The sequence below is a fragment of the Nicotiana tomentosiformis genome, chromosome 3, assembly GCF_000390325.3.
Source record: "Nicotiana tomentosiformis chromosome 3, ASM39032v3, whole genome shotgun sequence".
Taxonomy (NCBI): domain Eukaryota; kingdom Viridiplantae; phylum Streptophyta; class Magnoliopsida; order Solanales; family Solanaceae; genus Nicotiana; species Nicotiana tomentosiformis.
The window spans coordinates 63422815-63494629 of record NC_090814.1 but is presented as its reverse complement, the minus strand read 5'-3'; the positions used below and the strand labels follow the sequence as shown (position 1 = coordinate 63494629).

At 40.5% G+C, this 71815-nt stretch overlaps 4 protein-coding genes across 4 annotated transcripts; 2 read left to right on the top strand and 2 right to left on the bottom strand.

Moving 5' to 3' along the window:
- The first annotated feature begins 12983 nt into the window (after positions 1-12983).
- On the top strand, positions 12984-29210 carry LOC104106478 (eukaryotic translation initiation factor 2 subunit alpha homolog). Its single transcript, XM_009615028.4, has 7 exons — positions 12984-13539; positions 16407-16463; positions 16555-16641; positions 16723-16869; positions 17006-17110; positions 28249-28347; positions 28902-29210. Exons 1-7 carry the CDS (start codon positions 13156-13158, stop codon positions 29055-29057), a joined length of 1035 nt encoding a protein of 344 aa, XP_009613323.1. The 5' UTR covers positions 12984-13155; the 3' UTR covers positions 29058-29210.
- A 932-nt stretch (positions 29211-30142) lies between these two features.
- LOC104106477 (probable methyltransferase PMT23) lies at positions 30143-34466 on the top strand. Its single transcript, XM_009615027.4, has 8 exons — positions 30143-30900; positions 31380-31529; positions 32645-32915; positions 32992-33102; positions 33296-33470; positions 33543-33785; positions 33869-34063; positions 34200-34466. Exons 1-8 carry the CDS (start codon positions 30349-30351, stop codon positions 34399-34401), a joined length of 1899 nt encoding a protein of 632 aa, XP_009613322.1. The 5' UTR covers positions 30143-30348; the 3' UTR covers positions 34402-34466.
- Positions 34467-35282: 816 nt separating this feature from the next.
- On the bottom strand, positions 35283-37516 carry LOC104103624 (peptide-N4-(N-acetyl-beta-glucosaminyl)asparagine amidase A). The gene has a single exon (XM_033658059.2). It carries the CDS (start codon positions 37237-37239, stop codon positions 35500-35502), a length of 1740 nt encoding a protein of 579 aa, XP_033513950.1. The 5' UTR covers positions 37240-37516; the 3' UTR covers positions 35283-35499.
- Positions 37517-48208: 10692 nt separating this feature from the next.
- Positions 48209-50062, bottom strand: LOC104121544 (peptide-N4-(N-acetyl-beta-glucosaminyl)asparagine amidase A-like). Its single transcript, XM_070198537.1, has one exon. It carries the CDS (start codon positions 50060-50062, stop codon positions 48209-48211), a length of 1854 nt encoding a protein of 617 aa, XP_070054638.1.
- Positions 50063-71815: the final 21753 nt, after the last annotated feature.

Below are 71815 nucleotides of genomic sequence, written 5' to 3'. Positions count from 1 at the left end.
CTAGTTTGTTAGATTGGATGTTTCTGAGCCGAGCCGAGTTTTGGCTTATGTGATTTCTCAGTCTTCTCTTTATGATCGCATCAGAGAGCGTCAGTATGATGACGACCCCCATCTGCTTGTCCTCAAGGACACAGTTTAGCACGGCGATGCCAAGAAGGTCACTATTGGGGATGGCGGTGTATTACGGATACAGGGCAGGCTATGCATGCCCAATGTAGATGGCTTGCGTGAATTGATTCTCCAGGAGGCTCACAGTTTGCGGTACTCCATTCATCCAGGTGCCGCGAAGATGTATCAGGACTTGAGGCAGCACTATTGGTGAAGGCGAATGAAGAAGGACATAGTGGAATATATAGCTCGGTGCCTAAACTGTCAGTAGGTGAAGTATGAGCATCAGCGGCCTGGTGGATTGCTTCATAAGCTAGACATTCCGGAGTGGAAATGGGAGCGGATTACTATGGATTTTGTTGTTAGGCTCCCACGGACTCAGAGGAAGTTCGATGCAGTTTGGGTGATTTTGGATAGATTGACCGAGTCAGCTCATTTCATTCCAGAGGTGACTACTTATTCTTCAGAGCAGCTGGCTCAGGTTTATATTCGCGACATTGTCAGGCTTCATGGCGTGCCGGTATCTATCATCTCTGACCGGGCTACGTAGTTTACATCGCAGTTCTAGAGAGTCGTACAACATGATTTAGGTACTCGGGTTGAGTTGAGCACATCATTTCACCCTCAGACAGACGGGCAGTCTGAGCGTACTATTCAAATATTGGAGGATATGCTCAGTGTGTGTGTGATGGAGTTTCGGGGTTCTTGGGATCAGTTCTTACCGCTCGCAGAGTTTGCCTACAACAACAGTTACCAGTCGGGCATTTAGATGGCCCCGTATGAGGCTTTGTATGGTAGGCGGTGCTGGTCTCCGGTGGGTTGGTTTGATCCGGGTGAGACTAGGCTATTGGGTACAGACTTGGTTCAAGATGCTTTGAAAAAGGTTAAATTGATTCAGGATCGACTTCGTACGGCCCAATCCAGAAAGAAAAGTTATGTGGATCGGAAGGTTCGCGACGTTGCATTCATGGTTGGGGAGCGGGTCTTGCTCTGAGTTTCGCCCATAAAGGATGTTATGAGGTTCGGTAAGAAGGGAAAGCTGAGCCCTAAGTATATCGGACCTTTTGAGATTCTTGAGAGGGTTGGAGAGGTGGCTTACAGACTTGCACTACCACCCAGTCTAGCTGCAGTTCATCCAATATTCCATGTTTCTATGCTCCAAAGTATCACGACGATCCGTCTCATGTGTTGGATTTCCGCTCAGTCCAGTTGGACAAGGATTTATCTTATGTTGAGGAGCTGGTGGCCATTTTGGACAGGTAGGTTCGAAAGTTGAGGTCGAAGAACATTGCTTCAGTAAAAGTTCAATGGATGGGTCAGTCAGTCGAGGAGGCGACTTGGGAGACCGAGCATGATATGTGTAACCGTTATCCTCATCTTTTCACCACTTCAGGTATGTCTCTATACTCGTTCGAGGATGAACAGTGTTTTAAGAGGGGGATGATGTAATGACACGGCCGGTCGTTTTGAGTGTATTAGTCTCAATTCCCTATTTATTGTCTCCTCTGTATTATATTGTGGTTACGTGACTTGCCGGGGTGTTTGGTTTTTGTTTCGGATAAGTTTCGCAGTGAAATGGGACACATAGTCTCTAAGTTTGAAGGTTAAGTCGTAGGAGTTGACCGTAGTGCGAGGAATGGAGCGCATCTGCACGTCCGCAAGTGCGGAGATGTGGTCGCAAATGCGGAAGAGGGGCGGTTGGTCGTCCTTCGCAGGAGCGGGATCGCACGTGCGAGCAATGGTCAGCAGAAGCGAATTTTTGGGAATTAAGTGTTTTCCGCACATGCGATGTTTTTTCCGCATATGCGGCGTCGCAGAAGCGACCCATAGACCGCAGAAGCGGAAGTCGCTGGGCAAAAAAGAGGAATTCGAGGGTTTGATTTCATAATTCATTTTGAGACTTTGGGAGCTCGGTTTAAGGCGAAATTTCGAGGGATTTTCATAGGAATTGTTGGGGTAAGCGTTATTGACTCGATTTTGATTAAATTATACTAATCTATCATTATTATTACCGTGTAATTAAGGATTTGAGTGGGGGAAATTGGGAAAAAGGTGTATAAGTTTTTAGACTGGGTTTTTGGGTTTTGAAAGGCAAAATGAGATCGGATTTGAATAATTCTTGTATGTTTGGACTCAATATCGAATAGATGTTCAGTTTTTATAATTTTGGTCGAGTTCCGAGGCACGGGCCCGAGTTGACTTTTTGGTCGATTTTTCAATTCTTTGCTAAGATCATAATTTTATTATTTAAATTAGTTCCTATAGTTATATTTATAGTATGAAATTATTTTGGCTAGATTTGAGCCGTTCGGAGTTGGAAAATTGAGGGAAATGCCTTCTAGTTGATTGATTTAGCGTGGTTTGAGATAAGTGACTAGTCTAACTTTGTATGGGAGAAATTTCACTTAAGATTTGGTATTGTTGTGATAATTGTAATATGTAGAGGCCTTGTACGCAAGGTAACGAGTGCGTACATGGGCTAAATGTTGAGATTCCGATTTTAGCTACGTAGTTTCCTTTTCATGCTTTAATTGAGTTACTTTAGCATGTTATAGTTACCATGTTTTGTCTAATTTCATATGTCTACTTGTCTTATCTCTTATGGGAAACTTGTACTACATGTTTAGTTGAGTTACTTGCTTTCTTAATTTCGCAGTCATTATTTAACTGTGGGATTCTTTACTTGAAATTTGCTATCTTTGAAATACGTTGCTGTTGAGTTTGGTGTTGAGTTGCAAATGCCGTGGTTTCTATTGAGGCAAAGTGTAAGTTTTGAAATATCATTTTATTGAGTTGTTATGTTATGGCATTTGTGTTATTGTTGAGATGATTGTTTGGTTGTTTTGCACAAGGTTTCTGTCGTGCCGTTGTTATTATTGATACGCATGCGGTGGTATAAGGTCTGGGTGTTGAAGCGCATGCTGTGAGATAAGGTGGGCTTAATACGTGTGGCTAGTAGGGGAACTACTAGAAGCCATGCGGTGTGATAAGGTGGGCTAAAACGCGAGGTGCTATTTCGAAAAAATAATAATTTTCGAAACTAAATGTAAGGCTCCCACAGTGATATAAGAAAAGACTGTGAGTTACTTTTATGATTTTGGACTACGAGGCGGTACCTCGGTAGGGCCCCCTGTTGATCTTCTCTATTTGTTGTATTTGTTTGGTTGTTGTTTCTTTAACATGTAAAATCCTTGTTTTACATGTTATATTAACTGCCTTGATTTCGTGTTGTTAATTTTTCGTAAATTCTTCATTGTTTCGCTTCCTTTGTCATTATCATTATATTTGTTGTCTTGTTTCTTATTATCTCCAGTATGGCCTTGATCTGACATTGTCACTACTCTACCGAGGTTAGGTTTGGCACTTACTGGGTACCATTGTGGTGTACCCATACTACGCTTCTACACATATTTTTGTGCAGATCCAGGTACATCTTATCAGTCCCGCACTAGCGCAGTGATCTTGCTATTGGAAACTTCAAGATCCACATGCCCACGTCTGCAGGCCTCGGAGTCCCCTTCCATTCTGTTCTTCCTTATTTCTTTATACTTTTATAGACAATGATGTATAGGGTTGTCCAACACTGTATCTAGAGCTTGTGACTTATATTTCACCAGGTTTTGGGGAGTTGTACGCATTGTGTTTATAGATTACGCATTGTGTTTATAGATTCTATTTATGAAATTGTTGGAGTTTTGAGATTCTAAGTTTTATTTAATGTTTCTGCATATTGTTAGGTTTACCTAGTAAGACTAGGTGTCATCACGACATTCTACGGAGGGAATTTGGGGCCGTGACAGAGTCAGGCTTGTCATCTTCTTCAATTTCAACTACTAATCTTAATATTTATCTTAACTATTTATCATTCCTTGGATCAAATTAATTTGCTTGTCTATTAACCACATAACAAATTCAACTGTATTATTTTACGGGTAAACAGTTTGGCGCCCATCGTGGGGCATAGACAGTTGCGCAATTGTTTTGATTCATTCGTTTATTACTAACTTGTTTGATTTTTTCCTTATAAAGAAATCATATATGGCAGCTAATGATGTCAATATCACACACAACGTTGAGGAACGCGAAGATTTGCCTCAACATGATGACTGAATCAGCGACACCCATAACGAAGGGGATGAAACAACCCCGGTTCATGAAGGACAGTACCCTCGGCATGTGCGGGAGCCAACTCCCGATGATGCGGAGAAGGAACAAGTCGTGAAAACAGTGAAAATCATAAGAGAACAGCAAAAAGCAATCATGAGTCACCTCTCAAGGTAGGATCGTTGATGACAGAGTTAAAGCAAGCATTGTCAAATATCGCCAATAATGCAAATGGAAGGGGCCCAATTCCTCTAGTGTTCCCGCAAATCAAACAGCTCGGAGAGTAGATAATAACACCCCAATGGGTGAAGTCGGTTTCGATGGTGCCGGAGGGACCGGTAGCGGATCTAGGAATAATGACGCGGATGATCCCTTCAAACCCGAGCTCATGAGTTTATGAGGGAGATGAACGAATGAATAGATCAAAATGCGAAGGAGTTTCACGCCCGAATGGATCAGATTCCGGGCGCACCACCAGTTCTGAAAAACCCAGATTCAAAAAAATACACGTAATTGTCGTTTAAGTCAGTGCAGGGCCAGAGTTAATTTCGAAGAGGTTCAAGATACCGGACATACCAAAATATGATGGGATCTCAAATCCGTAGGAACACATCACAACCTACAGCACGACTGTGAAAGGGAATGATTTGGTTCAACATGAGATTGAGTCGGTCTTACCGAAGAAGTTTGGTGAAACCCTCACAAAATGGGCCCTAACATGGTATTCTCTTTTACCCGAGCACTCAATTGACTCTTTTGAGATGCTTGCAGATTCGTCCACTAAGGCCCATGCCGGGACAAGGAAGGTTCAAGCCAGAAAGGCAGGCATATTTAGAATTGTGCAGGGCGAGTCCGAACTGCTGCGAGAGTTTGTGATCCATTTTAATAAGGAGAGGATGTTGCTACCGACGGTACCAGATGAGTGGGTAGCGGAGGCGTTCACAAAGGGTCTAAATCCGCGGAGCTCTGACGCTTCCTGAAATTTGAAGGAAAGCATGCTCGAGTTACAAGCAACCACATGGGCAGATATCCATAACCACTATGAGTCTAAACTAAGGATAGAAGAATCAGCTCGGGTTCCCGATATCAACCAAGGGACGGGATCGAGATAAAAACCAAGATAAGGTTAAAAGTGACTTTGATGCAAATTGGCGGTCCTCTAGAGGCCATTTTTGCTATATGAAAGAACCAAAGGTCGGAACAGCAAAGGGTTTCGATCGTCGAATAGGTTCACTCCCGATAGGAGAACCGATCGTGGTCGTAACAGCAGTTCGTTACAAGAGAAGGAGGTAACAGGGGGCCAGGACTCCACATATCCCAGGTTGTCAGACTATAACTTTAACATCAACTTAGTAGAGCTGGTATCAGCAATGAGGAACATCAACGAAGCACGGTTCCCAAAGCCAATCCGATCTGATCCTAGCTAGAGGGATCCCAATTTGTGGTGTGAATATTATAGGACTCATGACCATAGAACTGGGGACTGTCGGCACCTACGGGAAGAGGTGGCGACATTGTTAAAGAATGGCCATCTTAGGGAATTTTTAAGTGGTCGAGCCAAGAACAACTACAGCCGAAGCTGGGATAGTACAAAGCCTTCGAAGGCGGCAGAAGAACCCTCTTGGTTGACTATCAACATGATTTTCGGAGGGAATGAAATCAACGGTGTAACCTTCTCAGTGGCCAAGAAAACAAAGATATCGGTGACTCACAATAAGAGACTCCGAGCAGTTGCAGAAGATGATATCACCTTCACAGAGGAAGTCGCTTAAGGACTTCTCCTTCTACGCAATGACGCCTTGGTAATCTATCTTAATGTTTTAGATTTCAAAATTAAATGTGTTTTGGTTGACCCGGGAAGCTCAGACAACATTATCCAATAGAGAGTGACGGAGAAAGAAAAATTGACCGGAAGTATCACTCCGATGACAAAACTCTTAGCTGGATTCAATTTGACAAGTGTGACAACCCGATGAGAGATTTTGCTGCCCATGGACGATGAAGGGTTGATCAAAACCACTCTATTTGAAGTGGTAGATGGCGATATGGATTACAATGTAATCCTCGAAAGGTCGTGGATACACGAGATGAAGGTCGTGCCCTCAACGTATCACCAGTTGTTGAAGTTCCAATCCCAGAAGGAATCAAGCAGGTAAGAGGAGACCAACCGGCAGCAAGGTAGATGAATGCAGTAATAATTCCCAGCAGCAAGGAGAAAGAGTCCAACAAATAGCAATTACGGGAACCGATGCCTTCTCCCTTTCCGAAGGAAGACAATAAGGGCGATGAGTCGTCGGAATCCCACCAGGTGCCAAGATATGTTTAGGTACCGGAGGAAATGGATGCGACCAAGTCAACCGTGGAAGAACTGGAGTAAGTGGCCATGTTCGATGAATTTTTGGAAAGGAAGTTTCACTCGGGGACATAACTCAATTCAGAACTCATATTAGAATTTATAAATTTTTTTAAAGTTAACGTAGATTGTTTTGCGTGGTCGCACTCGGATATGATGAGTATCCCATTAGAGGTGGCCGTTCACAAACTGAGTCTGGACCCAAACTTACTGTGAGGACGTAATTTTTGACCGATATAAAAATTACTCCTACAACAACTCAAAATAGCTTTTAATTATTTTTTTATAGAATTTTAGGAACTTTTCTGTATTTTATTTGATTTGTTTCGTGAGTTATTTGTGTTTGGTGCATCTTTAAGTAACATTTTAAATCATAAAAATGACAAAAAATATTTCATATTTTGCTCTTCAAATTTTTTGATCTTAATATATGTTAATTGCATTACTAAGTACAAAATCACAAAAAACTAATAATACATTAGTTATTTTGATTAATTAATTAGTCTTAGTTTATAAATCATAGCTTAATTAATTAATTGTTAGATAAAGTAGTGAATAGGTTAATTTTGCAATTTAAGTTTTACATATTTTGTTAGTCGATTAGTGGTTAAAAATGAAAGAAAAGAGAAAAGAGAAAGGGCCACACATTCCCTATTGTATTAGGCCAAAAGAATTGGTAGCCCAGTCACCTTAATACCCGTTCTAGCCAGCCCAAGTCCCATATGTTTGCCCGGTCCAAGTCCCTTTAACCTCCAGGCACCCAAAATAACCTAGTATGAATGCTAAACTACGTCGTATTGAGTCAAATGTGGTCAATCTAATCCCAGCCTTTCATTTCCCCCTGATCTAACGGTTGAGAACTAAATTTCCCATCTCATATATCTGTCGGATCGGACCCCCAATCCCAAACACTCTCTCAAACCCTCTCTCAAACCCTCTCTTCTTACCTCATTGTTTCACTGCCGCCCGCCGAAATTGCCTACGGCGGTGGGCCACCACCAAACAACCTCAAATTCTCACCAAATAATCCCCATCCTCCCCTCTTTCCTAATCAGTCATCATCTTCCCCAAAATTCCCACCAAACTCACCGAATAATGGATATGAGAATTCACATAAATAGAAACCAACCCCTTTTCCAATTTTCCCCAATCCTTGCTTATTTGGGATCAAAACCCGTGTCAATCTACCTTACCTAATGAACGCCATCATTTCTAAATAGTTTTGGGATATATCGGAGCGGCCGAAAGCCGGTCAAAATTCCTTAAGTGAAAGAAATGAGTTAATAAGTCCTTAAAAGTCTCCTCTTGTCCGCCCCTCTCTAGTCACTTTAGGAGCTTTTAATTGAGGACTATCCTTTTGGCAAGTAGGTGATGCACCTACTAGTTTGCGCAGTCTCGCAAAAATATGAATATCTCTCTACTCCAATGTTGTATCAATGAACGGTTTAATCCATTGGAAACTAAACTCGTAGATCTTCAATTTGGTAGGTGTATCATTATGTAATTCTAAGTACATTGGGAGAAACACTCAGCTATATTTGACCTAATTTTCAGCATATTGATGAATATAACTTGTGATGACCTTTGCCAACTTTTGTTCCACAACTCGTTTGACTTCAAAACGTAACACACGACTATAATACAACTAAAATAACTCATAACATAATCTCATTATCATGTTGAGAACTCTAGTCTCCCCCCAAAATTACATGTTATAACATTCCCAACTTGTCGACTTTCGACGAAACTTACTTTCTTCAATTCATTTAGCTTCTAAGTCTTCCAACCCTCTTGGCACTTGTTATTCATGATCTCAAATATTTGTAACCTCCATGGTAACATGATTATCTTACTTTATGTACTTTCAAAGATGATCTTATTTATGAGCTTACATCAATTGACTTACGACGTACTCTCACATATGAAAACATGAGGTGTAACACATGAACTTTTCCGGGGATTAGGCTCTAAGGTCATTGAAGTTAAATGTGACTCCCAGCTGGTAGTAACCAAGTGTATGGGATTTTCGACCCAAAGGAAGAACGCATGCAACAATATTTGAACAAGGTCCAGGAGTTGCTTGCACGATTCAGGGAATGGTCAATCATACACATTCTAAGGGAAGAAAATGTGAAAGCAAATGCATTGGACAATTTGGGGGTCGTCCATGGAGATGTAATGATCTGACTCTAGTACAATGATTCAACTTTTGCACTCGGTATTGGATGTGGACGGTTACTGCAAGGTCAATTCAACCAACTTAGTCTGGGACTGGAGGAATAAGTTCGTTGAGTACCTTCAGCATGGCAAGTTACCCGAATACCCGAAGGCATCCCGGGCATTACGAACCAAAACAGCTCGTTACTGCCTCATAGATGGGTAGTTATACAGAAGATCATACCATGGACCAGTGGCCCGATGTCTGGGGACCTCGAAGGCGGACTACATGATGAGAAAAGTTCACGAATGAGTCTACGGGAATCACTCTTGTGCAGATTTGTTAGTTCTAAAATTGATCAGGGAAAGTTACTATTGGCCTCGAATAGAACATGGCACAAAGACGTTCGTTCAGAAGTGTGCCAAATGTCAGCGCTATGCAAAGTTGGTACATCAACCGGGGGAACTCTTACATTCGGTGTTGTTCCCATGACCATTCATGAAATGGGGGATGAATATAGTTGGTCCTCTACCACCGGGTCCCGAAAAGGTAAGATTTCTTTTGGTTTTAACTGACTACTTCACTAAATGGGTTGAATCAGTTCCTTACCAAAAGATCGGTGAACACTAAGTGATGGACTACATATGGGACCACATAATCTGCCGATTCGGAATACCGAAGGAAATTGCTTGTGACAATGGACCGCAATTCATAGGCTCAAAAGTTACCAAATTTTTGGAAGGATTGCAAATCAAGAGAATTACATCTTCACTGTACCATCTTAATGCTAACGGGCAGGCGGGATCAACCAACAAGGTAATCATTCAAAACCTGAAGAAAAAGTTAGAAGATGTTACGGGCAAATAGCCCAATGAGCTACCGGGAGTACTGTGGGCATATCGGACAATGGCAAAGTCGAGCACGGGAGAAACACTTTTCTCTCTCGTATATGGCGCAGAAGCTCTGATACCGATAGAAGTGGGGGAGCCGACTTTACGATTTTTCCGAACAAATGAAGAAGCAAACAATGAAGCGATGCGGGTGAATGTGGACTTGCTCGAGGAACACAGGGACTTGGCATACGTGAGGATGGTGGCTTAAAAGCAAATGATGGAAAGATATCACAATCGCAGGGCCAATCTCCGTTACTTTAAGGTTGGAGACTTGGTTTTGAGAAGGGTGTGTCAAAGCACTCGGGAAATCAACGCCGGGAAGCTGGGACCAACATGGAAGGCACTTATCGGGTTTCAGCTATCACCGATAAAGGGTCGTACGAGTTAGAAAATCAAGATGGAGTCAAATTGCTCAGCAATTGGAACGTGACTCACCTCAAAAGGTATTATTGTTGATTGATCCTATCAATATTGAAAGTATGTGCTGCACTCTTTTTTTCTTCATCTAGTTTTTGTCCCGGTCGGATTTTTCTGGCAAAGTTTTTAACAAGGCAGCAACGAAAAGCATACTACGAAGGGAGTGTCATCGGCAAAGAAAATACCTTTAGATATGAAGGTGCGAAGACTATCACATCTATGGTAAAACATCGATGTGGATGGTTAAGTAATCTTTGGTACGATGGCAAGCTTTACCTTCCATCACTGGAAAAGATTACTTAAATGTTCACGAGTTATTTCCATCGATGAAGCAAGACTTCTAGTGTTCGAATCCGCATGCTTTGCATTTGAACACGGGGGGGGGGGGGGGTTGATAATTTCTGATACGGCACTAAGGGTGCCACGAAAAGCAAGGACTATTAGAATGAGGATCAATATTTCATCAGAACCGTGGACTGCATGATCAGCCCCGTAGAAATAAGTTGTACAAGTTAGCCACATGTATTGGTATTTTTAATTACTCTAGCAAACAAATGCTTATGTATTTTTAAAGATAGAAGGAATAAAATAAAGTCCTTTTATTTTTATCTTATTGGTTGTCCAAATGATGAGTTAATTTAATCGTTTGAAAGTTTACTAAAACTTTAAATGCTTGTGTCGGAATGAACATGAGACGTACCTTCAAGAGCACCGTAAATATAAGGGCCCTCTCTTATGAAATCCTCATAGTAAAGGGTAGATTCTGGAAGGGTTTATGCCCGAAATCAAAAGCTATCGGATGAAAATATACCTCAATCTTTAACAAACTAAACACAAAGGGAATATTTTTGCACAACACTTAAGCAAAAAAATCTTTATTTATTTCTCAAGTGCCAAACTCAGTAAGAGATTTGGCACAATTACAAAATACAAAGGAAAAAGAAGAAGTTATACATCGTTGCCCCCATAACCCGAAGGGAGAGATGGATCTATATTTCCCCCGGTAGAGGAAGGCGGATTCACTACCGGTTCAGGATCTTCGTCTTTTTCAGTATCCCCTTCTTTTCCCGAGTACTAGAAACCAGTACTCGAAGAGTCAGCCGCAATGGGCTGAACAGGAAGATTTTGGCGAGCAGATAACTCCAGCTCCCTAGCTTAGGCAATGCAATTGTCTATGTTAGAAATGTCCACTTTGGCCTCCTCCAAAGTTTTCCTCCTCATATGATATATATCATATGTCTTCTAAAAAATGAGGGAGTCATCTTGTTCTTGGAGTTTGGATTGAAGCTTATCGACCTCGGCCCGGAGCTCTTCCCTTTAAGATTTCATGGCACTGAGGCGAGAGTCGAGCTCAACATTTGTAGTTGAGTGAATCCGGTTTTGATCCATGGCCTTCTTAAGCCTCTCTTCCGTTCGGGACCTCTTCTCCTCGGCAACATTAGCCTCCTCGGTTTTGGAGTTTAAGTTTGCCTTCAAATTATTTGTTTGCTCCTCACAGGCAGACTCGCGCTCAGCAGCAGGAAGCGCAGCGTCATGAAGCTCGGCCCACTTAGCCTTGGCCTCTTGAAGCTTTTCGTGCAATTGAGCAGCTTCTTGACTATGGGCCATTTTATCTTGCTCGCTCTGCTGCAACCGAGCCTCGAGCTCGCCCATCTCAGCAGCTTTTGCCTCCAGTATCGGGAGGCGCGCAACAAGTTGGTTTCTCTTGGCCAAAAGTTGATCCCGCTCGGAAGCGAGTCCTTGCTTGTCAAGAGTCAACCTTTGTAGGCCTTCAGAACCAAGAAAATTGGCATGCAAGAAAGAATATCAAAGTTAGGATTTCCATTGCAACAGGTGAATATAAAAGAAAATACGAGGAAACCAGTACGGTACATGCGCCGCGCTGTGCATGGCATTGTTTATCAGGCACTTCCCAAAAAGGGAGAGCATTTTCTTCCAATCTTTCCCCGAAGCCAATGACTTTAGATAATTCGCAAGCTCCACCGACTTGGACGAAACATGGCACTCTTTTGAAGCCGAAAGAGTGGCACTTCTCCTCCCTCGAGTATCTGGGGAAGGGGTTGAATAATCATGCCCCAAATTCCCGTAGACGGGAGACCGTGGAGGGTATGCATTCCTTTCTCGATTGTCTATTGTCGGTGGATGAGCGGCTGGTGTCGGTGGACGTGAACCCATCGGTGTGGAAGGTGAAGAAACAGCGGTGGTAGAATGGTTGATTATTATTTGCTTAGTGGTCGAAGGCAAAAGAGGCCCAGGGTCCAAAACTCCTTGGACCGGAGACAACATTGGGGACTGGAAAGCGAGAATCAACATTGTCTACCAGGTCCATCTCACCCCAAAGTGCTTGGGTTTCTTCTGCGGTTGGATTTTGAAGCTCTATCGGCTGAGCATCCCGTTGAGCTGATAAAGATCTTTTTTCTTCTTTGAAGGGAAGCCTCTTTATCACTGGCCTCCCCGTCATCGACAACAACCACTGTGGTCGGCTCGGATGGTGTTTTCTTTCGTTTCTTCTCCTGAGTCCCAGCTGAGGAAGGGCGTTTTCTCTTCGATTTCTTGCCCTTGGACTGGGGACACCGAGTAGAGGCGTCCTCACTAGAAGCAGATCTGCGAGCACTGCTTCGAGCAAGGGCACTTTGCAGCACCCTCCTGGCTTCTTCGAGGTCAACTTAGGCGTCGACCTCGGGGCAGACGACAGAGCCCATCGAAAGCCCTGTATCAAGCAAAAAATGGAGTTAGCAACTTTTCTCATGAAATTACCTAAGTTCGTGCAAAGATAAAAGGTCTCTAATTAAACTTTGATCATTCATTTTAGTAGGTTCACATAATTTCCAATTATCTTGACTTCCACAAAAAAGTCAATATGCAACAATCCACATTAATCTATCACAAAAATTATACTTTTTCCATTAATGCATACTTATATACTCAGTTTTGTTCTAATGTATACTTATTTACTCAAGGATTTTATGAAGTAGTGTATAACATCACTCATGCATATAAGTATACATTTTCACAATCTTACCACAGACCAAAAACAGCTAGAATCACGAGACAATTCATACTTCACAGATTCTTCTTCACCAAAACCCTAAACCCTAGTACTGCTCGGCGCTCGCCACATTATGGCGACGAATAGTCCGAACCTAGAGTGCCGAATGTACGAGGCCAAGTATCCTGAGGTGGACCAAGCGGTAATGATACAGGTTAAGAGCATGGCTGATAGTGGCGCCTATGTTTCCCTTCTCGAGTACAATAACATTGAAGGAATGATCCTTTTCTCCGAGCTCTCTCGCCGTCGAATTAGGAGTATCAGTAGTCTCATTAAAGTTGGCCGAATCGAGCCCGTTATGGTTCTTAGGGTTGACCATGAGAGAGGTTATATTGATCTTAGTAAGCGAAGGGTTTCTGAGGAAGATATTCAGGGTTGTGAGGAAAGGTACAATAAGAGCAAGCTTATTCATTCCATTATGCGCCACGTTGCTGAAACTATGAACATCGATTTGGAGGTTAGCTACTTGTTATGTTAAGTTTCTTCGGTTCGTGTTGAATTTAATTGGTTATGGAGAAATTACTTGTGAATATGGATATGTTGTTGAAGTGTAATGTAAGTAGAAATTGACTGTTTTGTTATTCGGCATTATTTCAAAACTCATCCAAATCACCATTTGGCATGCTGTCCAAATTATGGAAAATGAAGTGTTTGCAGGTGTTATGGCAATTGTATCTGAAATTGAGTTTTGAGTATAAAGGATGAATGACTAAAATCACCTTTCCTTTCAATTTCTCAATACACTAAATAGTCAAGCACATAGCGTAGCCAGGGATGCTAACAAGGGATTCAAAAAAATGCAAAAAGGCTATACCTAGAAGCTTCCCTTAGATTAAGAGGATTCAATAGTTTATATATATACAATTATTTTTTATACTTGCACAATATAGTTTCGGACTATCCTTACTTTTAGCTCCGCCACTGGTCAAGCATATGATGAAAAATATTTGTCTTCTAGCAAGAATTTAGAGGGAGCTTGGTTCTTTGTGCCAAGTCTTGTATTCGTACCATGGTACTAAGTGATCACAAACGGAAGCAAAAACCTGGATAGTGTAGAAAAACAAGGAAATGGAAGATAGAAGTTAGACACAAAATTAATTTGAATCTAATAGAAATTAGGATAAAGAAACCCTAATAACCTTTAAACCCAGTTAAGAATGCACCTAACTATGAGATCCTCAAGAGATTGATTACTCTTGCAAATTCCGGGCAAAGGTTAATATGCAATTAAGCAATTCACAACCAAATCACTTACCAATTAACGCTAAGTGCTTACTAATCAAAGCAATTGAAGAAAGTAGTAAAGGAATTAAAAGCTTAAACTCATAAATGCATAAATGTAAAGGAAAGGATAAATGGCATCATTGTCTTTGTTCATTGAAATCTAAACCTATGAAGTAGCAAGAATTGACAATTTGTACTCTAGCTATTTTAGGTATAAGTAATTCCTAAAATAGCCCTAAGGAGTGGCTTAAGGTGTAATTTAACCGCTTTGGAAAAAAAATCAGAATCTGGCCCGTCTTCAGAGCGCTTAGAGGTGTGTGAACGTGCTTCAATGTGGCCCTCCTGCACAATTGTGCTGTGCAATGTCCTCCCAGTCTGAGCTCCAGTCATCCTTCTGCGCAATTGTGTCCACAGGTGCCGATCGCGCTGAAAATCCTTCAGGCCTTCTTGTGCGATCGCTATATGCTTCCGCAATCGCAATAAATGAGCTTCAGCTCCAGTTCCAGCAATCTGCCACAGCTCCTCCATGTCTTCTTCTTCAGTTCCCATCTCTGTTGGAGGTCCTTCCTTGTATTCTAGCAATGTGTAATAAGTCAAAGACCTCTCCATGACATCCTTGGTGGCGTCCATCTTGGAGATCAACAACCCGAGCACTTGAAGCTCCTTTGCTTGGCTCCTTGTGAAGGGTCTTGAAGGTGCATGTGTAGTCACTGAGTAATCAGAGGAGTTTACTTTATTTATTACCTACATTGTAGTGACAATTTGAGTTAATTGCCACATTAAGCGTTCAGGTTCTCATTTTGTTTGCCGGATACTGCTAATGGATCCCATGTTAAGGCTCCATGTTGTTTCAGAATCATAGGATGCAAAATTTATTGTTGTGCATTTTGAAACCGTGATGTAATTTCATTTCTTTGGGGAGTCGATGAGGAGTAAGACAAAAATTGTGCTGCTACTGCAATTTGTTGTGCCTAATGTTGTGCAGTGCAATTTAAAGAACATATATTGGAGGATGAAACTGTTCTATTGGGTGTATGTTTGGCACAGGCTGGGTGGTGGGGAGAGCATTGACAAATTTCAAATAAGTTAGCGTTCAGAGGAAGAAATCAATTGTTTGAGTAGGGCAAGTGAGAGGGAAGATTTTGACTACCACCACATATCATTTTGCTATCTACATATGAGAATTTAGCAATTACCCTGCCCCTACTACTCCGTAATGTGTTGACATGATACCATATGCCGTGCTCTGCTGCTTTATTTCTACTTCCTGTTTGTCCTCAGTTTTGTTATATTTTTGAGTTATGGTACTGTGGTCTACCTAGATCTCTGAGGCATTGTGCCTTATCATATCTCTCCTAATATTTAACTCGAACTTATGATACGACCTTCGCTGGAACAACATAAAGACCTGGTTGGTCCCCTTCTAGAGTCACCGAGGGAAATGATTCTTGATTGGGAAAAAACTTGGCACTTTTTTTGTATCCGTTTTGCGAATCAGGTTCCAAGTGAGAGATACCAAAAGAAAGGGAGCGTGCTTTAGGACACTAGCTGGCATTTACTTGGGCTCATTTCAAGTCCCCTGCTTCAAAATTAAAATAACAGAGAAACATCATGACTGTTTTCATTTGTTTGATGAAGCAAATTGATGCTGGATCAGAGGAAGTGCAATGTGGAAACTGTTTATTTATATGCCCCTTGTTTTTGCTAAGCACTTTTTGCTGCTTTGGTTTTAACAGCAATGTCCATTTCGAAGCATGAGGCTAATTCCTAGCACCATGCTTCAAAATTAAAATAACAGAGATATCTGGTGGATTTTTTTTTGAATTAATAGAGAAGCATCTTGACTGTTTTCTTTTCTTTCTGCTGGATTGGTTGCTGGGAGCATTGTTCAAAGTATCATCGTAATTTACTGGTCAGGGAGGTGGTGCAGATTAAACTGTTCTATTTGCTTTCTTTTCTGAACGCAAGCATTGTTTGTGCATGATCTACTTTCTGCTCTGTGCTATTATGCTCAGATCAATTCTTTTTTCTTGAAGCTGTCCAGATCTTTAGAATTTCTTCTCTCGAATTTCGATTAATCATCTGATCTGTTTATTGCAGGACCTTTATGTCCATGTTGGTTGGCCTTTATACAGAAAATATGGTCATGCTATTGAGGTGAGAATTGGTATCTGTTTCCAATCTCCCTTTTTTTCTCTAACGACTATCAAGATTTGTCATTTGTAGATTTCTTGGTTTTGATTCCCAGGCATTCAAACTAATTGTCAACGATCCAGATCCAATCCTTAATTCCCTCACCCGTGAAATTAAAGAAACTGGCCCCGACGGGCAGGAGGTAGTCTTTTGTCATATCATTTTCTAGGTTAGTTTCTTCCATTGGTGTTAAAATGATGTATACTGTCTTATTCTTCCAAAGGTTACTAAGGTGGTTCCTGCTCTATCAGAGAAAGTTAAAGATGTATTAGTCAAGAACATTAGGAGGAGGATGACCCCACAACCGTTGAAGATCCGAGCAGATATTGAGATGAAATGTTTTCAGTTTGATGGTGTTATTCACATTAAGGTTATTAAAGTTGGAATCATTTTTTCATGTGATTATTTATTTCTTCAACCTATTGTCAACACTTGTAGAGGGCATAGTTTTTTTGAACATTGACTACTTAAATTTGCACTGATGGTTTATTAACCATCTGATTCAGGAAGCAATGCATAAAGCTGAAGCTGCCGGTAATCAGGATTGCCCAGTTAAAATTAAACTTGTTGCGCCTCCAGTATATGTGCTGAACGCTCAGACTCTTGACAAGGTAATAGACTGCTGTATGTAATTGTCGGCATCTTGTTTGTTGCCTGATGAAATGTTGTGTGTTTTACCAGATAATGACTGAATGGTGTTATATTGTACATGAGTACTGTTTATGTTCTTTGTTTTCTACTGAGCGTGTGCGGCATTGCGACATTTCTTTGTTGCTGCTTACAAGTGATTTTTTAAGGAAAACTTGATAAAGAAAAAGTAAAATTTTGAGGAATTAAGGATGGTCGCTTAAAGGGCTTTGAGTTTCTACCAGATGTTTGAGTTAAGACTCTATCTACTTGCCTTCAGTGAGAAGTAGCTGAAAGCATACTTGTTGCCATCCCTTAATGAGTTTCTAGGAGAAATTTATTGAGTCTATATTCCATATGTTATTACTGCTTCACCAAAATAGCTTGGGGGAAGACCTTTTCACAAAAAAAAAAAAGAAGAAGAAATTTCTCCAAAATAAAAAACGAACCTTATAAAAAAAAAAAAAGCTTGGGAAGACTCTCTAGCCTCCTCAATGCTCCCTCTCATTCCTAGTAATTCTGTTGACAACAAACAAGGATGTCTCTCTTAGTGATCTGCTCGGTGTACTTTTTTTTTTGTGAAGCTCTACAGCTGGACTTCTTTTGCTTGCTAGAATTCTGCAAAGACCATCTCTTATATATTGTTATATCTCTCCTTTACAGGGACTTTGCCAACTATCCTTTTGTTCTGTATTAAAAGAAAAGATGTTAAAATGATAATGGGTTTCAGGATAGTGAACCTGCCCAGAATCTCTAGAGTAGGACGGAATAAGAAGGAAATCAATCACAAAGGGAAAAATAAGCAGCTTAATCTGCTCATCCGCTTCCACCATTTATCACTTTCCATATGCTGCTAACTCTGGCAAATCAGATTATCAAAGGCTAAAGGGTAAAAAGCTCTAACACCTGTTAGGGCTTTAAGTATGAAGCACTTAAAGTGTCCACTTTATTGAAGGAAAAGTGCGTAAATGAGGAAATAATTGAAATATACATGTGATGCAAGAAAAACTAACTAAACAAAAAAGCACATAAGGATGTGGCATAGTGTGTACAAACCTTGGAGACTAGAGTTCAAATCTCATCAGAGATAAAAAAAATTACTAGGTGATTTCTTCCCATCTGACTAAGCGCTGGTGGGCAAGGTCACCTGGCGGGATGTAGAAGGTACCCGGTGGAATAGTCGAGGTGCACACAAGCTAGCCGGGCAGTGGGCACCATCGTTATAAAAAAAAACTAAAATAATAACAATAATTATATGGAAGAGTGGATTTAAAAGATTACCATTAAGTGGTATGAAGTATGCATAAGAAAACGGAATACTAATCATGTAAATACTAATCTTGTAAATCAAGTTCAGAAATCATTTACAATTTATTATTTAGATGCAAATATACAATTTTAAGTTTCTAACTCAAATTTAGTGACCAGATATATGGTACTTCAATTAAATTTTAATTTTCTATTCTAATTTGTTAACAAATATATTCTTAGTTTCCCCAATAACTACATATCACTTCGTCAGCTATATTTATATTTAAGAAAATAGCAGCTTTGGTCCCTTAATTTTTGGGTTATTCTAATTTTGCTTCCTGTATAACTTTGCTGAGCACATCTGACCTTCAATTACACCATAATTGCAGTTTGGTCCAATTATGAACAGTAATAGACAAATGTTAATTTCTACCTTGTGCAATTCGTGAATTATGAGAAAAATTATAGCTACAGACAAAATAGAAAAGCTTTTTCTTAATTATTGAAGAAGAGGACCAAGGTACTGGAGCCCAAAGGGTGGGAAGTAGAAGGGAGAAACCTTGATAGATCATGGATCAAACTAATGGAAGTTAAGATCATGGATCGCCTTTCTAGAGAAGCTTGTGGAGGAGCGCATCAAGGTGGAGGAGTTGATGCTGCTGCTTGAGTAAGACATTGTTTACAATTTTGTCAGCGATTCAAATCTTTTGCACTTTTGACCAGTTAAATGGAGAAAATGGGACTAGTCAAAGAAATGGAAAAAAACTCAAAAAGGCATGAAGCACTCCAACAGCAAACTCTTTAACTGAAAGCAAGAGTGATACCAAAATCCAATTCAGTATAAGCAAAATAAATTGAGAAAAAGGAATCTACTTTGCTATCAAAGCCATAGAGTTCACTAAAAGTCAAACAAAAGTCACAACCAAAATGCAGAACGGCATACTTCAAAATCCAACTTCACTATACCCATCTGCAGTCTTCATCCTCGGCTGATAGAGGAATTCTACTTACATTTATCCTTGATTTTCTTCAGATTTTTTGCTCTGTTAAGGCTGCTTTGATTGTTTTATTGTTTTCTTCTTCCTCTTTTTTCCAAGCAAAATATTTTATCGATTTCATTAGGGGCTTTTGGGGTGTAGAAGTAGATGCCTCTCATGGTCATGATTACTCCACTGGTTTTGGTTTCTAGATTAACTCCTTTTGGCATCTTTAGCGGACGAAAGAGGGGCTATACTTGGTTTTCACCAAATTGTGAAGAAAACATTGAAGATTAAACGTAATTTGATATACGCTGCAAGAGATCGCCAGTGACTTCTTCCTAAAACCCTAGCTAATAGAAGAATGAGAGATCCAGCTATGATTATTTCTCTTAATACCAAAATTATCCTAGTACAAATTATCCTCAGCCTACTTTGATTGATAATTGGACCAAGGTCGTACCTATAATTGAATTGAATTTCCGTCGAGTTATCATGAATCATCGCAGCAACGGGCAGAGCCCGCGTCGACCTTTTATCTAATAAATGCATCCCTTCCAGAAGTCGGGGTTTGTTGCACGTATTAGCTCTAGAATTACTACGGTTATCCGAGTAGTAGATACCATCAAACAAACTATAACTGATTTAATGAGCCATTCGCAGTTTCACAGTCTGAATTTGTTCATACTTACTGTTACGCGGCGCCTTCCTGAAGTTCCTTGGAAGGGCGACGTAAGGCTAGGCAACCGATGTCAGTACGGTTGCTGTCCGCCAACTGAGGTCCCCTCCGTACGCTAGACTAGATTGTCAGTGCCGTACGGGAAAACCAATGTCATGAGCAATTGAAAGAGAGCAGAAAAGAGAATTGAGAATGAAAGAAAGCTTGATTGCATTGAATGAAAGCTATTACAGAAAACAAGACGGTGTCGGGGGGGAGAGACACCAGTACAGAGAATTGTTTGCTTGCTTGAAAGTTTTGATTGCTTGGTCCCCCTTAATAATGCTTAAAAAAAATAAACCAAAGTTACATGACTAGACCTATGAAAGCTGGAAAATCACACTTAAAGAAAATGCAGCAAAACTACTCTATATTTACAATGAAAAGGACTTAGTCTTCTACAAAGCAGCAGCAAGTCCGTTGGCAGCAACTTTGTCTTTAGCATCAGGGTCTGCGCGCGCGGCATTGTCTGCGCGCGCGGCGCTGTTGGCTTTTGCCTGTGGCTGGGCGCTGGCGATGGCTATCGGTGGGGCGACAGAGGCACATGCGCGCTTGTCACTTGGAGCTGCCGAGACCACGGGGCCGACCGTGGCGACGGGCGTTGGGAGGCTGGCCAGGACGCCACGGGGCGCGTCCAAGGGATCATGGGGCATGGCTGGAAAGCCGCCCATGACATTCTCTCCCCCACCTGAGTTGGCGACGTCCTCGGCGCCTTCCTTGCAAGGTAATCATCAATCAGGCTCTTGTAGGCTTTGAGGTTTGTTCCCCTCTCCCAAGTATTCTCCTCTACATCACATCCCTGCCATTTCACCAAGAACTCCTGGTGATCTTTTCTTGAGGCGTGAATCACTCGATCATCAAGAATAGCTTCAGCACGCCTTTTCCCGGTTGAATTGGGGCCTCGAATACTTGGTATTGTGAGTTGGCTTCGTGAAGGATCCTCCATATCTTCCCGAAAAGGTTTCAGGAGACTGACATGGAAAACAGGATGGATTTTCCACCAAGCTGGGGTATCCACCCGGTATGCAACTTTCCCAATGCGCCTTTCAATGGACAAGGGTCCAATATATTTTTGCAATAGGCGAGGGTCATGGACCCCTGCAAACAAGTACCGCTTTGGGATTTTGACCATCACTTTGTCTCCCACCTGGTATTCCACAAAGCGGCGATTCTGATCAGCATGCCTCTTCATCCGCTTTTGGGCTTTGACAAGATAGCTCCGCACTATCTCCAAATTTTGCTTCCATTCTTTTGAGAAGCTGGCAGCCCGAGGAGATTTTGACATGTTTGGTGCGTTCACTGTGTGTGGGAGTAGCGGTTGCTGTCCGGTAACAATTTCAAAAGCGCTTTTGTTGGTACTTGAGCTCTTTTGTGAATTGAAACACAGTTGAGCAGCATCCAGAAGCTTCACCCAATTCTTCTGCGATCCGGTCACAAAGTGCCGGAGATATTCCTCTAGCATGCCATTGAATCGCTCCGTCTGGCCATCAGATTGCGGATGAAAACTTGAGCTATGACTCAATTTTGACCCGAGGCACTTAAAGAGTTGGGTCCAAAAATTGCTAGTGAAGCGTGAGTCGCGATCACTAACAATGTCTTTAGGTAAGCCCCAATACTTGACGACATGAGAGAAGAATAGTCGAGCTGTATCTTCTGCTGATATATATTGTGGGGCTGCTATAAAGGTAGCATACTTGGAAAACCGATCCACCACAACCAAGATAGTTGTGAGATCTCCGACCTTGGGCAATCCGGTGATGAAGTCCAGGGAAACGCTTTCCCAAGGTCTTTTTGGTACAGCTAGTGGTTCCAAGAGCCCTGCCTGCGTCAAGCGGTCTGACTTATCTTTCTGGCATACTAGACAAGTCTTCACATACTGAGCGACGTCATCGACCATTTGAGGCCAATAATATGCACGGCGAAGTAATGCCATGGTGCGTTCCTCGCCGGGATGACCGGCCCACAAAGTATCGTGGCATTCTGCAAGAAGAGTCCGTCGCAGATCTCCTCCTTTAGGAACATAAAGTCGGTTCCCTTTCACCTTCAGGAACCCATCTTCGGTGTAGAACTGGCGAGTCTTGCCCTGTCCTACCAAATCAACCAAATACTGTGCAGCAGGATCCTTGATGAGTAGATCCTGTATCTGGTCTTTTATGGTGGTGGTTACTTCGCTTCCCTTTAGGGCGGCGAGTACACACATCGATGCTAGATCAGCTCTCCGACTGAGTGCATCAGCAACATGATTGGTCTTTCCACTTCGGTACTCCAGGTTGAAGTGAAATTCCGCTAGGAGTTCCTGCCACCTAGCCTGTCGTCCATTCAGCTTTGGCTGGGTCATGAAATGGCTAACGGCTGTGTTGTCTGTCTTGACCACGAATGGGGCTCCCAGTAGATAATGCCTCCAAAGGCGTAAGCAATGAACGACAGCCAATAATTCTTTCTCATGGGCGGCATAGCGCCGCTCTGCATCCTTCAGTTTCCGGCTCTCGTACGCTACGGGATGCCCTTCTTGTAGCAATACTCCACCAAGTGCATAGTCGGAGGCATCCGTTTGCACTTCGAATGGCTTGGCCAAGTCAGGGAGGGCCAAGACTGGGCTACTAGACATAGCCATCTTCAATGCGTCGAAGGCCTCTGCCCCAATCCCACGGGGTGGCCTTCTTGAGAAGTTCTGTCAGCGGCACTGCAATGAGGGAGTAACTTTTCACAAACCGCCGATAGAAGTTGCATAGGCCAAGGAACGACCTCAAGGCATGTATATCCTTAGGAGGCGGCCATTCTGTAATGGCCTGAATCTTCTGCTGGTCCATCTTGATCCTCCCTTCCTCGATGACATGTCCGAGGAAGTCAATTTGTTTCTGAGCAAAGGAGCACTTGGATAGCTTCGCATATAATTCGTGCTCCCGCAATCGGGCTAGGACCTTCCGCAAATGCTCCAGGTGTTCTTCTAGTGTCTGGCTATATACCACAATGTCATCCAAATAAACCACGACGAATTCATCAATGTATTCTCGGAAGACTTGGTTCATCAAGGTGCAAAATGTGGCTGGCGCGTTAGTCAAGCCAAAGGGCATAACCAGGAAGTCGTACGACCCATATCTTGTCACACAGGTCGTCTTGTGCTCATCACCATCGGCAATCCGAACTTGCCAATAACCTGTCCTCAGGTCTATTTTGGTGAATACCGTCGCACCACCCAGTCTATCAAACAAGTCTGCCATTAGCGGAATAGGGTACTTGTTTTTCACGGTGATTTTGTTTAGAGCCCGGTAATCCACGCAGAGTCGCAAACTACCATCATGTTTCTTTTGGAATAGCACAGGGGACCCGTATGGGGACTTAGAGGGCACAATGATCCCTGTGTCTAGCATTTCCGTCAATTGTCTCCGAAGCTCGGCGAGTTCGGGTTGTGACATTCTGTATGGCGCCCGGGCAGGTGGCTTCGCACCCGGCACCAACTCAATCTCATGGTCCACAGTTCGCCTAGGCGGAAGACGCTTTGGCATGTCTTGTGGCATGATGTCTTCAAATTCCAGAAGTAACTCCTTCACGGGTGCAGGAATGGGACCCGAGGAGCGTTCTATATCTTCCATGCAGAGGGTAGCCAGGAACGTGGGTTCATGTCTTTTTACCCCCTTCTTCAACTGCAAGGCCGAGATGTTCTCGGCTGCCATCTTCATGGGAATGCACGGAATAATGCAGGGCTTGGCCCCATTTGCCCCCATCATCAGTAGCATGTCTGCATACGGTGCGGCATGGTATTGGTCTGTCTCAGGAATTCCAACCCCACGATTAACTCAAAGTCATCTATGATCACTACGCGCAGGTTGAACTTTCCTTCATAAGGGCCAAGCTTCACTGGTACTTCTTTGGCTATTCCACCCACTGGTTGAGGTGGTGAGTTGATAGCCTTCACACGACCTTTGCCCTTTCCTACAACTAGTCCAAGACGCTCCACCTGAGTCGAGGCTAAGTAGTTGTGGGTGGCACCCGTGTCTATCATTGCCCGAATTGGCTTGCCATTTACCTTCATGTCAACGAACATTAGGGTCCTCTCTTGATGAGGAGGAGTCCTCAAATTTGCCTTCTTATTTCCTTTCCTGGCAATTGGACAGGGGTCCTTCTTCTTGCGGATACCGGCACTGGTTCCCGCTAAGGGCTCAGAAATGGAGCCAACAATTGCATTGAATGCACCTACTGGCTCGGTCTGGTCCGCATCATCGGCGTCGTCATCCGTCCCATCCTCAAAAGTTTGATGGGCGTTCATCTGTGCATGTGGACATTCATTATTCCAATGTGGTCCGCCGCAATGGCGACATCCTGAGGGGGGCTTCCTCCCCCGATCATTGTTGTTAGATGCAGCACTAGTACTGCCGGAAGAGGGAGCCTTGGATTTGGGTGCACTCCGGTCTCCTCCACTTCTGCTAGGGCCACTAGTGTTTGGTTGGCCCCCTTTGTATCCTCCTCGGACAGGCTGTTGAGGCCTATCCTTCCGAGCTTCCACTTGGTAATCCCCAAGGCACTCTGCTGCTTGGATTGCCTTAGGCAACGTGTCTACCCTTTGTCTCTGCAACTCCATCCGGGCATAAGGTTTCAACCCTGCCAGGAAGGTGAAGAGTTTGTCTTTGTCCCCCATGTCTCGGATGTTCAGCATGAGCGCGGAGAATTCCCGCACGTAATCTCGCACTGATTTGGTCTGAGCTCCCGCAACTTTCTCCTGGCATTGTACTCAACATTTTCGGGGAAGAACTGTAGGCGTATGGCTGCCTTCAGTTCCGCCCATGTGTCGAGGGCATCCTCACCTGCCTTGATGGCTTCGTACTTCACCTGCCACCAGAGTTTGGCATCACCCTGAAGATACATGGCAGCAGTTGCTACCTTCTTAGCTTCTTCCAGGCTTCCCACGGCATCGAAGTATTGCTCGATGTCGAAAATGAAATTTTTCACTTCTTTGGCATTCCGAGCTCCACTGTATGGCTTTGGCTCAAGAATTTTCAGCTTTTGTGCCATGGGGGCGAGGTTCACACCACCCCCAAATTGGTTTCCGCCTCCTCGAAGTAGGCCTTGTAAAGTAGCATTAACAACATTGAGCTGGCCTGTCAAGTTGTCTATGGTTTGTTGCATGGCAGTCACCCTGTCTGCCTCTTGTTCCCTGTTGGCTAAATCCTCGGCACGCTCCTGCTGGAGGACCTCAAATTTACCAAAAATTTCAGCTGCCTCTGTGGCTGCTGTTTGCCGGTCTCCTTCAGAGTCGCGGCTGATGTTTTCTATGTCAACTTCGGCCTGGATGAGTCTGCGGTCCAGGTCGTCCAACCTTTGCACTAGGCTGGTTTTTAGATCGGGCACCATTTCCACGATGGGCCGTAATGCGTCAACCGTTCCCTCAAGGGTCGCGATGCGATACTCAACATTTTCGGGGAAGAACTGTAGGCGTATGGCTGCCTTCAGTTCCGCCCATGTGTCGAGGGCATCTTCACCTGCCTTGATGGCTTCGTACTTCACCCGCCACCAGAGTTTGGCATCACCCTGAAGATACATGGCAGCAGTTGCTACCTTCTTAGCTTCTTCCAGGCTTCCCACGGCATCGAAGTATTGCTCGATGTCGAAAATGAAATTTTCCACTTCTTTGGCATTCCGAGCTCCACTGTATGGCTTTGGCTCAGGAATTTTCAGCTTTTGTGCCATGGGGGCGAGGTTCACACCACCCCCAAATTGGTTTCCGCCTCCTCGAAGTAGGCCTTGTAAAGCAGCATTGACAACATTGAGCTGGCCTGTCAAGTTGTCTATGGTTTGTTGCATGGCAGTCACCCTGTCTGCCTCTTGTTCCCTGTTGGCTAAATCCTCGGCACGCTCCTGCTGGAGGACCTCAAATTTACCAAAAATTTCAGCTGCCTCTGTGGCTGCTGTTTGCCGGTCTCCTTCAGAGTCGCGGCTGATGTTTTCTATGTCAACTTCGGCCTGGATGAGTCTGCGGTCCAGGTCGTCCAACCTTTGCACTAGGCTGGTTTTTAGATCGGGCACCATTTCCACGATGGGCCGTAATGCGTCAACCGTTCCCTCAAGGGTCGCGATGCGATCCCCATAATTCACCATGGTCAGAAATGGTGGTAATTGCAATGTGATCCCTCGTCCGATGTCGAGCCTAGGCTCTGATACCAACTGTTACGCGGCGCCTTCCTGAAGTTCCTTGGAAGGGCGACGTAAGGCTAGGCAACCGATGTCAGTACGGTTGCTGTCCGCCAACTGAGGTCCCCTCCGTACGCTAGACTAGATTGTCAGTGCCGTACGGGAAAACCAATGTCATGAGCAATTGAAAGAGAGCAGAAAAGAGAATTGAGAATGAAAGAAAGCTTGATTGCATTGAATGAAAGCTATTACAGAAAACAAGACGGTGTCGGGGGGGAGAGACACCAGTACAGAGAATTGTTTGCTTGCTTGAAAGTTTTGATTGCTTGGTCCCCCTTAATAATGCTTAAAAAAAATAAACCAAAGTTACATGACTAGACCTATGAAAGCTGGAAAATCACACTTAAAGAAAATGCAGCAAAACTACTCTATATTTACAATGAAAAGGACTTAGTCTTCTACAAAGCAGCAGCAAGTCCGTTGGCAGCAACTTTGTCTTTAGCATCAGGGTCTGCGCGCGCGGCATTGTCTGCGCGCGCGGCGCTGTTGGCTTTTGCCTGTGGCTGGGCGCTGGCGATGGCTATCGGTGGGGCGACAGAGGCACATGCGCGCTTGTCACTTGGAGCTGCCGAGACCACGGGGCCGACCGTGGCGACGGGCGTTGGGAGGCTGGCCAGGACGCCACGGGGCGCGTCCAAGGGATCATGGGGCATGGCTGGAAAGCCGCCCATGACACTACACATGAAAACAGAAAAAGAGAGAAGTTAACACAATTGTATATTCTGACCTTCTCAAAAAAAATAAAAAATTACAGGCTTGTATAATGTTTCATTTTGCCACAAAACTCTCATTGAAATGTCCAATCTAGCCATTGTCTTATAAATTAATTATTTTTCTTTTTATTGCCTTTTTTATATGCTTTCTAGATGTCCAGTTTCTTCTCTGTTGTTGTTGCAGTTCAGTATATATGATTAAGACGTGTTATCAAAGGCGAAAAGCGCAAAAAATCTCTAAGGCTTGTTGAGGCTTTAAGCGCAAAGCACAAATAAAGCGTGGGCTTTAATGAAAAAAGGCACAACGGGAGGAAAAAGTAAAAATATGTATATGTAGTCCAAGACGAATAATTATAAGCATGAATAACAAATATATGGACAAAAAAATTGAAGAAAAAATAACGATAAAGTGAAATAAGTGTCGCATTTTCAGGATTACACTTATTGGCAAGGAAAGTATGCCTTAGAGCCTTGATGCGATACTGAAGCGCCCGCAAAGCGAGGCAAAGCGAGGCAAAGCGCTCCACATGTTTTGAGCCTCTCTTTAGGGCTTAAGCGCGCCTTTGACAACAATGTGATTAAGTGGGTCCCTTGAACTCCCTTATAAATACTTTTAAATACACAACTTAGACTTGAAATTCAGAAAATTTATGTTCATTTTGCCTTCCTTTTTACTCATTAGTTTCTTTAATATTCTTTTGTTTGTGAAAATTTATGGTCATTTTGCCTTCCTTTTTACTCATTAGTTTCTTTAATATTCTTTTGTTGCAAAGCATACTTTCAGGGCATGAATGTTGACTGGTACCATTGAAAATAAGTCACAGAAAGGGGGAAAACAGGGACAAAAGAAAATTAATAGATTGTGAGTTTGTGACGGATTGGTTGCAAAAATTCTGCTTCGTAATAGCGTCAGACAGTCTAGGCTCCTGCTATTGAATTGTTTGGAAGAATCACACTCACTCTTAAGAGTGGTGCTCTCCATAAATCACACTCCAAATGCTGCAGCAAAAAGTTAAACAGTGTAGTGGTTGTGCATTGTATTGTTCAGAAGAACTTTGCAAATGCTAAAGAGTGTCGCTCTCTTTGGTGGGGCACTTGGATTATGATTTGCTATTTCTACAGTTTTGAGGATTCACAGAGTTTATGTGTTTGATTTATGAAGCATTTAATCTGTAATTATGTCTTGCCCTATAATTTTCTTGCCTCTTAAATTTATGTCAAATTTCAAATAGAATCCAAATTTCAGATGACAATATGTACTTTATTTCTTGGAGCAGGAGCAAGGTATAGCTGTCCTCAGTAAAGCAATTGCGGCTTGCACCCAGGAAATAGAACGGCATAAAGGAAAACTTACAGTCAAGGAGGCCCCTCGAGCGGTGAGAGATTTTTGTTCATTAAAACTGTTTTATATTCCAATTATAGTCATGCATTTTCTTCTTCCTAACTCTGAGAGACCTTTACTTTGACATTGGGATAATTGACACATCAAGATATGGATCAAGCTTAGACTTAGATTTGCAAGATTTAGCACAAACAAACAATAATTAATAAAGCTTGTAAATCTCTTGATAGTTATATTTGATGCTGGGGAAGACCTGAGACCTCCCTTCCCCCCCTGATAAGTAAAGCTGACACTTCAGGGGGTTTGTTATTAGGAGCTCAACAGATATAGCGCTCCGATTATTTTTTTGAACTATTTTCCTGTTGAATCAAATTAGATCTTAAGATTTGGATTAAAAAACTCGGTTGATGCTCCTCGGGAGTATTTGATTGACTGGAATTGAGCACCGAGATTAACTGTATAATTGTATAGTTCCGACATATAAAAATAACCCTACAATTGTATAGTTTCGTCACTACTTTTCTTTGTTTTTGTCTCGTGACTAATATTTCTTGTCTTGCGTCTCTGATGTGATAAAAATCTTTTCAGGTGAGTGAGCGGGAAGACAAATTACTTGCTGAACAAATGGCTAAACTTGGACGTGAAAACGAGGAGAGAAGTGGTGATGAAGATAGTGAAGAGGAAGAAGATACAGGAATGGGAGAAATTGATCTTGAAAAGTCAGGAACTGGAATAACAGATTGAAACTGAAGCTTGTTGTGGACTTGAACTACACTCCGCATTTTCGTACCTAACTGTCTACTCTTTTCTCTGTCCTTTGTTAAGCCCTTTTGCTTATTTTTGGCCTTTCTCTTTTTAAGTATTTGAGATGGTATACAAAATCAACCTTGAGGTTAAGTCCTTACGGCTATTGGTAAAATACAAATTTAGCTACAAAGGGGATTGTTGATGGCACAATGTCCACGAAGCATGTTAAAATAATATATTTGACCTATCAAAAGTACGTGTCTGAGCTAAGTGCGCGACAACGTTAATAAGCTAGCCGGCCATCAACTACTTTTTGAAATCATATTGATCTTCTGTAAATAGACAGATGCCTCTGCCCTAGTCGTTCCTTGCTGTTGAGCCACCTCTTACCTATATATATATTTTTAAAAATTATGCTCTTGGAATTCTTTTTCACCAAACAGTAGATGGAAGGCTCATATTTTAGTGGGTTATGGATTATAATGTAAATATGGAAACATATAGAGTAAGAGTAGTTCGGATATTTGGCATTTCAGTCATAATCTCAAACTACTATGTAAGCAGTTGTCTGATTCGATTGCTCCGTTTAAGATTCTTAGTTACAATATTCCACTTGCATAAATAAAAAATCATGGGACTCGGTGCAGGGGCGGATCTCCTATTAAATGTGGGTTCCCGGGAATTCAGTAGCTTTTGTATATACCCTGTATATATATATTACAAAATTTACTAAATATCCTAAAATATTTGATTGTGAACCCATTTACTTATTGTATATTTATTTAAGATCGTTATAAGAATCATAAACTTTAAATCCTGGATCTGTTTTATTTACAAATGGTAGTCCAAAAATCCATGTGCTTGTTAAAACCTTAGTTTGCTATTCACAGCAAAAATTGCACTCTGACTAGGACTTTGTTAATGAAAAACTCGGATATTAAGAAATAAAATAAAAAACTAAATAAAGGAGGGTAAGCTCAAACCCCGTGGCCTGGGGGTCGGTGGCACTGTTTACATACACAAGCCATAAAAACAATAATGATATTCTACTGTTAACAGATTTGCCTCCTTTGTGTGGCCCCCTCACACCCCAGATCCTTGTAATCTCTAACCATATTTCAAATCATGAGTTTCGTTTTTTTCGCCTTTGGACTTTTGACTCTCTCTCTCTCTCTCTCGCATATGCTGAATTAGCATTGCGTTTTTTCGCGTCATCGTTTTTTTTTTCCTCATCTCTCTGGCTAGAGAGAACACAAAAGAACAGACACAGAATTTTCAATCCAAAAAAATGGCTATATCATCATCTTCATCGTCCATGCAAGATATCTTAAAGCAACGCAAATACCCATTCATCTTCTCTTTTTTCCTTTTACTAATCTTCGTCACTTTCCTCCTTATTTCAAACTCCCAGAAATCTCCCATATTCGTTGCCATCGACTTTGCTCAACGTACCTCTAAATCCAAATCATCAATCCCTGCTGATAATCCGGACTTGAATCCTAACACTATTTCAATTGAAAACGTCCCGCGGGGTAATAATATTACGATCAACCCTGATTCTAATGGCCCGCTGAATAATAATTATACGATCAATACTGATTCTGATACATTAATCAACAATGAATTGGAAACGTTCTCTAATGATTGGAAGCTGTGTCCCGGTCCCGTGGCGGTTGATTACATACCGTGCCTTGATAATTGGAAAGCAATAAAGGCAATAAGGTCAAGAAGGCATATGGAGCATAGGGAAAGGCATTGCCCTGTTCCTAGTCCCAGGTGTTTGATTCCGTTGCCGGTTGGTTATAAGTTGCCAGTTTCGTGGCCTAAGAGCAGGGACATGGTGAGATTTTCACTTCTTTGGTGGTAAGATTTTTGTTTTCTTTCTTCCCTTTGGTGCTTTGCTTAAATGATAATTAATGGGATTTTGTAAACCAATGGTTTTATGATCGCTGGAGGCTCGAACTTATATGATTTTTTATTTGCCTTAACCTTTTTTCTTTAATAACAATTAGTGTCTGAAGCTGCTTGCTCGCAACTCGATTGCTAACTCTGTCCATCAAAATTTCTTTAGGTAGATGAAACGAAATTACCAATATTTTTGTCTCAACTGACATTTGAATCTTACATGGAGCTAGATATGGTTTTAGTTGGTTTTTGGAAGTTACTAATTATAGTTCCAAATAATTGTTTTTCTGTTTATGTAAATGGAGCAACTTCTAAATTTGCTAAAGCTTAATTTTGTTTTCTTAGAGAGTCACTTTCTATTCGTCATACTATTTATGTTCTATTCCTCATTTTTTTGTTTTTTTTGCGCGATAGATATGGTATGACAATGTTCCTCATCCTAAGCTTGTGGAATATAAGAAAGAGCAAAATTGGGTAAAGCAATCTGGTTATTATTTTGTTTTTCCTGGAGGTGGAACACAATTCAAGGATGGAGTAAATCACTACATCGAATTCATTGAAAAGGTACTCTGTTTATTTGTAGCATTCTTGTCCTTCAACACCCCAAGCAACAATCTTCTACAGTATATGTTTGTTTCTGTTCAATTGTGTTGCTTTTAATTTTCATCTACAACAATCATCTAATGAATGTAAAATTCTTTGTTAATGTCTGTACATTGATGTCTTTCAAATCTAGATAATCAGTAGAAGCGACATTTTGTGATATTAAGTTAGGAGGCTGGAGGCTTCACTCTTGAGGAAGAGACACTTTGAGCCCGTTTGGACATAAGTAAAATTTCACCTTTTTTCGAAAAATTTTTACTTTTTTCCGAAATCATTGTTTGGTCATAAATTTTCAAATTTTCACTTGAAGATGAATTTTGGAATTTTTCGAAAATTTGAAAAACTCCAAAAAGTTATTTTTCAAATTTTTCACTCAGATCACTGACAAAAATTTCAAAAACAACCCAAAATTATATTCATGTCCAAACACAACTCTAGTTTTCAAATATCATTTTCACTTGATAAAAAATTTCACTTTTTTCCGGAATTTTACAATTCTTATGTCCAAACGCCCACTTCATATCCTGCGCTTTCAAAAAAGAACTCCTAGACGTGTCAAACCAAAGCAAATTCCTTTCCCCCAATCATAATATTTGTTATATGTACATGCAAGTGAATGTCTGTACCTTGGTAGATCATAGTTTCCTTTGATCTTTAAATCGAGCTCCATTACATGATTATTTCTTATTAATTCATGAGATTGTTTGAGTATAGTTTAACAGTTTGTACTAATTACTAATGAATTCACTTCATGCAGTTGGTAACCATAAAAAACCAAAATGCTAATAATTCAGATACAAGTTATCTGGTGGAGTCTGTAATTTGCTTTCAAAATGGATTTGTACACACTCAATACCTATTTATTTCATTGTTTCCTAGATTTTTTGTTTCTTTAATGAGGGATGTTGTGCTGAAAAGGCAGGAATATGAAATTAAATTCTTTGTGCATTTAATTTGAGTTCTGATCATTCTGGAAGGATGTGGAAGAACAAGTAGTTAGTGTTCATTTTAATTTTCCTTTGTTAGTGTTCTCGTGGTATCTATTTTATCTGAGTTTCTTCTTGTTTTTTATTTAGACTTTTCCAACAATTGAATGGGGAAAGAACATAAGGGTCGTTTTAGATGTTGGATGTGGTGTTGCTAGCTTCGGCGGTTATTTGCTGGATAAAAATGTCATTACCATGTCATTTGCTCCAAAGGATGAACATGAGGCTCAGATACAGTTTGCACTCGAGCGTGGAATCCCTGCTACTCTCTCAGTCATTGCAACTAAAAAGCTTGCATTTCCAGATAATGCATACGATATGATTCATTGTGCAAGATGCAGGGTTCACTGGCACGCAGATGGTAAATGACTATTCTCAAATTCTTAAGTCCTTCTACCACCTACATTGTCAACATCGTAACTAATTGAAAACTGCAGGAGGAAAACCATTGATGGAGCTCAACAGGATTCTTAGGCCAGGAGGGTACTTCATATGGTCTGCAACTCCAGTTTATAAGAAGGATGAAGGACATAAGAATGTCTGGAAAGGTTCTCGCTCATTGATACTTAGTTTTTTCTATGTTCTGTCTGTTTGTTGTCGGTGAATTATGTAGAAAATGACTGCAAGAGGCAAGCTTAAAGGAAAGAAATACAGAAGTTGTAATGGTGAAGTTAAGCTGGAACTGAGTTACTCTGTATTTGTTATGCTTGGTAGCATGATTTTCTGTCTTGTTCTTTGCAGTTATGGTTAATCTGACCGAAGCAATGTGCTGGAAGATGGTGGCAAAGACCTACTTTAAAAGAGCTAGAGTCGGGCTAGTTATATATCAAAAGCCAGATTCATCTTCCTGCTATGAGAATCCTAAAGAAAATAATCCCCCTATGTGCAACCAGAGCCATAGGCTGAATAGTTCATGGTACGCTTGAAACAATTTGATGAAGATTATCACATTGTTTCCTTAATCTTGTATTTCACATCCAATACACAGGTACATGCCACTGGACAGCTGCCTTCTACCACTCGCCACAAGTAGCTACGAGTGGCCTGCACCCTGGCCCCAAAGGCTCAACAACAAACCTCTAAGTCTATCCCTTGAAACAGACACTGAAGAAATATTCAATGCGGATACAAAACACTGGGCAGCCCTGGTATCAGATGTGTACTTAGGTGGCCTTGCTATAAATTGGTCAAATGTGAGGAATGTGATGGACATGAATGCAGGCTATGGAGGGTAAGACAAATTTATTTTGTTGGAAGCATATTAACTTGTGCTGCTTCCTCATTGTCTTACTGATACTCCTATTGTTAATACAGATTTGCTACAGCACTGATTGATCGACCCCTGTGGGTAATGAACGTCGTTCCTATCAGTGGACCGGATACTTTACCCATTATCTTTGATAGGGGATTGATTGGCACATACCATGACTGGTGCGAGTCCTTCAATACCTATCCGCGGACATATGATCTTCTACATTCCAGCTTCCTCTTTGGAAATTTAAGTCAAAGGTTCAGTCACTACTTCCTGGTTACAACTTTGAACTAATTTTTGCACAATTTGCTTTAGCAAGAACTGTCAGTTACTTAACAGGTGTAGGCAAATTTTTCTTTTGAGATGAACTTTTAGTTTTTTCTCTTTTTGCAGATGTGACCTAGTGGATGTAGCTGTAGAGATGGACAGAATGCTGAGACCGGGTGGATATCTATTAGTTCAAGACACTTTTCAGATGATTAAACAACTTGGCTCAATTCTGCGTTCACTTCATTGGTCAGTTACCCTGCATCAAGAGCAGTTTCTTGTTGGTAAGAAAGATTTTTGGCGCCCCAAAGACGCTGCAAAAATATGAAAGTCCTAAGCAGTTTTGTATATTTTACAGTATATCTCCAGTTTATCTGTAGAGAGAGAGAGAGAGAGAAGAAAACATAGTTCTCAACAAGTTATAGCAAATTTTCTTCTGAATGTATCCCATTGATTCATTCATTTCCTCTCAAAGAGAAGTATTCAAATTTATACAAATACATACTTCCAGAGGAAAGTGATTTTTGTCTCTAAAAATGAAAAGATGTTCGCTTCTTGGCACACTTATATACAGTAACTTTACTTTTGGCATACCAGCTTTTTTGTAGAGAGAGAATACCATAGTTCTCAAGAAATTATAGCAATTTTTCTACTGAATGTTGATTCATTCATTTCCTCTTAAGGAAGTATTCAAATTTATACAAATACATACTTCCCAAAGGAAAGTGATTTTGTCTCTGAAGATGAAAGATGTTCGCTTTTTGGCACAGTTATCTACAGTGGGTAAAATGAACACTTGATGGAACACAAGATAAAAAAGAAACAAATGCCAGGTTTAACTATGTTAGGGATCCATTGCTTCCTTCTCTGTTATGCTCATGCTTGCAAAGTCTTCACGTAGATGTCAAGATAATTCCATGGAGCAGGGATAAACGTAGCCTTTCGGCTAGAGGGTTAACTGAATCCACAACTTTCGACACGGAGTATGTTGAACTCATAATTTTAACAGTACAATACTAAAAATCTTAAAAGCTGAACCCATTAAATTTAAATTCTGGATCCGCCTCTGTCATGTAGTACTTATTTTTGTTTTATTGTCATTGTTGTTATTGTTTATTTCAGGAGCAAAATATGAGAACAGATTTGCAAGAGGAGATTATCTTCTCAATTACTCCTCCTGCATATCCAGAAGACAAGAAACACTCAGCAGACTCAAAGGTTCATATCATAATCATTATATCAAGCAAATCATCAAACAAAATTCATTTCATGACACTTTACACATCCTTATTGAAGCCTGCACCTTTCACACAAAAACATAAGTCGTACAGGCAAACTATTTAAACAGAAAAGTAGGAACCAAAATCTACTCTAATGCTACACACGCGATGGTCGTAGGGCAAGAGAGGATTCTTCAAACAGGGTGTCACAAAGCAGAAAACGAACCAAACTTCAAAGGAGCTGCACAAAGACTGTTTGCAGTGTCATTCATAAGCATGCCATTGGCAGCTGTAATGCTTCGAGAATAGCAACCAGCTTCACCCTCATAAGAATAACTCTGTTGAGTGGTTGCTCCACCATATAAAACATTGTGATCTTGAACAACCATCCACCCGTTGCATTGTTGTCGATTTGTCAAAGTGTTTGAAGAACCTCCATCCGATTTCTTCTTCTCCTTCCATTCGTGGTCCAAATCAGAAAGCATCAAGCTTGTACCATTCTCCGTTGATGGCAAAGTCTTACTGGTTATAGTAAGTGGATATTTCCTCTTCACTTTGGTCTTAGATATCGTGCTTCCACTAATAGATAGTACTCTAACTTCAATCTCTTCTTCCACTTTCTGCTTAATGTGCTTCTCAGTTCCGTTCAGATAAAAGTTTATCTTGTTCTTGAACTTCAATTCTCGCGAAACTATAGTAGTCAAATTGCCTGCTGACGAATTCACCCAAGAAGAAATCTGGCTCTTTCTCTTCAACTCAACCTCAAATGATCCATCCAACCCTATAAAACTCGAAGACCGCTCAATCTTGAACTTAGGAGTACCTAGATCAAAAGCTTTAGCCTGCACTTCATTGTTATCCAACCAAAGGTGCAAATTCGCATCCACAAGCCAGAATGGGATACCATCCGCAACTCCAAGCCCAAAAAAGTGATCTTGGCCATCAAGTAAAAGTCCCAAAAATGATGTTAAGTCAATGTCATAAGAAGGAAGATCAAATGCCCCTATTGAAACAAGTGGTTCCCAATACAGAGGGTTAATTCCACCTGTGAAAATCACCGGGAACGGAACCACAGATCCTACTAAATTCTCATCTATATTCAACAAAACTTCCCTGTACGATCCGTGGCCTCTTCGGGTAGTCAAACTATTATTCTGTATGTACGAATCAGGAGGATTTGAGTACCAAAACTCATCATACCCATGAGATGATACATAAATTTCAATCACAGCTTTATATGTGTTATTCGGAATAATAACTTTCTGTCCATGCAACTCTGATTCGTTTAGAAATCGGAACCAAAATCCTTGACTCCCATTTCCCGATGTTATTGGTATTATCAAATCTGCCGGTTTTTCGTAGGAACTTTTCAAATTGTTCGCTCCCATTTCTATTGGATTATCCACAGGCTTAACATCATAGTAGAGGAAACTAACATTAACTTGATAAACGCCTGTGTAAATGTCGTTGACCAGATTTTCTAACATGACAGAAAGAGATTTATTCGAGTTGACCAGGATGGAGGAGTACCTGGTAACGTCTTTAGTAACGGACCAGAAAACGCCGTTATCAGTAGGCTCGGGGGTGCTAGTACGGAGGAGCTCGGCACCGTCAAGCCAAACGGCGGCGATACGATCGTATTGGAAACCTTTGGAAGAAGCATTGAACTGAAGAACCACGTGAGTCCAAGAGCAATTGGACGGGGGAGAATATAAAACAGAGACCGGCGGGAGACCTATTGTATTGCTGAAGTTGTGGGTGAGGATATGAAAAGTGCAAGAAGGGGTGAGATTAGCGAATGGCAATGGACGAGTGATTTCCAAGTATTGCTGTGAAGAAGTAGTGTTCTGGCGAAGACTTTGTTTGGTTAAGTGGGAATGGTGTTCAAGGGAAGAAGAAAGTGGGGCAATAAAGCTAATGAAACAGAAGAAGATGAGAATCGCCATGGGAGAGGAAAATGGAGTATTCAATTTTTTAGAGAGCAATCTTTGTCTTGAGATTAGATGGAGCTAAGAGTAGTGAGGTGTAGGGATCCAATTCCAATGTGTGGTTTTGACTAAATCTTTAGGAAAGCAGTTGTATGCTGGGAAGATGTAAATGCTGATTCAAGTTTGGTGTAAATACTTTTGCGTGTGAAAATTTGGGATTGCAATCTTTCTCCTTTCATGTCGACTTTACAGAACACAAATTGATGGAATAGTATAATAGCCAGAGATCTGACTAATACAAACATCAAAGTTAGTGGTGGGAGGGTTCTAGTCTTTCTAAATGAAAAAGACACTTCCTTCTTTAATAAATTTTACGCGGCACAAATTCAATTTATCCGAATAAAAAACTAAAAACGAAAACAAGATATGATGAGTTAGCCTTTTATAAACAATTATGAAACGTCGGTAGGAAAAAGAAAATTATGAAAAGTCAATGAAATAATGGTGCTTACTAGAACCATAAGGTGACAAATGGCAGATTTTTTTCAAAAAGAAGGGTCATGGTACCCAACTATTTCGAGACATTGACGTTTTTGAATTATTTCATTTTTCTAAAGTTTCGTTGCAAAATTTTCTAAAACAGAATATATACCTGTTTACCCGAAAAATCGGATAATGTTGAATTTATGTATGGTTCTAAGGGTACGTAAAATCTTTGATACAAAGACGACAATACAAGAATTTTAGCTATGAGAGCAGGAAAGATGAACAGGAAGCTCCCTCTATTGGATAATCTAAAACAGGCTTAAGTAGATCTCTTTGTTTCTATCCATCCTTTTCTTGTCTACAAGGATGCCCTTTTTATAAGAGAGGGTCATTGCTCTGTTTACAACAAAATATAAAATAATACATATAGTGGAGAACCCATGATGATTTGTCTCCTCGTTGATTCCCGTTAAGATTCTCTACCTTGGTGCGGTTGCAACGACTTTTGTCCGCGAGCTCGATACTGGTTCGAGCTCGACACTGGATCGAGCTATCGGCCTTGGTCAAGGCTCGATTCTGACCTGGGGATCTCGGTGTTTAGCGTGCAAGTTGGTCGGTCTCCGTATCGTCGATGGTCTCTACCTTGCTTCGTAATCTGATTTGGGTATGAGCCCGATAATGATATCGAGCTACCATAGTTGTTCTCGATGCTCGATATCGAACAGGTCATTAACCGGTCTTGAGGCTCGGAGCTCGACGTCCCTATTTCGTATTTTGACCGGGCATGTTATGCAGATGTCCTTTGATCGATACACCATTATCTTCGACCAGCCCGTATGAATGACTAAGATCGGTTTTAACCGTATACAGATAGTCCTCTCGTTTCTCGGAGAAGAATTTAATGAGAAACGATATGATTTTCCAACATCTCGATTAAATATATACTGACGTTTTCATCGATATCGACCATGATGTAGATGATAGCTATCCCGTCGGTTTGGTTTTACCGAGGCATTTAATGTGTCAGGCGGCGGTCGGCCACATCTGATACTGAACCGTTAATGCTTCAATATATAAATGGCCTTTTCTTCCACCATTCGTCATTTTTCATGTCTTCAAACTTCCCAATTTTTCAAGTTCCCCAGAATTCTTCCTTAGAGCACCAAAATATCCTCATTCTTTGTCTACGGCATTTTCAAATGGCAAAAACGTCCAAGTCTGTTCCGCAAAAAGAGACCGCTTCTTCTTCTCGGCCTTCTGGTGGTGAGGATGTGGGAGAACCCTGCCTTGAGAAATTTGTTCCGATTGGGTGTTCGACTGTAGGTGATTTTAAGATTGAAAAGCCTTCTGCGATACCGGGTCGGTGTGAGCCGATGTCGAGGTACCAATGTTTGATTACCGAAAAAGTTCTTGATAAAGTTATACATAAATGTAATTGGGATAACAAACTCGTGGTAATCCCACCGCCCGATGAATCAATTATTACCTACGTCGAAGGGTTCTTAAGTGTTTATACTTATCCTTTCACGTTGGGACCCCTGGACTCTGTCGTCGTTGCCTTTTGCAAGAGGTACGACGTGACACTCGGCCAAATTCACCCTTCCTTTTGGAGGATAGTGATTCTTCTTCGATTTTTCTCGAGCAAGGTCGAGGGACGTATCTTCACCCTCGACCATCTTATGCGCCTTTACAGTCCCCGACTTTATCGAGGAGGGTTGATCAAGCTTGCTCACCGAACAACCAAAGTGCCATTCTCGAGTATTGACGAGACTCGGGATCGGGGTTGGATGGGCCGCTTTGTTCGGGTCAGAACCTCGGATCTGATACCAGCCGATGACTTACCGTTTCTTGAGAAATGGAATATGAGCCGTGAGCAAAAGTTTTTATTTGCCTGTTTTGATTTTGCTGATTGCCTTCTATTTTGTTGATCCATTTTTCGTTCCTAATCGCAGCCATAGCTCGAGTGTCGGAACTGATCCTGGACCTTAGGCAATGGGTCGAAAACCTGGTGTTGCAGAGACCATACTCCGAGCGTGCTTGGGTAGAATTATCAAAGGGTCGATGGGAGGGTCGTAGTCATGGTAAATCCCTTTTAGACTTGCTTTTCCATCGATTCGTATGTTGAATCCCCATTTTCCTTTTCGTAGGACTTGGGAAAGATGTAGTAATGAGGCCCCCCATCTGGTGACGAAAACGTTCCTGTCCTGAAGCCGGTAAAGGAAAAGAAGAGAAAAGACGTACCTAGTCCCCCGATCTCAGAGAAGAGGAAACCGGCTAAAAGATCTCGAAATCCAAAGGGGGGCTCTAGTGTTGTGCTTCCGGAAGCGGTCCGCCATTCAAGGGGCGAACCCGAAGAAGGAGAGGAGAAATTTGCCCGCGTACAGGCTAATGTTGTGATTCAACAGTCTTCTGATTCGGTGGAAGCAAATCAGGGAAACCTGGCCATAATTCTCGAACAAAATGAAGTCGAGATCATTCCATCTCGAACCAAGTTGATAGAGAGGAAAGCCGAGGGTGAATCTTCTCGAGCAGTAGAGGATATTTTAAGAGAGGAGTTCGGGACAGTTGACGTTGGCGGATCCCCTCAGATTTCGGATGCCATGATTCGAGACGCCGTCTTGTTGGAGGATCGGTCCTATGAGGGTATTCAGGAGTCGACCTATATTCATGGTTTTCTGGAGGGGCTCGAAACAGGTGCCTCGGAGGAGGTCACTGGTATTGGTGGAATGGCGGTTCCCAAAAAAGCATCATGGTCAGGTTCTATCGAACCTCCGTTGGTTTATAAACTGGTGAACCGATTTCCGGCCCCAAGTATCGATCCTGACCGGAGGCGGAAGATAGAGTTTTCCGTACCTGTGGATACCCGGATTTTTTCTTCCCCCGTGGGGGTCGCCAGTTATCTTCGGCCCATAATGACCGAAGAGGATCAATCAGTGATGAATGTGGTGGGGCCTGCTTGTCTCTTCAACGAGGCCCAACATACTTTGAATCGGGTAAATCTACTGGTAATTAGGTTTACATTAGAGTTTGTTGGTAATTTTAATGCTTCTTCTTTTGTTTGCAGGCTTCAGTGTTGCATCACGAAGCCTTTCTTCGCATCCGGGAGGAGCACGATGCCGAGGTACGGAGCCTTATTGAGAAAAGTGACTCGTACAGACACCTTAGTGAAAATCTTCGAGCTGACTTATCAGCGGCTCGGGAAGGACATGAAGAGATGGCCGAGCAGGTATTCCGAATATTTCATGATAGTGAAGATGAAAAAGAGATAACTACTAATGATCCGGTTCTGTAGGTTCGGCAGCGGATCGAGCAGGTTGGACGGCTTAACTCGCGGGTAGAAGCGCTACTGGCCAAGGCAGCTGAATTCAAAAAGTATATGGATATACTTGCCTCAAAAAAGGAAGCCGTTGAAGCTCAGTTGGAGCTGTCCGATGCCCAACTTCGATCGGCGAAAGATAACGCCTCGGGGCTGATCGAAAAGATGAAAGATCTTCAGCATCGATTGGATTTGGCCACTTCCGACAAGGCAAATTCGGCCAAGGAACTTGAGGTGGCCCGATCCAAGGCGATCGAGGCCAATAAAAGAGCTGATGCCAAGGTGGCTCAGTTCCGGATTGATGTCGAGGTTAACCAAACCAAAGCTGAGAACATGGTCGAACATGCAAGATGGCAAGCTCGGAGAGAGGCTCTCGAGGAGGTAAGAGTTCGGGGCTTCGATGTTGGGATCGAGATTGAAGTTGCCAGGGCAGAAGAGAACAAAGCTCGGAGGTTGGCCTTTCCCGAAGAGGACTCCGATGATTCGGGTGAGTCTGAAGATGAGGACGATGCTGCAAATGCAGCCTCCGGTGAAGATTGAGTCACTTAAGTGCTTAGGTCGTCCGCGTTCTTTTGGTATCGTTTTTTGGTTTTCGCATAAAAAACCATTTGGATGAGTAGATGTCTCTGTAAATATAAATTTCTCTTCTTTTGAAGCAAAATAGCCTCACGGGCTAAGTAGATAGTTTGAATTTTAATCTCTGTTGCCTTGTGGGTAGTCCCCTTTGTTTTGAAAGGCTCGAACATCCTTCAGTTTTAAATAGTCAGCTGTTCATTTGAATTCAGAGATATGAGTATCTTCACTTGAAATAATGTGGCCCGTAGGTGTAATGGTTGAGTGAGTGATGATCTTGAGGTAAAAGCAGCCCGTAGGCTTTGCAGTCGAGCGAAGGATTCGAACTTTGATGCATGTAGCCCCTGGGCATAATAGTCGAGTGAGAGCTTTGCTCGAACTCAAAAATAAAAAGAGCCCGTATGCTTGGTGACCGAGTGAATGCTTGTTCGAACTCGATACAAAAAATAGCCCGTAGGCATAATAGTTGAGTGAGCGCTTTGCTCGAACTCAAAATAGAAAGAGCCCGTAGGCTTGGTGATCGAATGAATGCTTGTTCGAACTCGATACAAAAATAGCCCGTAGGCATAATAGTCGAGTGAGCGCTTTGCTCGAACTCAAAATAGAAAGAGCCCGTAGGCTTGGTGATCGAGTGAATGCTTGTTCGAACTCGATACAGAAATAGCCCGTAGGCATAATAGTCGAGTGAGCGCTTTGCTCGAACTCAAAATAGAAAGAGCCCGTAGGCTTGGTGATCGAGCGAATGCTTGTTCGAACTCGATACAAAAATAGCCCGTAGGCATAATAGTCGAGTGAGCGCTTTGCTCGACCTCAAAATAAAAGGAGCCCATAGGCTTGGTGGTCGAGTGAATGCTTGTTCGAACTCGATGCTGTTTGCATAATTAATCGTAAAATATCGATAAAGAAGATTGATCACTCAAGTCATCATACATGTGTACATGTTTTGCATCAGGCTCGGGCCAACTACATAAGCATTGTTTGTTTTGTTGGGACACTATTTGTCGTGAAATAACGAAGTAACATCCTCGCTCTGAACTTTGATAATCATCACAGATGTGTTTAGTGGTAAAGCCCCCCATGCGAGGTTGATTTTAAAAAGGCCTCGGATACTTAGCAATAGCATTGTTTCCTCTATATGGCTGGTATCGATCTCCGGCCGATTTTTGTTCGGTAGTTCTTTTTGTAACTGACCTGGACATCGACTGGTCATCTTCAACTCTTATTTTGGCTTGATATCGATTATGCACATCGGTCCAAGTAATAGCCGGGTACTCGATCAGATTTTGTTTCAGCCGTCGTGACGCCATCGAGCCCCGCTCGTTTAGACCTTGAGTGAAAGCTTGAACAGCCTAATCGTCTGTGACCGGTGGCAGATCCATTCGTTCCCTTTGAAAACGAGACACGAACTCCCTTAACAACTCGTTATCCTTTTGGGTTACCTTGAACAGGTCCGACTTTCTGGTTTCTACTTTGATGGCTCCGGCGTGCGCTTTTACGAAGCAATGTGCAAGCATAGCAAAAGAGTCAATAGAGTTAGATGGTAAATTATGATACCATACCACAACCCCTTTTGACAGGGTTTCACCGAATTTTTTCAATAACACTGATTCGATCTCATCATCTTCCAAATCATTGCCCTTCACGGCAAACGTGTAAGAAGTGACGTGCTCATTGGGGTCGGTCGTTCCGTTATATTTGGGTATTTCGGGCATACAAAATCTCTTGGGGATTGGCTTTGGGGCCGCACTCGAAGGGAAAGGCTTTTGAATGAATTTTTTTGAATCTAGCCCTTTCATCATTGGTGGAGCTCCCGGGATTTGATCGATCCTGGAATTGTACGTTTCTACAATTTTTTCGTTGGCCTCGACTCGTTTAGTGAGTTCCACGAACATCTTGGTAATTTCGGGAGTAGTCCCCGATTCCCGTTCATTCGACTTCTCTACGACTGGTTCCGTTCTCAGGGTGATTTCTCGAAGTGGGTTGAATTTCGGTGTGCTACGTATGTGATTTTGGTTCTGTAGTTGTGTTATCGCTGCTTGTTGGGCTTGTAACATCTCGAAGATCATCCGTAAGCTGACTCCGATCTCCTCCCCGTTATGGGTGTCTCGAGCTATAGATCGAGTGTCGCCCTGAGCACTTTTTTCCGGTTCGGAATGTTTGTTTGCCTCATGAGCCACTTGTGAATTGACATCTGACGGTATTTCAACTTGAGCTTTGGTGACATTGTTAATTTGCTTTCCGGCCCTGGGTGTCAAGTTATTAATTTCCTCTTGAAGGCCGGCGTCGAGGTTGATAGGCATAGCCATTGTTGACTTTCAAGTTGCAAGCTGGAGTGTACTGTAGATTTATATCAAACAATTACTGTTATCCTTAGCCCCATGGTGGGCGCCAAACTGTTTACCCGAAAAATCGGATAATGTTAAATTTATGTATGGTTCTAAGGGTACGTAAAATCTTTGATACAAAGATGACAATATAAGAATTTTAGCTATGAGAGCAGGAAAGATGAACAGGAAGCTCCCTCTATTGGATAATCTAAAAGAGGCTTAAGTAGATCTCTTTGTTTCTATCCATCCTTTTCTTGTCTACAAGGATGCCCTTTTTATAAGAGAGGGTCATTGCTCTGTTTACAACAAAATATAAAATAATACATATAGTGGAGGACCCATGATGATTTGTCTCCTCCTTGATTCCCGTTAAGATTCTCTACCTTGGTGCGGTTGCAACGACTTTTGTCCGCGAGCTCGATACTGGTTCGAGCTCGACACTGGATCGAGCTATCGGCCTTGGTCAAGGCTCGATTCTGACCTGGGGATCTCGGTGTTTAGCGTGCAAGTTGGTCGGTCTCCGTATCGTCGATGGTCTCTACCTTGCTTCGTAATCTGATTTGGGTATGAGCCCGATAATGATATCGAGCTACCATAGTTGTTCTCGATGCTCGATATCGAACAGGTCATTAACCGGTCTTGAGGCTCGGAGCTCGACGTCCCTATTTCGTATTTTGACCGGGCATGTTATGCAGATGTCCTTTGATCGATACACCATTATCTTCGACCAACCCGTATGAATGACTAAGATCGATTTTAACCGTATACAATATCCTTTCTCAAAAAAAATATCAAAATACTATTTTAACGTATTGGGTTGCTTTATTTTACTCCTTTCTCGAAAAAATATCAAAATTTTCATCATTCTTGTTGATATGAACTAACAATAGTAAAATCATATCCAAAAAGAAATAAGCTAATGTTTAATGGGTAACGTATTGGACATTGACATGAGATAATTGACTAATGTCTAATGGATAACATCAAATATAAAATATAAAGTTTTTAAATTTTTGAATATCTAAAAATCCGAAGTACTGAATCTAATATACAATCGAAATCTAAAATTTTTAAAAATTAAATTCGAAATCTAATTCATAATCCGAAATCCAAACCAAAAATCCAAATTTTAATTTTGATTTCGGGTTTGCCCTAATAACAGCCACGCATTGGTTGATAAACTCCATGCCCTAATCTTTAGAGAAGCTCTCTCTTCGTCATTACAAAAAATATCAATCAAAAGTAATGCTGGAGAAGAATCAGCCCCATGTTATGGCGATTAAAATATTTTGTTTAGGTTTCAGAATCAGGTATATTTTGTTTCTTTGCTTCTGTTATTTTTTGTCAAACTCCAAGCGGCTAAGGGCTAAATATATCCTTTTACTTTCGAAAATGGTCTAAGAATACCCCTTGTTATACTATTGGGTTATCTATACCCCTCATACTTTGAGTTCAAATATACCCCTCATTTAAACGGAGGGACACGTGTCATCGTCCTGTTGGCCAATTCTAAATACCTCCTAATTAATTAAAAAGACTCGTTACCCATGCCCGAAAAGCAATTTTCTAAATCAATTTTTTTTTTTGTAAAAACTGAAAAAAACAAAAATATTTTTTTTCCAGGTTTTACAAGAAAACTGCTTTAAAAAAAACTGAAAAATATTTTCTAAAATAATATTTTTGTAAAAACTGAAAAACAAAAACTGAAAAGCAATTTTCTAAAGCAATATTTTTGTAAAAACTGAAAAAAATCGAATTTTTTTTTTCCAGTTATTAGAAAAATATTGCTTTAAAAAAAACTGAAAAATAATTTCTAAAGCAATTATTTTTTTGTAAAAACTAAAAAGTAATTTTTTAAAGCAATATTTTTGTAAAAACTGAAAAACAAATATTTTTTTTTCCAGTTTTTAGGTAAAACAAATTCAGTTTTTCCAGTTTTTAATTGCTTTTCAGTTTTTTTCTAAAAACTGAAAAAAAAATATTTTCGTTTTTTTCAGTTTTTAGTAATTTTTTTTTTAGTTTTTTCCAGTTTTTATCAAAAAAATTGCTTTAGAAAATTGCTTTTCGGGTATGGGTAATAGGTATTTTTAATTAATTAGAAGATATTTAGAATTGGCCAACAGGACGATGACACGTGTCACTCAGTTTAAATGAGGGATATATTTGAACCCAAAGTATGACTGCAGATGTATAAATAATCTAATAGTAAAATCATGAGTATTTTTTAGACTATTTCAAAAATAAAAAGGTATATTTGGACCTTCGTCGAACTCCAAAATGGTTCTTGTCATTTGTTACTTTTAAGTTTTCTAATGCTAATATTTACATAAAGTAATGGATAGTGGTCCAACGTTATGCCTTTTGTCTCATAAGTGCTGAAGAGTGGTTCAGAGAATATTTAGAAGTAGATGCATGCTATGTAAAATGTACTCACAATTTAGCGAATATGTTCGAGGAAGCATTTTTTAGCATAAACATTTACCACATCTAGTCGATGAAACATTTATATTGAAATCATGGTAGAATACTTCTTCACAAAATACTTGGGGAGTGCTCAACATCAGTTTTTAGCAGTTATATCACAAACATTATAAATAATTAATTGACTAGTCGAACTTCAGCTACATATGTTAATATCAAATTAAATCTACTCTAATGCTACACAATACACACGGAAAAGATTTAACAAAATAGGATACTGCAAAAGGTGTCAAATCTACTCTAAGTGGGCGTTTTGACATAAGAATTATAAAATTTCGAAAAAAATTTAATTTTTTCTCAAGCGAATAATGGTATTTGAGAATTAGAGTTGTATTTGGACATGAATATAATTTTGGGTTGTTTTTGAATTTTTGTGAGTGATCTGAGTGAAAATTTTGAAAAACAGTTTTTTTGAGTTTTTCAAATTTTCGAAAAATTTCAAAATTCATTTTCAAGTGAAAATTGAAAATTGAAAATTTTATACCAAACACTAATTTCAAGAAAAGTGAAAAAATTTCGAAACAAAGGTAAATTTTTTTTCATGGTGGCTCTTAATTTTCTTATCTGTTACTCTGTTTTTATAACTATAAAGTTTTTCTAAAATAGAATTATATCCTTTTTCTATGCAGCGGAGCTGACGATGGATAACCACTCCACTAGCTAGCCTCTACCCTAAAAAGAGGAAGGAAAAAAAAAAACAAAAAAAAGTATAGTCATTAAGTTCTCGACAGCTGACATGTGACCTCCTTAATTAAAATTTATAGGCTAATTAATTTGTTTTAAGGAAAATTACATTTTTAATCCTTCAAATATTGACAAATTCTGATTTCTTTTTTCTTATTTCTCTCGTTTATTTATATCCACTTGTTGTCATCAATAAAATCTTAAAATTTAGGTTTCTCATCCATGCAATCTTTGTTATCATAATATGTCATAAGTATATTTTAATTAACCTGTTGTGACATGTAGACTAATTCTACTTTTTATTAATGGTAACTTGTATTTATCCTTGAATTTAAGTTATATACACTAAACTCCCGCTATGCACGAGGTTCAGGGAAGGGCCAGACCACAAAGGTCTATTGTATGCAGTCTTACCCTGTATTTCTGCACCCTTGACCTCCTGGTCACATAACAACAACTTTAATTTACCAGTTACGCCAAGATTGTACTTCAAGAAAATAATTTCTAGTACATATATGTACAAATAGTTTTATTGATGTGATGGGATAAACTCGTTTTTTGCTGTTATCCTGATGCGCAGAGAAGTCCTTAAATAGAAATCGAAAAAATTTCATGGAGTTGTCTTGTAGCATATTATGATAGTAAAATTGCGAGAAGAAATCCTCCTCAGTTATTCCTCTTACATTCCAAAAGAGGCAAAGACTCAATTCTCAGGTTCATATCAAACATAGAGACAAGAAAAAGTATTATATCAAGCAAATCATCAAAAAAATGTTCATTTTTTGACATTTCGCATGCTAATTGACGCCTAAACCTTTCACCAAAAAAACAATATATTAAATCATACAGGCAAACTATTTAGACAAGTAGGGAATCAAAGTCTACTCTAATGCTACAAACGGAATGCAATCATCAGCCGAGGATCTAGCTTTTGGACATACCCTGTATATATATATTAAAAAATCTACTACAAAATATCCATAAATATTCGATTGTGAAACCAGTTGCTTATTATATATTTACTTGATATCGTTATAGGAACCCATAAACTTCAAATCCTGAATCTTACTCCGAATGCAATGGACCTAGAGTAAGAAGGGATTCTTCAACCATATTTGTGTCACAAAGCAGAAAATGAACCAAACGTCAACGGAGCTGCACAAAGACGGTCTGCATTGTCATTCATAAGCTTGCCATTGACAGCTGAAATGACTCGAGAATAGCAACCAGCTTCACCCTCATAAGAATAACTCTGTTGAGTGGTTGCTCCGTCGTATAAAACATTGTGATCTTGAACAACCATCCACGCGCTGCATTGCTGCCTATTGGTCAAAGAGATTGAAGAATATCCTTTCGATTTCTTCTTCTCCTTCCATTTATGATCCAAATTAGAAAGCATCAACCTCGTACCATCCTCTCTTGATGGAAAACTCTTCGTAGTTATAGTAAGCGGGTATTTCCTCTTCACTTTGGTCTTAGATATCGTGTTACCACTATCTGACAATACTCTAACTTCAATATCTTCTTTTACCTTTTGCTTAATCTTCTTCTCAGTTCCGTTCTGATAAAACTTTATTTTGTTCTTGAACTTCAGTTCTCGCGAAACTTTAGTTGTCAAACTGCCTTCTGTTGACTTCACCCAAGAAGAAAACTTGCTCTTCCTCTTCATCTCAACCTCAAATGAACCATCCAGTCCTACAAAGTTCGAAGATCGCTCAATCTTGAACTTAGGAGTACTCGAATCAAGAGCTTTAGCCTGCACTTCACATGGCAATGCGCAATTGTTATCCAACCAAAGGTGCAAGTTCGCACCCACAAGCCAAAATGGAATACTATCTGCAACCCCAAGCCCTAGAAAATGGGATTGGCCATCAAGTAAAAGCCCCAAAATTGGTGTTAAGTCAATGTCGTAAGAAGGAAGATCAAATGCCCCTATTGAAACAAGTGGTTCCCAATACAGAGGATTAATTCCACCCGTGAAAATCACAGGGAATGGAACCACGGATCCTACCAAATTCTCATCTATATTCAATAAAACTTCCCTGTACGCTCCGTTGCCTCTCCTAGTAGTCAAATTATTCATCTCTATGTACGAATCAGGAGGATTTGAGTACCAAAATTCATCATACCCGTGAGATGATACGTAAATTTCAATCACAGCTTTATATGTATTCTTTGGAATAATAACTCTCTGTCCATGCAACTCTGATTCGTTTAGAATTCGGAACCAAAATCCTCCACTCCCATTTCCCGATATTGGCAATATCAAGTCAGCCGGTTTGTCAAACTCATAGTCACTTCTCAAATTGTTCATTCCCATTTTAATCGGATTATCCACAAACACATCATGTTCCAGCTTCAGTTTCCGATTAGTACTAGTACTATTTGATAATGGAACATTCAAGTTCTTAACATTATAGTACAGGAAACTAATATTGACATGATATACACCTGTATAAATGTCGTTGACCATATTTTCAAGCATGACAGAGAGAGAACTATTCGCGTTGACGAGGATGGAGGAGTACCTGGTAACGTCTTTAGTAACAGTCCAGAAAACGCCGTTTCCAGTAGACTGCGGGGTGCTGGTACGGAGGATCTCGGCGCCGTCAAGCCAAACGGCGGCGATACGGTCGTATTGAAAACCACTGGAAGAAGCATTGAACTGAAGAGCCACATGAGTCCAAGAGCAATTGGGTGGCGAAGAGTAAGCGACGGAGACCGGCGGGAGACCCACTGTGTTGGCGAAGTCATGAGTGAGGATATGAAAAGTGCAGGAAGGAGTGAGAGTAGCGAATGGAAATGGACGAGTGATTTCTAAGTATTGCTGTGAAGAAGTGTTATTCTGGCAAAGATGATCGTGTTTGGTTAAGTGGGAATGGAGTTCAAGGGAAGAAGAAAGTGGAGCTATAAAACTGATGAAAAAGAAGAAGATGAGAGTCGCCATGAGAGAGGAAAATGAAGTAGTATTCATTTTTTAATTTAATAGAATCTCTGGGGATTTAGAGAAAACATGACAAATCGTGAGAATAGTAGATGGAGTTAAGAGGAGTGAGGACACCTGGTTAATTTGGTAGGTGGGATATTTAATAAAGCTGGGATCTGATGTTATGTTTGATTAACGACTTTTGCGTATGAAAATTGGAGATTAAAATTTTTATCATTCCATGTCGACTTTAGAGAACAAAAATTGAACGTATAGACAGTTTTAAAAAGTAAGCGGTGACAGAAAGCGCGCAATTATGAATAATTGTGTTTACTAGAACCATAAGGTGACAAATGGCAGATTGAAAAAGAAGGTCATGTTTCCCAACTATCTCAAGATATTGATGTTTATAAATTTTCTCACTTTTCGAGAGTTTCTCTCTTGTTTCATTGCGAAGTTTTCTAATATATTAATGACGTTGATTTATTTTGTTTCTTGTTTACCCGAAAAATGGATAGAGTTGAATTTATATGCAATTATAAGAATATATGGTATAACTTGGTACAAATCGAAAAAAATAAGTAAAGATATATCGAATATTCACTATAAAAAGGAATGAATACAAACCCAAATTGAAAAGAGAATGATTTATAAATGAACAAGATGAATCAATATCAAATGCCCAAACAGAATAATATTTGCTTGATGTTATGTAAATCTCAATAATTTCTGAATATGAGAATGTATGAATATATGAATGAATGTGTGAATCAATGAATTCCCCCCTTGAATCAATGATAACCTACTCTTAATATAGTAGATGAATCATACTTTGGATATAATTAAAAATACATAGTGGGGATCCCATGATAGATTAATTAATTAGTTTTTCCTTGATTTCCTCCGATATTTTCTCCCCAAATGCGGCTATAACGACTCTTTTGTCCCTTGGCTCGAGCCTTAACTAGGTCGCTCTCGATCGTGATCGGCCTCTATCTGGGCTCGATCTCGGTTTCGGCCGATTTCGGTCTCGATTGGTCTCTATTTGCTCGACCTCTATCTGGGCTCGATATCGATCTTGGTTGATCCCGACCTTGATCGATTTCTAAGGCTCGAACTCAGCAGCCCGACTTCACATCATAGCTCGATATTACAATGACGAACCTTGGTCCATCATGCCCCAATCTCGATTAGTCACACGAAGGGCAAACTCGGTTTTGGCCGTATACAGATAGTCCCCTCGTTTCTCGGAAAGAATGTGGTGAGAAACGATATAATTTTTCAACCTCTGACTAGATACACACTAACGTCTGCGTCGAGCCCGATTGTGACGTATATGGCAAATGTCCCGTCGGTTCAGTTATCAAGGCATTAAATGCGCGTCAGTCGATGGCGGCCACTGCCAATTTTGAACCGTCATTGTGAAATCTATAAATAGCCCCCCATTCTTCATTATTTTAAACCTTTACCTTCAACTCTTCTCATTCCAACCTTCACAGTTCTTTGCCTTCTCCAAAGTTCTCAATTTCTAGGTTTAAAAATTTCTTTTCTTGTTCTTCACCAAACACCAAAATATTTCAATTTCCAATCTTCTTTGTTCTTGAAAATTTAGATGGCCAAGATATCTAAAATCGTTCCTCATAAAGAGGTTACTTCCCCATCTCGCCCGGCCGGTGAGAAATCGGTGGTGGAGCCACGCCTTGAAGAACTCGTTCCCGGGGGATGTGTTATCGATTCCGACTTTAAGGTCGAGAAACCCTCATCGGTTGCTGGTCGATGTGAGCCGGTATCGAGATATATATGCTCGATACCTAAAAGCCTTCTTGATTTAGTGAAGAAAGATTGTGGTTTGGAAAACAAAGAGGTTGTGATACAGGCACCACAGGAAGCGATCACTACCCACGTGGAAGGGTACTTGAGTGTTTACACTTATCCTTTCACGTTGGGTCCCCTCGATCCGGTCATCATTGACTTCTGCAAGAACTACCAAGTGACCCTCGGCCAAATACATCCTTCTTTGTGGAGGATTGTAATTTTGCTCCGTTTCTTTGTGAGCAAAATTGACGGGCTTCCCTTTACCCCCGACCACCTCGTAAGATTATATAGCCCTCGTCTTTACCGAGGTGGGCTAATGAAGCTTTAACGACGGGCCACCAAGGCGTTCACCTCGAGCATAGATGAAGACAAAATAGGGGTTGGATGAGCCTGTTTGTTCGAGTGAAGACCTCAGACCTAATCCCGGCGGAGATGTTTCCATTTCCCGAGAAATGGAATATGAACCGTAAGTGTGATTCCGTTTTTAGTTTTTGTTGTTTTTACTTCTTCATCTTTTCTTATCAGTGTTTTTCTTGACACAATCGTTTCTTGGATGCCGAGTGCGGTTTCCCATCTCGAGAACTGGGCTAGGAGCCTAGTTTCGACGTCAACATATGTCGTTGTCAAAGGGCCGATGGGAGGCTCGTACTCATGGTAAACCTTCCTCTTGGCTCACCGATCTGTTCAAGTATTTTTTTCAGGCATAAGTTTTACTTACTTTTCTTTCTTTTAGGTCTCGAAAAAGATGCGGTTATGAGACCCCCATCAGGTGATGAAGAAGTTTTACCACCTATCTCAATACCGGAGAAGGTGATTAAGAGAAAAAGGGCCTCAGACTCCGAGGGTCAAAACTCCAAAAAGAGAGCGGCTCGTAAACCCAAAGTGAACATAATCCCTTTGATTATGGAGTAGGTCCTGAGTCTAAGGGATGAAGAAGAAGAAGAAGAAGAAGAAGAAGAAGAAGAAGAAAATGATTCTGGGCTGTTGGCCCGTGCACGGGCTAGCACCGATACTCAGAATACTTCGGTATCGGTGGGAGTTGATACTGCTCCGACCAGGCTTGGTGAGGTCGAGGAGGGGACTTCGACCCAAGTTCCCGAGCCGAGGGAGACCGAGGATGTTTTACCTCGGGGCAAAGAGACAGTCGAAGAAGCTGCGGATGTCGGTGTGCAAACCGAGCTTGAGGCTCCCCAAGACGGAGGCGGGGCTCAAAAAGACCTACTTAGGGCGATAGAGATCGGGGATTCCCCCTCTTTCTCTTCGTTTTCCCAATCGATGATACGTGACGCTCAAGTTGTGGAGACTTGTCATAGGGAAGGAGCCCATGGAGGGGAAGATCCTTTCCGTGGTTATTTTATCGGGGTAGAAGATGTCACCGGTCTGAGTGACTTGGAGGCTGTAAAGAAGAGCTCGAGCGGTGTGGGAGCACCTTGCCTTTTTAACGAAGCCCAACAGGCCCTGAATCGGGTAAGTTCATACATTCTTTGCCAATTTTCATACTTGTGTTTTTCTTTCCTTGTAGAATCCCTTCTTATTTTTGTAGGCTTCTGTGCTTCATCACGAGGCGGTTTTCCAATCCCGAGGGGAGCTGAGCCGATTCGAAGCTGAAGTTAGAAGGTTTACTAAGGAGAGAGATTCCTTAAAGCTTCTCAGTGAGCAGAGAGAAGGAGAAGTAAAAGGACTTCGGACTGAGCTGGAAACATCTCAGAAAGAACAAGCTCAGATGGCTCAGTAGGTAAGAAGAATCTTTGAATTTAATGATATTGACTCGGGAGCGATGGCTAACAGTTTGGTCCCGCCAGTCGAGCAAAAGTTTGATGTGATCAAGCAGCTTCGTGTTGAAGTGGACGTAGTGAAATCGGAGGCCGAGAAATAGAAGAAAAACATGGACCGCCTCGCTTCAGAAAAGGAGACTGCCTGAACTCAACTGGATTTGGTTGAGACCCAACTCCGAAGATTGAAAGAGAAAGACTTGGTGCAAGCCAAGAAAATCGAGGAGTTCCAGTATCAATTGGGTTCAGCAAATTCTGATCGAGAAAGGTTGGCCATAGAACTTACAACGGCCAAATCAGAGGTCGAGAAGACCATGACCAATGTTGATGTAATGGTGGCCGTTTATCGATCTGATACCGAAGCTTCTCAGGTTCGAGCAAAGGAAGTCACTCAGGTTGCTCATGCTCAAGCAAAATGGGTTGCCGAGCATGTTAAATGCTAGTCTCGAAGGGAGACTCTCGAAGAGATCCATGTTCGTGGCTTTGATCTTACAGCCAAGATCGAGAAAGCTAAGGAGCTTGAAGCCGAAGCCAGAGTGTTGGCCTTTCCTGATGATAATGATACCAGGAGTGCGAGCGGATATGAAAGTGAAGGGGCCCTCGAGGGCGAAGACGCTGCTCCTGGAGAGGACTAAGTCTTTTAGTATTTTTTGTGTTTCTTATAAGACCGTTTTGGTCTTTTATAAAGAAATTTGATTGGGCCATGCTTCCCTTGTAAATAATTTTTGACATGTATAAAAATATTTCTTCCTTTCTGCCTTATAGAATTGTTAAGTTGTTTTCTAAGGTCGGGGTTCAGATAATTTAATCAAAATCGAACTAGTGTAGCCCTTAGGCTTTTTGATCGAGTGAGTGTTTTCTCGAACTCGAAATAAAAAAATAGCCTTTAGGCTTTATGGTCGAGTGAGTGTTTGTTCGAACTCGAAGTAAAGTAACATCCCTTAGGCTTTATAATCGAGTGAGTGCTTTGCTCGAACTCGAAGTAAAGTAATAACCCTTAGGATTTATGGTCGAGTGAGTGTTTGTTCGAACTCAAAGTAAAAAATAGCCCTTAGGCTTTATGATCGAGTGAGTGTTTGCTCGAAGTCGAAGTAAAGTAACAACCCTTAGGATTTATGGTCGAGTGAGTGTTTTCTCGAACTCGAAGTAAAAAAAATCCCTTAGGCTTTATGATCGAGTGAGTGTTTGCTCGAACTCGAAGTAAAGTAACAACCCTTAGGCTTTATGGTCGAGTGAGTGTTTGCTCGAACTCGAAGTAAAAAATAGCCCTTAGGCTTTATGATCGAGTGAGTGTTTGCTCGAACTCGAAGTAAAGTAACAGCCCTTAGGCTTTATGGTCGAGTGAGTGTTTTCTCGAACTCGAAGTAAAAAAAAATCCCTTAGGCTTTATGATCGAGTGAGTATTTGCTCGAACTCGAATTAAGGTAGCCTTTAGGCTTTGTAGTCGAGTGAGGGTGATTTCTCGAACTCGAATTAAGGTAGCCCTTAGGCTTTGTAGTCGAGTGAGGATGATTTCTCAAACTCAAATTAAGGTATCCCTTAGGCTTTGTAGTCTCAGTGAGGATTTCCTCGAACTCGAAGCAACGTAGCCCTTAGGCTTTATGTTCGAGTGAGTGTTTGCTCGAACTCGAAGTAAAAAATAGCCCTTAGGATTTATGGTCGAGTGAGAATGATTTCTCGAACTTGAAGCAAAGTAGCCCTTAGGCTTTATAGTCGACTGAGGATGATTTCTCGAACTCGAATTAAGGTAGCCCTTAGGCTTTGTAGTCAAGTGAGAGTTTGCTTGAACTTGAAGCAACGTAGCCCTTTGGCTTTGTAGAACTTGATCTTGTTGATTTTTCGGATGGCAGTCCCCGATTTATGGGGTAATCATTCGAACTTCGGTCATGGTTGTCCCTTAAGCCTGTTTACACAATAGATCGAGAACATGAAGTAGAAGAATCTTTCTAAGATATGAGATATCGGTAAAGAAGAAATTTCTCTTTATAAGTAATTATACATGCGTTCATGTTTTGTGCCAGGGCTCGAGCAAACTACGCTGGCATGGTTCGTTCGACCATTTAGCCCTTACAAATTTTTCATACCGCGACCTGTTGCCATGAAGTATTTTCCTTGCTTCGAACTTGATATATTCGAGGGCAATGCCCCCCAGTATTCGAGGTTAATTGTAAAGAGGCCTCAGATACTGCTGAGTTGTTCTAAGTTAGAACGATCAATGGTTGCCTCATTAAAAACCTCACCGAAAAATCCATTTGGGACAAAACCTGTCTAAGGAAAAAAGAGTACAACGCATGCTTTCAGACCTAAAGGCTTCGAGTTGAAGAATCCATCCATGTTTCTGGTCGAACACTTGCAAGGGTTAATTTCGAAATATAAATGAACATGGGAGGGTCGTACCTTAGCAGTAGTATCGTTTTAGGTGCGATACGTTCCAGTTGCTCGGTAGTTATTTGTCGTTTATCACACTGAGCTTGTAGGATCCTTTTCCGACGATTTCGAGAACCTGATACGGTCCTTCCCAGTTCTGACCCAGTTTCTCTTCATTCGGATTTCGGGTGTTGAGGGTGACTTTCCTTAGCACCAAGTTCCCGATTTTAAAATGTCAAAGATTGGTTCTTCGATTATAGTACATTTCGATCCGTTGTTTTTGGGCGGCCAATCGGACGAGAGTTGCTTCTCATCTTTCATCCAACAATTCTAGGCTTGTATTCATGGTCTCGTTATTTGACTCATTTGTTGCATATCGAAATATGATGCTAGGTTTTCCGACCTCAACTGAGATTAGAGATTCGGTGCCATAAACCAACGAGAATGGCGTTGCTCCGGTACTGGATTTTGATGTTGTGCGGTATGCCTATAGGACCTCAGGTAGTATTTCTCTCCATTTTCCTTTAGCGTCGGTCTATCTCTTCTTAAGATTTTGGATGATGGTTTTGTTGGTCGAGTCGGCTTGTCCGTTCCCGCTGGGATGATAAGGTGTTGATAGGATCTTTTGGATCTTGCGATCCTCGAGAAATTTAGTTACTTTGCTGCTGATGAATTATTTTCTATTGTCACATACAATCTCGGATGGCATCCCGAATAGACATATGATGTGGTCCTAAATGAAGTCTATCACTTCTTTTTCTCTGACTTTCTCGAAAGCATGTGCTTCAACCCATTTAGAGAAATAATCAGTCATAAACAAAATAAACTGAGCTTTATCTTGGGCCGATGGGAGGGGGCCGTCGATGTCTATTCCCCATTTCATGAAAGGCCATGGAGATAGGACCGAGTGGAGTAGCTCCATCGGGTTGATGAATCATGGGCGCATGTCTTTTGCATTTGTCGCATTTTCGAACGAACTCCTTTGCATCCTTGCCCATATTGGTCCAATAATACCCTGCTTTGATTACTTTGTGGACCAGCGAATCAGCACCGGAATGGTTTCCACAAGTGCCCTCGTAAATTTCCCGTAGGATGTAATCGGTATCTCCTGGTCCCTAACATATTGCCAATGGTCCATCGAACGTCCTTCTAAACAATGTCACGTCTTCGAACAGGGTGAACCGTGGTGCCTTTATACGCAGAGCTCTCGATTACTTTGAATCTGATGGAAGCTTCCCATTCTTGAAGTACTCTATATATTTGTTTATGCAATCCTAGGTTAGATTTGTGGATTTTATATCGGTGTGACCTTCTTTGATCACCGATCTTATGAGTTGTATGACAGTTCTCGAGTTGAGTTCGTCATCTTCGACCGATGAACCTAAGTTTGCAAGAGCGCCGACCTCGTTGTTCTGTTCTCGGGGTACATGTTGCAAAGTCCATTCCTTAAATAGATGTAGAGTCACCTGTAATTTATCCAAGTACCTCTGCATTCGATCTACTCGGACGTCAAAAGTCCCATTAACTTGGTTTACCACGAGGAGGGAATCATACTAGCCTTTATGACCTCCGCTCCCAAGCTTCTAGCTAGTTCGAGACCTGCAATCACAGCCTCATACTCAGCCTCATTGTTAGTCAATTTTGTAGTTTTGATAGGCTGCCTAACTACATTACCTGTGGGTGATTTTAGTACGATGCCCAGTCCGGACCCCTTCGCGTTCGAGGCACCGTCCGTAAAGAGGGTCTAGACTCCTGAAGAGGTACTCGATTTTATCAGTAGTTCTTCTTCAATCTCGGATATGAAGGTCGGCGTAAAGTCGGCCACGAAGTTTTCCAAGATTTTAGATTTGATAGCGGTATGGGGTCGATACTCAATATCATACCCGCCGATTTCTATGGCCCATTTGGCTAATCGACCCAAAAGCTCGGGTTTGTGCAAAATACTTCAAAGAGGATAAGTAGTTACAACATGTATCGGATGACATTGGAAATATGGTTTTAGTTTCCTAGAGGCGCTTATTAAAGCAAGTGCCAATTTTTCTAAGTGTAGATACCTAGTTTCGGCCTCGCCTAAGGTCCGACTGACATAATAAATAGGGAATTGCGTACCTCGTTCTTCTCGAACTAGGACTCCGCTTACCGTTATCTCCGAGACAGCTAAGTACAAGTAAAGTTGTTCGTCCACTTTCGGGGTATGAAGCAGAGGCGGGCTTGATAAATACCCCTTTAGTTCCTCCAAAGTCTGCTGGCATTTCGGAGTCCATGCAAAGTTGCTTTTCTTCTTAAGTAGTGAGAAATATCGGTGGCTCCTATTTGAGGATCTCGAAATGAATCGTCCTAGGGCGGCTATCCGTCCCGTTAGCCTCTGTACGACCTTTACATTATCTACTATCGTGATGTCCTCGATAGCTTTGATTTTATTGGGGTTGATCTTGATTCCTCGATTGGACACCATGAAACCAAGAAACTTGCCCGAGCCAACCCCGACTTCACGTTTTTTGGGGTTGAGATTCATATTGTACTCCCTGAGTATATCGAAAGTTTCCTGCAAATACTTTAAATGGTCATCTGCTCATAGGGACTTAACTAACATGTCATCAATATAAACTTCCATTGATTTTCCTATTTGTTTTTCAAACATTCGGTTTACTAGGCGTTTATAAGTTGCACCAGCATTTGTTAGACCGAATGGCATTACATTATAACAGTAGGTACCGTACTTAGTGATGAACGAGGTCTTTTCCTGATCCTCCGGGTTCACCTGTATCTGGTTGTACCCGAAGTAGGCATCGAGAAAATTGAGAGTCTCGTGGCCGGTCGTGGCATCGATCATATGATCGATATTAGGTAAAGAAAAAGAAGCCTTAGGGCATGCTTTATTCAGGTCTTTATAATCTATACACATTCTAAGTTTGTTTCCCTTCTTAGGGACTACTACCACATTTGCTAGCCATTCGGGGTATTTCACTTCTCGAATGGATCCTATTTTAAGAATTTTGGTTACCTCGTCCTTGATGAAGGCATGTTTGACCTCGGACTGGGGCCTTCTTTTTTTCTTTACCGAATGGAATTTCGGATCCAAGCTTAGTCTATGAGTGGTTATTTCTGGTTGGATCCCTGTCATGTCAAGATGGGACCAAGCGAAACAGTTCATGTTAGCTATAAGAAATTGAATAAGCCTTTTCCTGAGCTCGGGATCTAACCCCGTGCCCAGGTATACCTTTTGCTCGGGTAGATATTTGATTAGCATGAGTTGCTCCAGTTCTTCGACCGTTGATTTTGTAGCGTCGGAATCATCGGGGATTATGAAGGATCGAGGGATCCCATAGTCATCATCTTCGTGAGTCTTCTGATTTTCTAGTTGGATCGAGGCTGACATCTGTGATTGCTATTTGGTATCCCGTGAATCTGATCCCTTTGTCGATGATAGTGAAGATATCAGAACTACTTCATCGACGACAAACATTTCCTTTGCGACGGGTTGCTCCCCGTAGACCATTTTATTCCCTCCGATGTTGGGAATTTCAGAACCTGGTGAAGGGTCGAGGGTACCGCTCTCATATTGTGGATCCACGGCCTCCCAAACATGGTATTATATCTCACATCGCCCTCGATCACGTGGAACTTTGTTTCTTGGATAGTCCCAACCACGTTTACTCCCAAAAGTATATCGCCCTTAGTAGTTTCACATGCCATATTAAATCCGTTTAGTACTAGGGTTTTGGGCATGACCTGGTCCTGTAGATCGAGTTGCTCTATGACCCTTGATCGAATGATGTTGGCCGAACTACCTGGATCAATTAACACATATTTAACTTGAGTTTTATTCATAAATACAGATATTACCAGTGCATCGTTATGGGGTTGCATGATTCCTTTCGCGTCTTCGTCACTAAAGGACGGAATTCCTTTAGGTGTATAATCGTGAGTCCGAGATCGCTTCTCTCTTACAATCGACATCTTAGTGCGTTTAAGCACCGGCCCATGGGGGACATCGATCCCTCCGATGATCATGTGGATGATGTGTTGTGGTTCTTCTTGTTCTTTTTGTCTATTGAAATCTCTATTTTTGAAATGGTTTTGGCCCGGTCGCTTAAAAATTCTCAAAGGTGCCCTTCATTGAATAACCAGGCTACCTCTTCTCTCAACTGCCTACAGTCTTCGGTTCTGTGGCCATGGGTGCCATGATACTTGCACATTTGATTGGTATTTATCTGGGCTGGATCGGAGTGCAGAGGTCGAGGCCACTTAGTATCTTTGATGCGTCCGATAGCCGACACGATGGTGGATGCATCAATGTTGAAGTTATATTCTGATAACAGTGTTGCTTCCTTAGGTCTGGTATGCTTGCCGAACCCATTCTAGTTCATCATCCCCCGAGACCCCTGGCCTCGATCACTTCTTCTTTCACCTCATACGGGGTTGCATGCAGGTTCGCTACCTATGCGATCTCCGTTATACGGACGATATCGGTCCTTGTTCGACCTTGGTTCTCGGTCGATGTCCTTTTTAATAACGGACCCCGAACCTAACTGATCGTCTTCGACTCTAATCTTTGATTGATATCGATTGTGTACATCGGCCCAGGTAACAGCCGGGTATTCGATTAAGTTCTACTTCAACTGTCATTAAGCCATCGAGCTTCGTTCGTTCAATCCTTGAGTGAAATCTTGAACAACCCAATCGTCTGTGACCGGTGGTAGATCCATTAGTTCCATTTGGAAACGAGATACGAACTCTCTTAGCATCTCGTTAAATTTTTGCCTTACCTTGAAAAGGTTCGACTTCCTGGTCTCGACCTTTATGGCTCCGACATGTGCTTTTACGAAAGAATCTGTAAGCATAGCAAAAGAATTGATAGAGTTAGGCGGTAAATTATGATACCATACCATTGTCCCCTTTGACATAGTTTCCCCAAACTTCTTCAATAATACGGATTCGATCTCGTCGTCTTTTAGATCGTTCCCTTTAATGTCACATGTGTAAGAGGTGACATGTTCGTTGGGGTCGATCATCCCATTATATTTAGGAATTTCGGGCATGCGGAACTTCTTGGGGATCGGTTTGGGAGCCGCGGTCGGGGGGAAAGACTTTTGTACGAAGTTTTTGGAATCCAAACCCTTCAATACCGGTGGTGGCCCCGGGATCTGATCAACCCTGGAGTTATAAGTTTCTACTTTTTTGTCGTTTGCTTCAATTCCCTTTTCTCCTGACTCAATTCGTTTTGTCAGTTCCTCGAGCATCCTAATAATTTTGGGATTAGTCCCCGATTCTTGTTCATTTGACCTTACTACAACTGGCCTTGTTTTGTGGGTGACTTATCGGGGTGGGCCGGGTTCGGCCCTGATCGGTGCCTGGGTTTGGCTCTACAACTGAGCTATTGCTATTTGTTGAGCTTGCAACATTTCAAAAATCATACGTAGGCTGATCCAGTCTTCTCCAACATTTTGGGTATTTCGAACTGTAGATCGAGTTCCACCATGAATGCTGTTTTCAGAGTCAGAATGTTTGTTCGCCTCGATGGCCACATGTGAATTAACGTCATTTGGATCTGCAACCCGAGTTCCAACGGGATCGACAAATGGCCTTTCATCTTGAGTTGTCAGGTTGTTGTTCTCATCTTGAAGGCCAACTTCGTTGTCGATAGGTAGGACCATTAATTGAAAGTTCGTCGTTTTTAACTTGAAATCAAAGACACTTCCAAGAGCAAGTGTAAAATGGTGTGTTTTGCAGAGATTCATACCAAATAACCACTATTATCCTTAGCCCCACGGTGAGCGCCAAACTGTTTACCCAAAAAACGGATAAAGTTAAATTCATACGTAGTTCTAAGAATACGTGGTATAACTTTGTACAAATTGGAAAAATAAGTAGAGATATATCGAATATTCACTGTAAAAAGAAATGAATACAAACCCAAATTAAATAGATAATGATTTATAAATGAACAAGATAAAACAATATCAAAAGCCCCAAAAGTATAATATTTGCTTGATGTTATTTAAATCTCAATAATTTCTGAATATGAGAATGTATGAATATATGAATGAATCTGTGAATCAATGAATTCCCCTCTTGAATCAATGATAACCTACTCTTAATATAGTAGAGGAATCATACTTTGGAAATAATTAAAAATACATAGTGGAGATCCTATGATAGATTAATTAATTAGCTTTTTCATGATTTCCTCCGATATTCTCTCCCCAAATGCGGCTATAACGACTCTTTTGTCCCTTGGCTCGAGCCCGAACTCGGCCGCTCTTGATCGTGATCGGCTTCTATTCGCTCGACCTCTATATGGACTCGATCTCAATGTCGGCCGATTTCGGTCTCGATCGGTCTCTATTTGCTCGACCTCTATCTGGGCTCGATATCGATCTTGGCTGATCCCTACCTTGGTTGGTTTCTAGGGCTCGAACTTAGCAGACCGACTTTACATCATAGCTTGATATTACAATGACGAACCTCAGTCCATCATGCCCCAATCTCGATTAGTCACACGAATGGCAAACTCGGTTTTGACCGTATACAATCCTTAATGAAGTATATCTTTTAAAAAATATTCTCTGATAAAAAACAATTCTCAAAAATGCAGCTAATAAAATTACCCATAACAACCACGCTTTGGTGCCCTAATTTTCTAGAGAAGCTCTCTCTTGGTTGCTTTCTTCTTGATTACCAAAAATTTTAATCAAAAGAAATGGCGAGGTCATAAGCTCGATTTTATGGTAAAAACTACGATTTGCTTGGATTTCAAAGTTCAGGTATATGTTACTGTAAGCTTCTGTTTTAAATGCTAAAATTTACATAAAGTATTAGATAGTAGTACGAAAGTTGATGTATTTTGTCTCACCCGCTGTTGAATAGTGGTACAAAGCATATTTAGAAGTAGATGCATGCTAGGGAACATCTAGATTTGATAATCCTCATATTTTTTAAATCAACAGACCCTATGTCCGAGGAAGCATCTTTTAGCATAAAAATCTACCCTAACGAGACAATGAAACATGAACGGGGATTCAATATTTAAATCCTATTAGTTCAACTTTTGAAAGTTTTAGTATTGAACTTATTATATATTTAAATTTATGAGTTCATATCTATTATTTTTACAATTTTAATGAATTTTTACATATAAATTTTTACTCCGCATAAAAAATTATGAATTGAATTGAACCCATAGACAATGAGATACATCCGCCCCGTAAACATTAGTCAAGCAAACTTTATGTTGGAGAGATGGTAGAAAACTTCTTCATAAAATACTTGTGTGTTCAACATCAGTGTTTAGTTTACCAAACTTTATGTTGGAGCGTTTGATGGCACTCTCGACCTGAGGAGTATTAATGTGAGGGGTATTCTTTTTATATTTTTCATGCTTGAATAGCACGTGTGTAGTTACATTTGCTAACATAAGTAATTAATTGACTACATATTTAATAGTATCAAATATACTCTAATGCTATACAGTACGCACCGAAAAGATTTACTCCCCCATTTCAGTTTAGACAGATAAGCATAAAGTTTAAGATAAAAGTTTTGTTGTCTTAAAAACTTAAGAGGTAAAAGATTTATGGGATCATGACATTTGTGTGATTATAAAATTTTTTTATTAAGGGTAAATGAGTAAAATAAAAAATTTAAATTTGAATTATTTTTAATTATAAAAATATGTCATTCTTTTTGGAACGGACTAATAAGATAAGTGTGTCATCTAAATTGAAACGGATGGAGTAACACGTTAGGATTATTCGGAAAATTAAAGGTGTCATATGACAGAAAATGAATAGAAGTTCAAGTAGTTTGTAGTACTAAGCTTGCCATTGGCAGTTGTAATTTCCCGAAACTAGCTACTATTTCCTCTGTTTCAATTTAGATGAGGTAGTTTGACTCGACACGAAGTTTAAGAAAAAAAAGAAGATTTTTGAAACTTGTGGTCTTAAAAGTTTAAGAGGTAAAAACTTGTCGGGCAATGACATTTGTGTAGTTATAAAAGTTTTTCATTAAGAGTAAAATGGGTAAAATGAAGAATTTAAAGTTGAATTATTTTCAAATTTAGAAATGTGTCATTTATTTTGGAATAAGCTAAAAATGAAAGTACCTTATCTACTTTGTAATAGAGAGAGTATAAGAATAACTCTGTTCAGTAGTTGTTCCGATCCGCCCTTTGCATTTTTGCCTATCTGTCAAAGCGCTTTGATGATGCTACACCCCATATTTTCGTACGTAAGAATACGTCATAAACTAATTGATGTAAGCTTAGAAATGAGATTATCTTTGAAAGTACATAAAGTAAGTTAATCATGTTACCTTGGAGGTTACACATATTTAAGATCATAGATAACAAGTACCAAGAGGGTTGAAAGGCTTAGAAGCTAAACAAATTGAAGAAAATAAGTTTCGTCGAATGTCGACAAGTTGAGAATGTTATAATATGTACTTTTAGGGGTGATACTAAGGTTCTTAACATGATAAAGAGGTTATGTTATGAGTTATTTTAGTCATATAATAGTCGTGTGTTAAATTTTTAAGTCAAGTGAGTCGTGGAACAAAAATTGGTAAAAGTCATGACAAGTTACATTCATAAATGTGCTGAACATTAGGTCAAATGTAGCAGAGCTTTTCTCCCAATATACTTTGAATTACGGGATGATCCATATATCAAATTAAATATCTACGAGTCTAGTTTCTAACTCATTAAATCTTTTGTCGATACGACATCGGAGTAAAGAGATATTTGTAGTTTCGTGAGACTGCGCATACCGCATAGGTGACAAGTAGGTGTGTCATTGAAGCTTTTTGAGCAATATATTTCGTATATTCTATGAGGTCTTTTTGGGACATATTATATAGTAAATTGAAAGTCTTGGAATGTAGTTTCCAACGCTCTTAACCGTTCATTCATATGACATCCGGATAAACCGATATAAGCATTGGAAGAAGGGCCAATGCTAGGGTGCCAAGCTAGCACCCCTTTGACTTTTCAAAAGAATATATATATATATATATATATATATATATATATATATATATATATATATATAGGTTTTAAATCGTCTTTCTCTTTATTTTTCATACAGCACGACTATAGAACCCTCACAAACTTACCCTTAAGCTCTCTACAAGGGTTTCAAAGAAGATTAACATCCCGGATACGAAATCAAGAGGCGATAATATTAGAACGATTCCTACGACGTAAGAATCGCTATACCACCTCTCTTTTCCTTTGTAGTTTGAGTTTTGGAAGGTACTTCATAGTTAAGAAAACGTCTACTTTCTATTTTTAAGCTTTTAAATATCAAGGAAGGTCGATAAATTTGTTTTCTAATAGTTAGAACTCATGGGACGGTGATCGTAAGCCGTGAGTTTGATTTATTTCACTTTTAGTGGACTATTTTGTAGTCCACTTGTGTTGGCCTATTGTGCTACTGATTTATGGAGTTAGGAAGGATGAAGAGCGTGGATAAACACCACATGTAGTAGGGTAGTAAGTTGGTCGCTCGTCGTTGCAATTTTAGGTTAATTAATTGATAACTTGTTGATTAGGTGTGTTATGGTATATTTGGGGTTTTTGTTGTATTGGAGGTCCCAAATTGTACTTGGGTTATTTTTGAGTTGTTGATGTATTGTGTTTGTATATCGCCTAAAGTAGGCTATAGGGACCAGTAAAATCAGGGTAAATGTTACCCGTTTTATTTTAGAATCGAGTTATCGTTTGAGATACGTGATATACTGGCGCCATCTAAGTTGTACGTATTTCTTTGTTATAGGGTTGGCGTGCTAGTTGTCGTAAGCTTTTTGTTGAGTTGCATTGACAACTTGAGGTATGTTAAGGCTATCCCTATTTTCCTTTTGGCGTGATCCATATGATACAAATGAAACGAGCAAACGCGAAAATTTCACAAATGACTCTACTCTTAGAAGTACTAGGGGTGCCTATGTTCTTGATTCCCCATGCGTCCTATTATTATATCGTTTGTTCATGGGTCTCAAAAAATACGTAAGTGGATAAAGTTTATCCAAAGGCATATTGATTTTATGACATTCTAAGAGATCTTATTGACTTAATTCATTATACATTGCATTCATTTATATATGTACATTGACCCATGATCGGATGGCGTTATATACGCGTATATTATATGTATATGGGGTATGGAAAAAGGTTACAGTGTTATATACGCACCATCACCTGATCAGTTGGTATACGTTGATGATTTCGCTCACAGAGGCCGAGATGATATGATGGGATGCCCTCAGAGGCTTGATGCTGTTATGTACACATGTACCTATGCATGATATGACATTTATATGCATATGCATGACATTATAAATGTTTCACGATTCACAGAGCTATTCAGACTTACAGGTTGAGTACTTTACTCCATGTTTTTTCATGTCTTTATATACTACTTTCATGTCTTACATACTCAGTACTTTATTTGTACTAGCGACCCTTTTGCCTAGGAACACTGCGTTTTATGCCCCTAGGTCCCGATAGACATGTTGACAGTCCTCCTAGTAGGCTATCAGCTTAGCGGAAGGTGTTGGTGCATTTTACTTGCTCCGGAGTTGCCTATTTGGTCAGTATGCTTTGGACATGTATAGATTGGCATGGCGGGGCCCTGTCCCGGCATTTATGTCATTTATGTACTCTTAGAAGTGTGTAGACATAGATCATGTATATGGATATTGTATGGCCTTGTCAGCCTATGGTTTGTGTGTACAATTGATCATGTCGGCCTTATAGGCTTGTATGACACATGTATAAATTTGTATATCATGTTGGGTCGTCCTATGTCGAGTATTCCCTTATGTTTTATTTTGGTTATCTCATGACGGACCTTCTGGCCCCCACTTACCTATGATGGTATGATAAGAAAGATATGTTACGTTGGTACTCGGTTGAGTAAGGCACCGGGTGCCCGTCGTGGCCCTACGGTTTGGGTCATGACAAAAGTGGTATCAGAGCAGTTCTATCCTAAGAAGTCTACAAGCCATGTCTAGTAGAGTCTTTTTTATAGGTGTGTTGTGCACCACACTTATAAGAAGAAGGCTACAAGGCATTTAGGATTGTTACTCTTTCTTCTTACTCTAGATCGTGTGGTAGAACTCAGTTGGAAGAATTCAAACTCCTAAATTGTATTTTATTTGTAATGCAATGATCTCTACATCCAGAAAGACATTTGGTAAGAGATTGAATATGGATGTGGAAGAGTTGAGTAAGAGGAACTTGATTTTGCATCATGCTTATGATGAGTAAATGTAAGGTCTTCAGTAGATCATGTATGTACTAAGATGTGTAAGCTTCTTGATAAGGAACCATAAGGCATGAATATCTATCCACCCCTATGGTAAAAAACAACGAGAAAATCAGAAGGTAGATACAAGTTTCAACAAGTAAAAGAAGCAAGGTGAAGAAGGATACAAGGTACCCAATTAGTGAAGATTATTAATATTTACAATTTAGGTAGAGAAATATAAGCATTTTGAGTTATCTTGAACAGTAACAAAAGTATGTACAATTGGCCACACCCATCTTAGTTATGCCCTATGGGAGCTAACATATATAGTTTAAGAGAAGACTGGGATATCAGGATCCAGTAGGGGTTAGAGTAACCTAAAATTGCGGATGGATTGTTATCATTAGCTAATATTTTCGAAGGATAGTGCAAACATGGTAATAGATCTCCTTGTGAGACACCTAGATGGTGCACTCTAGAATAGTACAGTCATATATGAATATTAGAATATTCAGAAATTTTAGAAGATAGGCGATGGAATCCTAGAAGGGATAAATATTTGCCTTAGTATGACTCTCGCCCCTAGGAAAAAAGAGAATGTTAGGCGGTCCGAAGAGTCAGTAAGATAAAGCAAGGGGAGCTAAAAGTGAAAGAATGTTTTATTGAATTTTTCAGAATATAGTGATAGACGGAAATATTAGTAGGAGAATAAGAAGTAAGTAAGTGAAGCATTATGAGTGAGATGTGATAAGTGGGTGATAACAGTAAATCAAAATACGATAGAATGAGAGTCTATAGTCAAGTGAAGGAAAAGACAAGAGGAGACAAGCCTTGAAACAATACAAGAGTATAAGCCCTAAAGTCATATCCTCATTTCGAGAAATGAGTTGGTGAGTCCAACGTGATTACCGAAAGGAAAAGTTAGACCCCCAGAGAAATAGAAATCTATATGGGCTAGTGAACAAGATAAACTAAACATGAATTAGGGATCAAAAGATATGATAATAGTCGGCATCGTGAGAATTTCAGAGATCATGTTCCGACAATAATAGAATGGACATCAACAGAATAACCTTTAAAGATCATTCATGAAGACGCTTCCCTAAAGCAAGCATTGTGAGCAGAGTTAAGCTTAAAGGACTAGGTTTTCCAGTTACACTAGGTGTCACCCTTGTGCATTAGGAATTCAGTTATCCCTGGTACAAAAGGGTTACCGTAAGGTGAGTAAGGGTCATTATTGATGTGAAAAAATGCCAAAGATGAAGACGTAAAACATCTATAAGTAGATCGCCGTAGCACTAAAGCTTAGTACTCCCCTAAAGGGTGGAATATGGTGTGATGTGGTATTAAATCAGAATTAAGTGGTTCAGGTAACTATGGAATGGTAAAGGAAGAATATGGTAAAAAGGTGAAAGGGAAGAGGTTTCATTTATTCAGCTCCTACAGATATGTAACGACTCTAGAATATTGTGCAAGCACCATGCCGGGGAGAGGCAGTAAGAGTTCCCGGCGAGGATGGTATTGATAAATAAGTGCGAATGGACACTTGATACATTAGAAGCCAATATGAATAGACACTTGATACATCAGAAGCCATCGCGAGGGGTAAGTTAAGACAAAGGACATAACCCAAGAGAGATTACGCATAATATAGATATGAGAATGGACCAACGAGTAGTTAGTAGTTGATTCAGGAAGAGCCTAGTTATGGCTAGACAAGAGGATATAGACAACTCAGCAAATTGTGAAAGATAAACGTAGTGAACCCCAACATAGTGAATTCAGTCTCACATATATGACGTCGTAATCCTTGAGAAATATTAAGATAGGAGTTGGGGTTGTTAAAGGTACCGTATAAGTTTTACAAAAATAAAAGACGGTGCCACTAGGAAGACAGTCAAAACTTTCAGTTCAGAAGCAACCCTACGAGCACAAGGGCGCGGAGGTAAGTATCTAAGGATAATTATATGCGAGTAAGAACATCAACTAAATTATTTAGGGTATAAGATGTAATAATCTCCCAGCTTTACAAGAGTCAAAGGGTCTCCCTTAAGTACTACAAAGAAAGACTAGCTGAGGAAATAAGGAAGAAGGCTTCAACTTAAGTATAGTGACGTGAAGAAGAAATGGTCTTGTAACAAAAGTCTCACAACAACATTGTATGCGCTCCATAAGAAAGTGGAACCTATCATGGCTAATGAACGGGAAGAAGAAAAAAATCAAAAGGTGATATTTGAGATCATATGAGTTACAGGAAATTCCAGTATTCGTGGGCAATGAGATAAGCCATGCATTCATGCAACAAGTGGCGAAACGACCAGGAAAAGTAATCGCTTATGTTTAAAGGCAACTGAGAAGGAACAAAAGGAAATCTATGGTGCTAACAAGTTAAAGGAAGGTTGCGAGTAGTATGAATAAATATGTGTAGGTTGCAAGCTAAAGTATGGTAGAGCGACAAGGTTTTAGGTAGATAGGAGTAAGGATAAGAAAACGTGAGTGAGAAAGTGACGAGAATAGGTAAGTCATTGGGATTAAACCCATCAAAACAAGAGAGATGATGGCTTCCCTAAGTTATAGAAAGCTCAGTACAGCTTGAATGACTCAGAGGAGTCTAAGACTAGGAGCAATTAGAAGAGATGAAATGTTGCCCTGGTAGTAGAATAAGGATGTAATGGTGATAGATCAGAGGATGACGTTTCGGCCTTTGATTGAGTAATGATTTTAAGAAAATGAATTTCATGAACTGTACGGGATTAGAACCCATGTGATGAATCGCATTGGGATACTATGAAATATGGTTATTGAAGTATAGTATCGTCGCTAGGTGGATCAGGAAAATCACTTCAAATGTTCCTTGATGAGATGTGAGCCCTAGTGACAATGTATTACGTAAGAGGTTTCGAGTTATCAATGGTAGATTATTGATCAACATTAAGGTGAATCAATAATGGATGGATAAAAGTTACAAAGTATGAGATGAGATTAGGTCATCATTATTATGATGAACCGTAATGAAGAAGAACTAAAGGACTTAGAATTATACATATAGGATAAGAAGCGAGAGAGTAACCTAGAGTTGGGTAGCATACCCCGGTAATAATAAACTGAAGTAAGAGTTATGGTATAGTATGACCTACCTAGATGTAGTAAATCCATAAGCATAGATAACCAAGTCTTTGAAACAAGATATAGCAATAGTCGTAAGTTCGACAAAGTAATAAGACAACAACTTTAGTACGCCTATAGATTCCTAGAGGGATAACTTGTCATAGTTCTGTATATATTCACAAAGTGAGGCCACGAGATGGGATAAAAGTTGGAGGAAAAAGGGGAGAAAAGTCTCGCATAAAAGGACAGAGTCATACAGGCTGCATCACAGAAGGTAGCAACAGTGACAAGATTGGAAGGATTCTGACCCCAAGTCATGGTGTGAGAAAGAAGCCTAAACGGGGGAATGCCCTGACCTTTGAATTTATTCACAGAACAGTTACCTATATGAAAAGGACAATATTAAAGTATTCATAAAATCTATAGGTTATGATACTGATAGGCGCATCAGTCAACATTCGAGGACGAATGTTCCAAAGGGAGGAATGATGTTACACCCCATATTTTCGTACGTGAAAATCTGTCATAAGTCAATTAATCTACGCTCAGAAATGAGATAATCTTTGAAAGTACATAGAGTAAGTTAATCATGTTAACTTGGAGGTTACTGATATTTAAGATCATGGATAACAAGTACCAAGAGGGTTGAAAGGCTTAGAAGCTAAACAAATTTAAAAAAATAAGTTTCGTCGAATGTCGACAAGTTGAGAATGTTATAACATGTACTTTAGGGGTGATACTAGGGTTATTATCATGATAAGGAGGTTATTTTATGAGTTATTTCAGTCGTATGATAGTCATGTGTTACATTTTTAAGTCAAGCGAGTTGTGGAACAACAAATGGCAAAAGCCATAACAAGTTACATTCATAAATATGCTAAACATTAGGTAAAATATAGCGGAGCTTTTCTTCCAATATACTTTGAATTACGGGATGATACAAATATCAAATTGAATATCTATGAGTCTAGTTTCTAACTCATTAAATTTTTCATCGATACGACATTGGAGTATAGATATATTTGTAGTTTTGTGAGTCTGCGCAGACTGCATAGGTGATAAGTAGGTGTGTCACTGAAGCTTTTTGAGCAGTATGTTTCGTGTATTATATAAGGTCTTTTTGTGACATATTATATACCAAATTTAAGGTTTTGGAATTTAATTTTCAATGCTCTTAACCGTTCATTTATACGACATCCGGATAAAAATACAAAAGCGTCGGAAGAAGGGCCAATGCTAGGGTACCAAGCTAGTACCTCTTTGACTTTTTCAAAAATTGATATATATATATATATATATATATAGGTTTTGAATCGTCTTTCTCTTCATTTTTCATACAAAACGACCAGAGAACCCCCATAAACTTATCCTTAAGCTCTCTACAAAGGTTTCAAAGAAGATTAACATCTAATGTACGAAATCAAGAGGCGATAACATTAGAACGATGCCTACGACGTAAGTATCTCTATACCACCTCTCTTTTCCTTTGCAGT

Excerpts from the sequence above, each read along its gene's own strand:
- LOC104106478 (XM_009615028.4), top strand. The coding sequence starts at position 13,156 with ATGGCGACGAATAGTCCGAACCTAGAGTGCCGAATGTACGAGGCCAAG. Across the intron at positions 16,464-16,554 it reads AATATGGTCATGCTATTGAG|GCATTCAAACTAATTGTCAA; the intron begins GTGAGAATTGGT and ends TTTGATTCCCAG. Across the intron at positions 17,111-28,248 it reads ACGCTCAGACTCTTGACAAG|GAGCAAGGTATAGCTGTCCT; the intron begins GTAATAGACTGC and ends TTCTTGGAGCAG.
- LOC104106477 (XM_009615027.4), top strand. The coding sequence starts at position 30,349 with ATGGCTATATCATCATCTTCATCGTCCATGCAAGATATCTTAAAGCAA. Across the intron at positions 33,103-33,295 it reads ACATAAGAATGTCTGGAAAG|TTATGGTTAATCTGACCGAA; the intron begins GTTCTCGCTCAT and ends TGTTCTTTGCAG. Across the intron at positions 34,064-34,199 it reads TTTGGAAATTTAAGTCAAAG|ATGTGACCTAGTGGATGTAG; the intron begins GTTCAGTCACTA and ends CTCTTTTTGCAG.
- LOC104103624 (XM_033658059.2), bottom strand. The coding sequence starts at position 37,239 with ATGGCGATTCTCATCTTCTTCTGTTTCATTAGCTTTATTGCCCCACTT.
- LOC104121544 (XM_070198537.1), bottom strand. The coding sequence starts at position 50,062 with ATGAATACTACTTCATTTTCCTCTCTCATGGCGACTCTCATCTTCTTC.